We start from the raw sequence: 60,948 nt of genomic DNA, 5'->3' as shown, positions 1-60,948 counted from the left end.
AGCATTTTTGAAATACAAGTTTGAGGTGGGTTTTTGTAAGTGTTTTTTCTCCAATTTATGCTTTGGCCACATACCAGTATAAGATGAGTCAACAACATTATTTGGATATGAGTTAACAGTGACATGTTCACTGGACAGTTACTTTAATATTCTATGGATATTATACAAGTAGTAGTTATCAGAACTATTGAAGTATAGAGCTCAAAATTCGTAATTCTGTCTATACTGGCTACAAATCCATTTGTGCATTTCTTATTTTTTTTAACATTGTATCGTTTCAAGGGGACAACATAAGTTGCATCTACATTTTTATACAATGTTGCAATGATATATTTAGCAACATGGGCAGACTTCCATCTGTAATGATTTAGGCTACTTTACAAAGACATTAGGCGACATATCAGGCATGATACTTGTTAGAACAATACTTTCAGTAGGCTATAGTCTACTACTAAATTATGTGTTCTCAGCCTTTCGGGGGCAGGATTTACACAGCTCATGAATAATAAGCAGGTCACTGAATATTCATGAGCTATTTGGGCCTGGTAACCTACTCAAGCTTTGTAGGAGCGGCTATTTGCTTTCGACCACACCATTCCCTCCTTGGGTGGAGATTAAGCATTCTTTTAGCGAGTATTGTCAGTATATAGACCGGATATTACCTGACCGAACATTAAAAGCAAAGAGAGTTGCCGCAACTGGGTCACATTCCCTTTTATTTCTCGTTCGATAGTCTTAGATAGACCGGCAAATTATTAGCTATCTGACTATGGTAGATTATCACTCTTCTAATAATCAAGCATCGTCTGGAGGACCAGCGGTTTACATGGACCCAAGAGAACAAGAAAATGACTGGGACCGGGACCTGCTGCTGGACCCGGCCTGGGAGAAACAGCAAAGAAAGGTAAAATGGCAGGGAGAGGTCGGGGACTGAATTTGGGCCCTGGTTGCCTTGCCGCTGCATCTATAAAACAACGACATTTTATACCAACTCAATGTAACGAACTTTCCTGTGTCGATATGGTATATGTCAAACAAGAAATGTGCTATACAAATCTTTCCACATGCGTAATTTCGACCGCAACCGGTATTTTCGCAGTCGACTGAGGACAGCGGTGATTTTTTTATTGGAATGAAACATTGTAACTTAGCCCATCTAGTTCTGGCGCTTATGTTAGCCTGGTTTATTTTCCAGTCGATATTTCTGCCATTTTTCAAGATGGCTATAGGCATAATTTCGATGCGAGTCAAAAATAGTATAAGAAATGGTGTCCTAAAAGTGCTATCAGATGTTCTGGGTCGAAGCAGATAAAACACTGCTGAGTTCTCTTGTTTTTTGGAATCTACTTTCTGTCGCAGCAGCAGGCCACTTTTTACAGCTGAAAATATTTTAGAGGTTTTTAGACTTGTCTTAATCCTTTAATGTTCGCGCACTTGTAGCTATGATCAAGCCCTAGAACTGTGAAATATGGAATGAGGATAATTTGAAGCAACGTTGCTTAACAGTCTGGAATGATTGAGGGTGTGTATTGCTACACCTCGCTGTCAAAATGATTTGCATTCTTTTTAGTGGAGTGACATCACACCGAGCATTAGATTACAGCCCATCATTACTCAGCGTTTTGACTGTCAGCATTATTCATTCAACTAATTGATAGCTCAACCATGCGTTCAGCTTTACCCTCGATGTATGTCGTTCCTCTAAATATGTTTGCCTATAAAGGGAGGCCAAAGTTTCCTCACAGGAACAAGAATAATCAATGATTAACAAATATGACTCAGATGGCTTACAAACGCAGGCAATAGGGGCTTCTGTCCTGAAATCAACACCGGTGACTGAAAGATGTATAGATTTTTGTAACACATTTAACATGTGTATCCTTAAATGCATGGGATAAGAAACACTGGCTACTGAAATTCAACAGGGAGTTTGATTGGACTGGGCATTGGGGAGGCGTGACATTCATAGACAGGACATTTATTTCAGAAAAGTCGACAGGGAACAAAGGGCAAATTCCTGTGGCGTTTTTCACGCTGCTGTGCCAGTTATTGCATAAAGTTATTGAATGCCTCCCACCAATGATTCTGTACTTAATGTAGCCTATGTATTTAGGCCTACTGTATATATGTGGAAATCAGACTTCAAGTGGAGGCACTAAACAAGGGTATGGACTAAGTGCTAATGTCAAAAGAAAGTCAATTGTCAATTAATAGCCTACGTGTTTTTTTCCAACACCCAAGTTTCGTAATGCTCAGTCTAGTCCAGTTTAATACACTGGTTACAATTTAACAAACTTCAGAGAGCTCTATTTCAGCTTGAGAAACGTGTAATTAAGTCCAAACTAATGCCAAAAGTCAACCGCATGCCGAGACATGTTGTAATACACAACATTCTGTGAAAGGGCATTCTTTCTGTTTTATTGCAATACTTCAGGGGCAATGTTGGAATCAAATTTAATTTGTCACATGCGCCAAATACAAACTTACAGTGAAATGCTTACTTACAAGCCCTTAACCAACAATGCAGTTTTTTTTTTTACACACAAAAAAACACAACATAATACAAAATAAAAGTAACAAATAATTAAAGAGCAGTAGTAAAAATAACAATAGCGAGGCTATATACAGGGGGTACCGGTACCGAGTCAATGTGCGGGGGCACCGGTTAGTCGAGGTAATTGAGGTAATATGTACGTGTAGGTAGAGTTATTAAAGTGACTATGCATAGATAATAAACAGAGAGTAGTAGCAGTGTAAAAGCAATGCAAATAGTCTGGGTAGCCATTTGATTAGATGTTCAGGAGTCTTATGGCTTGGGGGTAGAAGCTGTTTAGAAGCCTCTTGGACCAAGACATGGCGTTCTGGTACCGCTTGCCGTGCGGTAGCAGAGAGAACAGTCTATGACTAGGGTAGCTGGAGTCTTTGACCATTTTTAGGGCCTTCCTCTGACACCGCCTGGTATAGAGGTCCAGGATGGCAGGAAGCTTGGCCCCGGTGATGTACCGGGCCGTACGCACTACCCTCTGTAGTGCCTTGCGGTTGGAGGCCGAGCAGTTGCCATACCATCTGTGTCCATGCAAATGTATTGGGATGTCAGTTAGCCTACCTACTTCAAAGCAAAGGGCATTCAGCCACCAAATATGTGGAAAATGGTAAAAACCACCCAAAACTCAACCACTGTCAGTCTGATGTGATGGCAACACTTTTTCGTACACTGTTTGGATATGGTCTCGTCTCACATTATTCAGTTTAACATATGTTTATGATCAGTGGGAATTTTTATTGCTCCTCATTTCCCTATACTCACTGCACTATCAAAGTACCTGCCTGTTTGCATGACTGTGATTGTTGTTGATAGTCTTTTACAACTTAGCCCCACCAAGAGAAATGCTCATTCTCTCCTAACCAGACTCACCCATGCCACAGTGCCCTGACTTGCATAGATTACCACACAGCTAAGGTGGGCAGTGTTCTAAGTTTCTTCCTTCCCCTCCCATTTCCCTAAGCTAGTCATTTAACTGGATGACTCAGTCAGTTCAGGGCTGGCTGGTTTGGTTTCTCACAAGTGGCCATGGCTGTTTTTAAGGAATTGGGGCACAAAGCACTGGATTACTGGGAGTGATATCCATGTTAAAACCGGTTGTTTCTCCTTTGTCGAGTGTGTGTTTATGTGACTGGGGCTGATGTAGGGATAAGCAGGAAAGACTCAATTGTGGGTGTGGATATTCCTATCTCCGCCCATAGAGAAACTACACCTGAGTTTCAATTGTTTTATCTGCATGAGGGCCTTCTAGCTGCCCACTTTTTTTGCTGTTGTAGACTCAGGCCACTGGGTGTTAAGTTTCAAGTGGTCCCTCCCTGATCTCACGTCAGTGTTCGACCTGTCATCAGCCTGGGAGCAATACTGCTGACCCTGATCTGAAATCAGCTGAATTTAAAACGACCAGGCGGTGAGAGGGACAGAGCAGAATGGAATGTAACCCCTCTCCCTCGCTCCCTTTTTCTCTCACTCCCTCTTTTCTCTCTCTCTCTCTCTCTCTCCCACAGCAAGAGCATGCAGGGGGAAACATTCCATTTGTGGCCCATTATAGCTAGTAGCGGGCGGGGGGGGGGGGGGGTCAGGGGGGCGGGGTGTCCTGTTTTTTTTGCCTGACTGAAAATGAGTTTTTGCAGGATTGCAGATGTGCTGGGAAAGTCCTCCAGGGCAGGCAGGCTAGCAGGGAAGTTGCGTGGCCACATATTGAGGGCTTGGCAAAGGGCGTCGTCCTACCATCTTTGGGTGCTCTCGTTTTGTGATCGGGGGGGGCTGTTTGTGTTTTTCTGTGTCAGCCACTCTTTCTGGCCTGTTTCTCGCTCCCCCTCCTGTTTGTTTGTGGGGATACATTTTAGGGGAGTGAGGAGAGGTCCACAATGCCTTCACATGGCCATAGATCGGGTCATTGAAATTGAGGTGCCACACAAGCTATAATAGTGTGGCTAATGTTAGTGACTTGTACATCTTGTATAGCCTACTTATCAGTAGTACTACTACACTGAGTTTCTGTTGGGAGATTGTCTTCTGAGCTGGTGCCAACATGCCACTGTGTTTGACTCTAGATATAAACCCCCAAATCTCATTTAGGATTGTTTAAAGCCAGGAGTCAAATCTGCAATGTGCAGCTCCCCTACTTGAGTCTATGTGGTTTCTGTCTGTACATGTGAGACAGTGTTTGTCTACATCAACTTGAAGTACTTATTTGTGTGTGTGTGTGTCTGTGCTTATTGGACCAGGCCCTGTGCTTTCGGGGGCTTGTAGGCAATTCAGAGAAAGGAATGTGTGTTTAGGTGTGGCGTCTGTGCAGAAGGGGAGGGGCTGCATTATTATGGGGGCAAAAAGGGGAGTGGCTTTAGGATAAACGTTTTTCCACGTAGCAGAGAAATTGCTGTGGGGTTTCGCCATGGGTTGGTGTTTAACACTGTTCCGTCTAAATAAACAAAGTTCCCTCTCCTGTTGCATGTTCTGGCAATTTAGCCAGTCAACGCTAGTAGATTGGTGTGTGCAAAATAAATGCATGAGCATTTTTTTTGTCCCTTCAGTCAGCAAAGATGTGATGTGTGTCTAGCATATGTCTATTCTGAAAATAGCCTCACCAAGACCTCAGCGCAGGTAGAATTTTTGGCAGTGGTGGACCATTCATTATTTAGTCTGTACCTGTGAGAGAGCCATGCTTAGTGATGCAGGGGAGCCAGACCACAGTGCTGCTCAGCAGGGCTTTTAGCAGGCCTAGAGCACAAGAGGCACTCTGCTGCTATTAAAAGCACCACTACTGCAATCCACTGTCTAATCATGGCGTTGTGTCTGAGAAATACAAGTAACAAATAATTAAAGAGCAGTAGTAAAAATAACAATAGCGAGGCTATATACAGGGGGTACCGGTACTGAGTCAATGTGCGAGGGCACCGGTTAGTGTAATGTAAATAGATACCAATATAGGCTTTTATTTGTATGTATTCTAATGCAGAAGTGGACTAAGTTAGCTTGCAGGCTATATAACCCATACATACTATGACAGGGGCAGGTAACCCTGTTCCTGGAGTGCCACAGGTACTGCAGGATTTTGTTCCAACTAGGCACCACACCTGACCAACTGAGCTAATTGATCAGTTCAATGATTGCCTAAATTCAACACACCTGGTCTTCCAGGTCAGTTAAATCAAAAACATGAAGTGTCTGCTGCACTCCAGGACCTGAGTTGCCTACCCCTGCACTATGAGATACTTTTCTTTAGAAGTTCAGGTTAAGCATCTTGCTTTAGTGAAAAATGGCAGTCCTAACCAATTTCAGATCTGAGTCACTACCACCAACAGTGGTTTTTAGTCACCAGTGCGTTTGTCTAGCTTGCTCAACCACAACACTCATTTTGTAGTCATAGTCAAGCACTTAAGTGAAGGACCTGAAATACCGTCCTCTAGTGTAGCCTGCCAGATTTGACTAGATATCATTTGTATCTCTGTCAATTGACCCATGTTACTGGTCTTGCCAAGTGCCACCACCACTGCAGTGGTAGATGTCCCCAATCTGCTGGAAGTTAACTCTGGCCTGAAACCTACACGACATCTGTCCCACAAATCCACTGGAACACCCCCAGGAAAGACTGTCTGGATAAAAGGCTGGTTCTGAGATTTCATATCATATCCAGTCAGTGTCAGGCCACAGGGAGACTACGTTGCTGGGAGCAGATGTGCAGAGCGACTACTTTGCACTTTACATCAAGATGTTGCTTCAGAGAAACATGCTGTGTGTTTGTATGACTCAACTGTTACAGCAGGCTGAAGGCTTTTATCTCTGCTATAGGAAAGGCTCCTCCACAGTGCAACCTAGACATTTCGGCTGGTAGAATGCCTACTACAACTATGCAGTCCACCTGAATTCTCAATGAACCAGAGACCAGCTCCTTTTAAAGGTGATATTTGACTGGGTCATCATCCCCTGGGGCATGCTATCAATGGACGGTTCAATCTAAAGCACATCAGTGATATACTCCAGGCAGTTACAGTCCAGTGCTATACCATTTGGTAAAGATCTGCCTTGGGCTTCGCCCTTTTAAAGTTGACTCGCAATAGAAAACGTTTCTACCATTGACTCCATCCTCCCACTGACTTGTCATTCAGTTTTAATGTATCTAGTGTTTGTTTAACTGCAGGACTTGGTGTCTGAGCTGCATCAAGCTCTGGTAGCAGGCAGGACCCTGACTTGATCCCACCCTTATCCCAGCTGGAGGAGAGGCAGCTGGATCAAGGGGCTTAAGAACATGGCTCTGGTGGAAGGGCTGGGCTAAGGAGGATCAGGAAGGCATGGCCAGAGACACACAGTATCGGTAAGCCGTTTGGTCAGTGGCTTTCCATAGCTGTGGAGAACACTGCTCAAGGGTAACCTTGAGCTGAAGGACACATTCCCAACGACCTACTTTACAGATCTGTTTGGGTAGAAGTGATGCGAGGGTTGGCTTATAAACTGCAGGTTTGATGGATTTAACCGTCGGTCAGCTGAGTTTGGGTCGAGACCGGGTGGTCTGGATGGATGTGGTTTGATCTGATGAATCTGCTGGTGGCTCTCCTAGCAGGTGTGTATTAACAAAACGGCCTTGAGTGAACAGGCTTGGCTGCCAATCAACGGTACACATAAACTCATACTGTTATCTCTGTATGGTAGATCCCCCCCCCGCCTTTTTAAGGACCTGTACTAGTTAGTTTAAATCAGGGGTCATTGCCAGACACAACTGCCTCACAATATCTTTTTATGGGGCTCCTTCTACACTGTAGCCATGATAAGGGAAGGTCATAGAGAGAAGCAGCTCTTTGAAGTGTTTTCTCTGAGGCCCTCTCTCATTTCTATTGTGACTTTTCTTGTTTTATTATTGAAGACCCTGGTAAGTGGGGCACAGTGTGAGAGAGGGTCTCGAAACTAAGCCTGTTGGAACTTGGGATGTTGTTAATCGCCCCCAGCCCTTGGAAAATAAACAAGTGCACAAACCCACCAACACACACACAGTCTCTGTCTGACTCTGAACCCCTGGTGGTTGCATGCAGGGCAAGTGCGATTTAAATATTTCCAGCGCGACCCAGCAGCCACTAGGCCAACCCAGAGTCTTGTCACCGCCCGTCAGTTTGAGGTTTCCCCCTGCACCCAGTCAGAGTGGGCACCGAGATAACCAACCACAGCAACACTTTCTCTGTCCTTGGCCATTGTTTGCATATGTCTGCAGCGCCACTGAAATACTTAAGTGTACAGGGCTCAGACAAAAGACTGTTTGTAAGAGGATTAGAGCGCTGCTCACGGGAATACACAGGCTTATTTTTAGGATTTAGGCTATATATTTTTCTTTTTTGGCCAGCAGCCGGTTGGATTCCGTCTTCATCACCAAGCCAGTGCAGTTTAACATTTCGGCCATGTGGTCGGGTCCTCGTGTGGGGGGCGCTCTTTCTAGTCAAGCATTTACAGAGGAGGACTAGCAGATCGTCTGGGAAGGAGAGAAATGCCTGGCTTTTTTTCAGAGTGTGTTGCAACACAAAGGCAGCTCTTCAGAGACTGTTGCTAGCTCACAGACAATCTTTTATAAAGACCAGAAACACACAGATACGCCAGACAGTTCATGCACTAGACTCATAAAAGTTGTCCTCTAACTTGAGAATGTTGAAACAACGCAAAACAAATGGTATTCATGCTACTTTGGGCACAGACATCACCAACTCTCTATTATGAAGTGCCAAGACTACTGGCTCATCTCGTGCCGTAGATGCCCCCATTCAAATTCACCCAGTCCCATGGGCTTGTTTGTCCTAGTTCAGCCCAGTATGTGACTCCACTACTAGAGTCCATCTCAAGGGAGTAGCAGGAAAGGGGAAGGAAGGCTGTGGTTTCAGTGGTTTGCTGTTGCTTCTTTATTAAACTCCAGTTGTAGAAGTAGCCCTCAGAATCAGATCACTCTGTGTCTTTCAGTTCCTCATGGTAGGAGTGATTTGGAGTCCTAAGCACAGCGTGAGGCAGAACCGATTGGGAGCTAATACAGAGCGATGATCATTGTTCACCGGAGGAGGAGGATTGCCCTTGAGGTGTGTCCCTCCCCTCTCTTAACCAGGCCTCTTAGTGGCTAACCTGCAGGATGAGAGATGAGGAAAGGACTTTGGGTGGTTTATCTCTGTCTGTAGTGTGACCTGCCTTTCCCTGTGTGTCACAGCTGACAGAGGGCCCTATCACAGCAGGCCCAGGCTGTGCATCATCGATATGTTTCCCCCCAGTGAATCCTTCCTCTTCTATACTCACTGGGGAATCACGCAACTGCCTGCGTCTCTCTTCTCCTTCCTCAAAGAGCCGTGCAGGCCAGGGAAATGCACCAGACAATCGCTCGGACAAATCGAATCAAAGCCCCCAAAGGCATTATTTAACGAGAGTGCTTTTAACAAAGAGCGCTCTGTACAGGGTCCCTCCACCGCATATGTGTACTGGAAAGCCTAACAACCTGCAGCAGCGTAGCCCCTGCCTGACAGATGTGTACTGGAAAGCCTAACAACCTGCAGCAGCGTAGCCCCAGCCAGACAGATGTGTACTGGAAAGCCTAACAACCTGCAGCAGCGTAGCCCCAGCCAGACAGATGTGTGAATCTCATGTGTGAATGAACGCCTCAGTGTGTCAGCGTTCACACCACCAGCGAGAAGCACGGTGAGAAGAACAGTATGTGTTGCGAGCCACACAGTACCACTCTTCTTTTTAATTGTTGTTGGTATGATCTTGTTCAGTCTCTGAGCTGTACACATCTAAGTCTTTGGCATTGCTCTACTACCATGCTCTTTAGGGACTAGGCCAGTGTAATTCATTTACAGGATGTAAGAATGTGAACATATCAGTATCCGACGCTTACAGCATTGGGGGGGGGGTTGTAATACCCCCCACCTGCATGTATGGTGGTACCCCCTTGGCTTAGCACCCCAGGCCTACTGACTCTGTGGGGGTCAAACTGAGACAGGCTCATTGTATCAAATACGGCTCGGTCTGCCCTCCACTTCTGCATGGCTGCAGAGGGGCTGAGCTCCAGGGCTCCCTCCCCTCCCTGCCCACTCTCACCACATCACACACATCACCCGTCACACCCCCTGACTGCAGAGGAGGGCTGTGTTGTCTGGTGATGTGTTCTCTCCTTCATCCCGCCCCCTCCTCGTCTTCTTCATTATGTTTGGGATCAGTGTTTCTGTTTTAGAAATGGCTGCTTGGATGTTTACGTGTTGGGTGAGAGTTATGTGAGTCTGCTCTCGACTGTGTAAGGGTCTGATTAGGCAATGGCCATTTGGACAATAGTAAAGCAAGAATTTTGGCATCCTGTGTGTGTGTAACTATGTTTGGAAATGCCTTTGCAATATGTGTTGAAGAGTGTCTTGGCATCCATTTTGAGAGTGTGAGCCTGCCGTGTGTGTGTGTGTGTGTGTGTGTGTGTGTGTGTCAGACACGTAGGGCTGTGAGTCATAAAGGGCCGGGTTAGCTGTGGACTGTCTGTCGGAGGTGGTTGCGGTGGTGGTGGGGGGTTCATTCTAAACCGGAAACGCAGAGGAACAAACAGCACGCTGCAGTGACCATCTCAGGTCTTTACTTCCTCCTCCTGCCCCCACCTAATGACCCACATGGCTGTATAACTCACCAGCCTCCACTGCAGGGTATCTCAGGCCACACACATGCACACATTTGACTTTGCTTTAAGAGACCTTTCCTGAGACTGGGAGCATGACTCCTCCTCCAGAGGCAGGAAGTTGGGTGCTGTTTGCACGCGGGGGGGGGGTGGTGTCGTTTTTCACATTCCTTCACTTTAGAACAAACAAACACATCCAGGACACAAATGTTGTGAAAGGATGTGGGATTGTCATTTTTAAGATGCAGGCAATTTTTGGAACAAACGTTTCCGTGTGAGAAAGATGTGTGTTCCCCCCCCCCCATGTGTTTAAAAAAATAATAATTGTGGTTTGTGTGTGCGCACGCGGGGGGGTGCACTTGGTAAGCTGTTACATCATCGCCACGGTGACAGGCAGTTAAATGCGTTGCCTTATAAGGCAACGAAGTGCGAGAGGCAGGCAACGACAGGAAGAGGCAGTTAATGTGACAATGCTGTCTACTGGGCCAGCCTGTCTTTTTCGTTTGGTCACATTTTCTCAGGCTCGTGCTCGCTCTCTTTCCCTCTCTCTCTCATCCACCTTGAATTTTGTTCCTGCCTTTCAAAGGCTTTCTACACATAGCCCTCACCTTCCCCTCTGTCACGTTCTGGTTTTCATCTTGATCTTAAAGCCTTTGCCTGACTTAATGTTAATGAGAAAGGTATTTATGATTGATTATTCCACTGCCATAAGGCTTTGGTCTTAACCTATTTTTGGTGATTTAACACGAGTATTCACAAGATGAAACATTAGTTGAGTAGCGTCATGACTATTTAAGCTATAGGCCTAGGCTATCTTTCATAAAATGGGCTGTGGAATCCATAGAGCATTCATGTTTCATAGATTCTGATCTTGCAGACCAGGCTGACTATCACTTAAAGAGATGACTCCAGGCTGCGCTATTGCAGAGGCTGTTTTAGACATCTCATCTGGCTCTGAGAACCTCCATGGAGGAGGATATGACAGATTTGGAGCAGATGAGGTGCAGACTACTGAGGCCGGAGCTACACCCTCCAGCCCCAGTGGGAATGTCTGGAATAAAGCAGAGATGTCACGCTCCCTTTCTCTCTCTCTCTCCCACCATCACTGTGAAATGAGTCCCAAGGATGATTACCTAAGCATGTTCAGCTGGGCGCAAATGCCAGCATTCCCACCGAACATTTCTTCTTGTTCTTACATTAAAGTGGTGTTGGAGACATGAAGTTAAGACTGTTGCCTGCCATTCACAAATTCCTTTGTCTAATGACGGTGGTCATTTCAGCTACACCCATTTGATTTGAGGAAATGACTATCCTCCCCCATATTCCTGTCTTTGAACAAATGGCTCATTGGTACTCCAGTCCAGTCTCAACGTTGAGATGTCTGGGACAAGGGCAGCAACAAGTTCACAGCAACCTGTTAAAAATGTGCTGTCGCTTGGCCACACACAGTGAGAAGTCAAGCAGACGGCTCACCCCCACAATCTTGGCTGCTTGGCCAGCTTTACTGATGGTGTGGGCTTCTGGTGTGGGCCAATGAGGTGGAGGTGGTTTTACCAACCAAGCACCCTGTTTGGTTACAGTGAGTCTGTGGATTAAGTTTGAAATACCTCACGCCTGGTTGAGTACAGTGAGAACTACCGGCTTGACCAACGTCCTACTAATAGTTTGAGTAAGAAGTCTACATGGGTTGATTCCCACGCATGTGGTTGCTGCTCAGATGACCACAGTTGCCTTGTTTCGGATGCTTGCGGTTGCTCTATTCGCTCCTCAGCTGTGCTTTACTGTCCTACACTTGTTGTTTCTCTTTGTGACGGCTTCCCCTTTCAATGGCCAGGCAGAGAAGGTCAGCAGCCACTGTTTTGGACTGCTTCTCGCTCTGGTAAGCCCCTACAGAGAAGGAGATGCTGTGGCTTAGTGCAGAGGCAATCAGGAAATAATATATTTACACTGTCTCTTTCATAACATTACTCAAATAGTGTTGTCTGTTCAAGGCATTTTTTTATTACCAGAAAACACAACTCAGTTCTCATAGATTCGATTAGCAAAAAATGCAATAGTAGTTTGAGTGATGGAAGAAACTATGGGTGGAACCACACCCTTAAGTTGTGACCCCCCCATCCTCCCATCCATTGTTTAGCCCACAGTAGGGTAAACCTGCAGAGCTGGATGTATTATGTGGAAAGGCTGTGTCATCATTATGGTGACCAGCCCCATTGATGCTGTTCTCGATCACCGCTTACTCATAGAGGCTGCAGGAAATTCAGACTGATCTAAGCCATATCAAAGCATCTGTTGGGTGACTTGCCTCACAGTACAAATCCTCCCTGTTTGGCAGCATTTGACAGATATTCCTCCAACCCAGCACAAACTGAGACATACATATCCCTAAAATGATGCAATTACTTCATCAAGGCCTATACAAAGGGTTAACAATGATATCTGCCAATCCCTCTCTGGGGCTGCCAGATTGTGACTAACTCACAGAGCCATGTAATGACATCAGCTTATTTTGTTATTGGCTGAACTGCTGCTTTGTTATTAAAGGTCAAAAAGTGGCGAAAGAGCTTCTGGAAAGCAAATAAATGTCTTTGAGGGTGGCTGAAGTCTGGAATATGTAACTCGCTCAAAGGTCTCGTAGTACAACAGCAAACTCTCTGAAGGTCATTTCAACCAATTTCTTTCCATGCCTTAATAGTCAAGTTCCATTTTGATCCTCTGATTTGTATTTCATTGTCATACATGCAGTTTTATGACTACTAACAGATACAGAATAGTACAAACGGATGAAGAATCCTTTCCATAAATCATGGATAATCAGAATGTGTGGGCCACAGACTATGGTCTGGATGTGCCCCATAGAGGTCTGTTAGCATGCCTCCATTGTGTGGGATTCAATGCTTGTGTTTCCAGGCGTTGGCCTCGAACTGGGACGTGACTGAAAGGGATCCTTATCTCATGTTTGACGCCCCACAATGCCATTTTAAGAATCTGGATAAGGCACAATCCTTAAGAGCTCGCCTCTTCATAGGGGTGGAGGGTTTGAGACGGAAGAAAACTCTTTTAATCAAATTGTCCATTTATTTCCATACCTCCTGTCATGCCCCCTACATTTAACATGTGAACCTTGCCACAGTATCTCTCTCTATCTGACCTGTGATTTATTTAGGCTATGTGTTTAATAGGTGTCCATGTCATAGTTGAGTCTGGAATGTGAGTTGGTAGCTTTAAGGAGGTTTAAATGGGAAAGGCCCAGTCCTCCCCAAAGCCAACTGCCAAAAGGATGAGGCCTGGAGCACTCTATTTAGTCTGCACACTCTAATCTCCTTTCCTGACGGGCTGGGTTCGTTTACATTTGGCATTTTCTCTGAAAGTGATCGGGGTCCTTGAGCGGCTGTGCGAGCATTTCCTTGGTAAACACGTCCGTAGTAGTGTAAAGGTTGCTATACCTCATGAAACCATGAACAAATATCACTATCCCCATCTTATCTTGAAGTGAACTCAGCTATTTACGACACATTTTAGACACACCTACGTAGAGTATCACGCTAAGGATGACTTAATTTCCTGTTGTTGAGTTTCCTGGTTTCTACATTGTTAGAGCTGTGTTGGTGTTACACCGATAGATTACTATCATTCCTAATGATTCATCTCAAGACAATCTCCTTCCTGGATGGATGTAGACTAAAAGATGGACATGCTTCCCGTTCTTAAGTTTTGTTTTTGCGTCTTTTGGTTTTGTAAACCAGCTTCAAACAGCTGAAAATACAATTTTTGGTTATGGAAAATATATTTCACAGCGGTTTAGATTTTACAATGACTGCTTGATTTGTCACATAAACTGAAATTACGTGAACTATTCGAATTTTAGCAACCAGGAAACGGCAGAGTGATTTCTGCATAGTGCATCTAAGTACCTTACTGTGATTGTTTCCAATTTAAAATAGGGAAATATAGCTAGGACTGTCTGGGAGTGGTCTGAGTGGGGAGGGGAAAACTGAAAACTAGCTGTTATTGGCAGAGAGGTTTGGAACTGGCTTTCTTATTGGTCTAACTAATTTACCGCCTGGTGATGTCACCGGGCAGGCCAAAACTCCATCCCACCAAAAACAGCTCTTACAGTTAAAGGGCATTATCATTTTCACAAATTCACACTATTATTCCAACCTCATAATGTGGAAATCTATATAAAACACAAGGATCACGTTTCTGACTGCACTGGGTCTTTTAACATTTGCTTGGGTCTTTTTTTTTTTGTAGGTTGGTTTCATCGATCTATCACTAACAGTGGTTAAAGTGTACTTTTTTTAAATATTTTATTTTTATTTTTTCCACCACAGTTCAGTCGTGAGAGGTTCCTGTCTGTTCTTGTCTCCTCTGACGGCTTGGCCCTCTCTTGCCTCACTGCTCTCTTTCTGTATTCTTGCCCAAAACACGCCATGACCCAAACCAGCCACACCTCCAGAAGTTTTCTCTCGATGACATTCCTGACATCTCTATCATGCTAATTGAGATGACAGTCATTCCTTTCGACGGCTCTCCTGGCTCTCCTCACCAACCCTCCCTCTCTCTCCCTTTCCCCTCTCACTTTCTCATCCCTTCCCTCCTTGCCCTCCCCTTCCCTGGTTGAAGGGGGTCTACTGGAGCGCAGATCAAAGGAGCGGTGAACATCTGGGAGATTCCCTTACAGGTCACTGCCACAGTCCCAGCCTCTCATTAAACACTCTTATCCTCTCACTGAGCAGGGAGGGAGGGAGGGGGGAGGCTAGGGCGGGCGGACATATTTCCTGTGTCCGCTGAGCTGCCTGTGGCCTTCACACTTTACCCTGCCATGCCCCGTGCTGCTGCTGAATGGATGGATGCTACTAGGCCTGTTCACCTCACTGTGACCGCTGCCTGGTGTCTCTTTACTGTCATCCTTTTAAGGTAGCTGAGAGATTCTCCTAGGACTGCCTGCTTGGCCTTACTAAATCCTAGGCCACTAACTACAATTACAGCATGTACGTCAAATGTGCGTGTGTGTCTCCGTGGTCAGATAAAGTTGTTTAATTTGGTCTGTGTATTGAACATAGTGCTGCAGGTGTTTACGACTCCACTATTGACACAACATATAGGCTAATTGGCAGTTGACATTAAGCAATAATGCGCTACTATTGACACACAACAGTCCACATTTGCACAACAGTGTGTCCTCACTGTCCTGAGTGTTGACATGCTGGTCTGTAGGCTGAATGTGGCCCTATCCTGCTGTACTGCTGTAGTTGTACCTCTCCTCCCAGCCTGGCTCATTCCTCGGGTCTTGGCTTGTAACAGCATCTGGCCCTAGTCAGGTCACTGAAAGGGTTAACAGCGCAGTAGAGCCCCCTTGCTCAGTGAAACCCAACCTGGCCTCTCACAAAGACAGGAAGCCACATAAATAAATCAACAAATAAACACTGCCTCCCTCTGCTGGAAGTTCCTAGTCCAAAAGTCCAAAATACACCCCCGGTATTTACTCTATCGGTTCTAGCCCCCTGTGGCAGGAGACTTCAAAAGAAAGGCCAGTAACAACAGACTGCAGCACGAACACTTCTAGGTCGCTACTTCTCTTTAGGCAGTGCTTCCTATAGTTGAGTCAACCTGACCTGAGGACAACTCTCAAAGTGTGCACTTGTTCACTTCCCTTCATGGATTTGAAAGAAAATGCCTGTTTATAAGAAATTGCGTGAAACTCCCACCAGCCCATGCCTCTCAATCCAACGCTTTTATGTTTATGGGGTGTAGTGAACTAGTGCACACCTCAGGAGGAAGGAGAGATTTATTGGGACACAATATGAGACTCTTCCCTGCTAGAGGTGTAGCCTACAGCCATCACATAACATGAGAGGTGTAGATCATGTGTGGGTCACTTTCATGTTGGAGGGCTTTGACACTCGTGTTACATTGTACCTTCATGCATCATATTCACACCTCAACCAAATCACATTCCCACTTTTCCTCTCCTCATCTCTGTTTTTCTGGGCGACCATAAGAGAGCCCACTAGAGATGTGTCAGGATAAATTAGAGTTTATCAGACTATGTTTATCAGCTTCTGTTTACAGCAGTTTGCCCTAATGGTCACTTCTACTGACAAACTGAAACAACACTTTCTCACTGGATAAGAATCTGTACTCGAATTAGTTCCTCTTTTAGTGATGGCTTGTCAGCACACGAAGATAGGGAGGTTGTGTGTGTGTGTGTGTGTGTGTGTGTTAATGATCACCTGTCCAGACCTGACGGGGTATTGAGACCTCTGCACCAGGGCACGCTCTTTAAAGGCTTCTGTAATAGATGGGCCGAGCCAGGGAGGGAGCCAGTCGCAGGGAACAGCCCAGGGCTTCTGTAATATAGGGGCCAGATCAGGGAGGGAGCCAGTCATAGGGAACAGCCCAGGGATCTACTACTCAACCATTTTAACTAATCTCTACCAGAAAGCCTGTGGGAAAATGGTTGAGGATAAGTGCTCACTACTTATGGTAGCTAGCTAGATTATGGCCATGCATAAATTTGGACTGGAGACCGGCATTATGTAGGTAGAATCATGGTCGGTAAAAGGCCTACAGCAATAAGAACATGCTGGCCGTCAAATCAAATTCCCTTAAGGTTGTTTTTTGTGTTGCTGTATTACATTTATGGAATTGATCAGTGAGTAAAAAAATGGAAGACCATGGTGGAGTGGTGCGTCACTGTCTGGTAGAGCTGACCTTGAGAGAGTGCTGATATTGTACAAACAGCTGTTTATGCATTCAGCTGGAGAGTGGCTGTCGCTCTCTGTCTCCATCTCTCACTTTTTCTCTGCCTCTCTCTCTTTCTGCCTCTCTCTTTGTTGCAGAGGCTGAACACTGGGGAAAACTAACCCTGGTAGCACTTTTGCATTTTATTGCAACCTCATCTCACCCCACTAACCCCCACCAGTGCTCTCTGGATGTGCTGATGTTCTGCATGGTTCTCTAGCTACACTACATGACCAAAAGTATGTGGACACCTGCTCGTCGAACATCTCATTCCAAAACCATGGGCATTAATATGGAGTTAGTCCCTCCCTTTGCTGCTATAACAGCCTCCACTCTTCAGGGAAGGCTTTCCACTAATGTTGGAACATTGCTGCGGGAACTTGCTTCCATTCAGCCACGAGAATTAGCGAGGTTGGGCGATTAGGCCTGTCATTGCAATTCATCCCAAAGGTGTTTGATGGGGTTGAGGTCAGGGCTCTGTGCAGGCCAGAAGTTCTTCCACAACGATCTCTACAAACCATTTCTGTATGGACCTCGCTTTGTGCACAGGGGCATTGTGATGCTGAAACAGGAAAGGGCCTTCCTCAAACTGTTGCCACAAAGTTGGGAGCACAGAATCGTCTAGAATGTCATTGTATGCTGTAGCGTTAAGATTTCCGTTCACTGGAAATAAGGGGCCTAGCCCGAACCATGAAACAGCCCCTGACCATTATTCCTCCTCCACCAAACTTTACAGTTGCACTATGCATTGGGGCAGATAGCGTTCTCCTGGCATCAGCCAAACCCAGATTCGTCTGTCGGACTGCCAGATGGTGAAGCGTGATTCATCACTCCAGAGAACGCGTTTCCACTGCTCCAGAGTCCAATGGTGGCGAGCTTTACACCACTCCAGCCGACGCTTGGCGTTGCGCATCGTGATCTCGGCCATGGAAACCCATTTCATGAAAACGCTATTAAGTCCTAGCAGTCAACTAGAGAAATAGTTTGGCGTGTGGTGCTGGTGGGCAGGCACAATGAGCTACCTGTTCCAAAGTTTTTGAACAGAGTGGCTATTATGCGACTACTGCGTGAGACAATGGGCACCTCACAGACCTCTAGTGCCTTGGCCAGCAGGCAGACCTAGCTAATTGAGCCGTAGCCTAAGAATAGGTGGCCTTGTGTCAGCCAAGGCGTTGATGACTGACTCCCAGACCTGCCTGCCTGCTACCTTCCACCCCCTCCCTGTACTCACTCAGAGGGGGACGACACACACCTCTGCTGTCGCCTCTGACGAAATCCTCACAGGAGTTCCATGATGATGATGATGATGATGATGATGATGATGATAACTTCACAACTTCATAATCAGTAGCATGGGAGCTTCCTCTCTGTTCACTGGTTTCCTTACCTCTGTGACAGTTGAGAACACACACACAGTATCATCCCCCGGCCTGGTCCATGTCCCTGACCGGGCCTGTCAGCCGTTGTCCATTAGGCCATATTAGTTTCTGTCATACACACACGGTCGGTGCGTAGCTGCTAGCAGACGGGCCACTGATTACCAGCTACGTTCCCAGAGCTAAGCTGGCCCTGCTGCATGTTGATGCCTGCCTTGTTTTCTGACTGGGAGACAGCGTGTTACTGACTGTGTGAGTGTCTGTGTGTGTGTAGTTACAGGACGAGCACAATGTGGTGAGGAAGTGCGCTCATTAGTGAGTGATTGGGAAGGCTGTCATTCATTACAGCAGTGGGGGGGGGGGGGAAGAGTCTTCACCACACCATGGCATCATGGGGAATGTGTGGCGGTTGTGCGATAACATTTTGTGTGAGCCTATCTCATTATTTCTAGGTGCAGCCAGCCAGCCACACCTTTACCTGTTTAGTGTGTCACAAAAGCAGATGTTTGATTAGGGAGCTGCGTGCGTTGTCAGGGAAGGTGTCTGTCAGAAGGAAGAAATGGGTGTGTAGGTCGGCTATGTAGGTTGTCTGTTCTTGCGACTCCCTTACATTCCTGCTCGGGGAGTGCTGGTCGTGGGTCGGTTGGCTGGCAGGCAGAGACCTGAGTTGTTTGTCCCCTTGTCTAAAACCTGGGCTATCCAGCTATCTACATGACCCTTAAGTTAACCCCTGTAAGGCTCAGCCCTGACCCAAAGACCAAAGGTGACCTTTGCTGTGGTCAAACTGAGCAGAACACAGCGGAACTCTGAGTTATTCTGATCCTCGTTAGTCAAACATGGACATACCAGCTGGTAGGAATACCATACCACCCCTCGAAGTAGCTTTGGAAAGAAACACATGGCTTTTATTTCCAGAGAACGAGACATTGAGACAATGTTTCCTCCTGGCTGTTGCCCTGTGTGTCTGTGTCCAGGTTAGTCCAGGTCATTGTTTGTAGACTGAGAGAGCAGAGATCCCTGTAATCCACTTGATCTGTGTTTTACTAAGATCTTTCCTGAGTGGCAATGATCCTGCTCTGTCCTTCAACAAGACAAGAATAGTGTTGTCTAGTTAGTACTGTACACCTCACACACTCTCAACCAACACATACCTGGCCATAGAAGGGCAAGCTATTTGCTCACTATGGAAGTTGATTTAACGTTTGAGCAACACTGAGGTGTAAAATGCCATTGTTAATGCTCACAGGTCTGCCATGCCCAATCCCTTCCTGACTTAAAGAGATACACACCTGTGTCCCTGTGTGACATCATGACTGTTAGGGATATGGCGCCAGAGCCTTAGCGCCTCCTCATAGGGTTAGTAGTAGCCTAGTAGTGTCACTGAACTCAGTTACCACAGCAAGGAAGTAGAATACAATAGATATTTTCAACTGGTGGTTATGTGTCATATAGGCTATTGGTGTCTAGCTAGAGTAATTAGACAGAGTAAACCAGGTCACATTCTATGTTCAAGTTAGTTTATGTTGTGTTGGTAATTATCAACTGTGTTGATTTTAGCCATTTTGTTTGCATGTTAATGGTACTGTGCTGTGCCACATCCCTGCTCTGTTACGGAGGCCGGTAGCTAGCTACACCGTGTGGGAGCATGGTTTGCAGGGGATGTTTGTTTGTGTGTCAGCCCTCCTCCCCTGTCCCTGTGAGTCCCGGTCTCGCTCAGGCAAGGGTGTGATGGGCTGGAAGGCAGGGAGGGGGCTGAAGGGACTCATTATATACATGCTGCTAAATGGGCCCTTTGTGTGGCAGCCCGGCGGAATGGGGAGAGAGGCAGGTCCAGGCCCCACACCCTGTCATAATGTTGTCATACTGCAACACATATCGTAACACCCTGCCGGGCCATGCCTATCCTAGGGGGAGGGAGGGGAGGCGGGGAGGGATGATCGACTGATTCAAACTTGGGGTTGGGAAACAAGGCTTTTGGGGAGAAGGAGGTGATAGGGGAGGTGGTGAACAGAAGTTAAAAGGGGGGGGCGAGTGGGGGAGGGCAAAGATGTGTGTTCAAACGGTAGCTCAGAGAGGTTGAATGGCGCCATGTTGGGTCTCGTTGACTCTGGACAAGAAGAGCAAGGGTTAGTGTCCTCTATCTCTACTGTTTGACCCACTCAGGAATTGGTGTGTTTTACTGTTGGTGTGTATTACAGAAGCTATGTTCCAGTCTACTACACACACGGAGCCAAGAACCACAAGTGCTGCTCTTATGATGCCATTTCTGACTGCTAAAGAATAGCCCAGTCAGAAAGGAACACCATTTAGCTCACATTTCAGATGCTTGCCTAGTTGCCTTCTCTGTGAGTTTGGGGAGAACATTTTTAACCCTCCACTAATGAATAGTGTGTGCCACAAGTTTTCAAAATAAGTAGATTCAAAACACGTGTTTTCCAATGACTGTTTCTCACTAGAAAGAAAGTGCCTCGTGACATAATGTAGCGGGGATAAAACACATCTTTTTTTATCTTGGGTGCTGGTGTAGTTTTTAATAATGTGTACATTTAGCCTGGTCCCAGATCTGTTTGCTCTCAAGTCAACTCCTTGTCATGAGTCCTTTTAAAGAATGTGTCACTGAACACAGAAACATATTTGTCATGACAGTTAGTTAGTTAACATGATGGGACAAACAGATAGGCCTATGTGACCAGGATAACGTATACTACAGTATATCAACCTTACAACTCACTATCCCCTGAAGTACTCCGGTAAATACTTACTGGAGTAGGAGTGCGGAAATGGGATCAGTTTTGCCTTTTTAAATCATAATGAATGCGACTATATGGACGGGGGACCTCATCCTACATCAGCACTTCTACTCAGAATTACGTCAACCAATCACGGTGCACTTCCTGCCACGTGTAGCCTACTGTCTGAGGAACTGCAGCCCCCCTGTTCCTGTTTCTGTTTGTTTGTTCCTGTGTCTATTTTTTTATTATTTTACTAGGTAAGTTGACTGAGAATACATTCTCATTTACAGCAGTGACCTGGGGAATAGATAGTGGAGAGGAGCAGGGATGAATGAGCCAATTTATTTTTAGACCAGAGGAAAGAGTGCCTCCTACTGGCCCTCCAACACCACTCTGTGAGGTCACACCACTCTGTGACCTCGCTTCCGCCCTCTCTGACCTCACTTCCTGTCTGTCTCTCCAGACGTTCACGGCCTGGTGCAACTCCCACCTGAGGAAAGCAGGCACGCAGATCGAAAACATCGAGGTGGACTTTAGGGATGGCCTCAAACTCATGCTCCTGCTGGAGGTCATCTCAGGTGAGCCAGCCCATTGACTTGATCATCATGACACATACAGAGAGCTACTACCACAGCTAAGCGCTAATCTACTTTACTGCACTCTACTGTAGCAGGTTGCAGAGCTGCAACTTACTGTGACGGTGAACTGATTGAATTGTGCACTAACCAGAGGCTGGGTCCCAAATGGCACCATATCCCCTATAAAATGCACTACCTTTGACCAGGGCTTTGGTCAAAAGTAGTGCACTATGTAGGGAATAGAGTACCATTTGGGTACACCCGAATGCGGTGCCAGAGAAGGACTCTTTTTAAAGTATTAGTGTCTCCTGTTCTTTTGATACCTTTGAACTAAGTAGTCTGGTCATAGGCCATGGTTTTGGCCCTGTAGAAGATGTTGTCTGTTTTGACTGGCCTTGTGTTGTGAAGGTTGATACTGTGACTTTAAAAGGAGCTGTGCCTGTCTTCTGCTGAGCCAGTGGAAAGAGCTGTTTTTGTCATGGGACTCTCTGGGCTCACTGCATTTTGTTTGCCTGTATGTTTCTCTGTGTGTGTATGTGTGTGTGTGTTCATCCACAGGGGAACGGTTACCTAAGCCCGAGAGAGGCAAGATGAGGGTCCACAAGATCAACAACGTCAACAAAGCGCTGGACTACATCGCCGGCAAGGGGGTCAAGCTGGTGTCCATCGGCGCAGAGGGTCAGTTTACCTACCACAAGCACTCTGCACCAACACACACACAGACAGAGAGCACTGACAAACAACTCCAAAGCTCACAGCATCCTGCCAAGTACATCTCCCACTTGGGAGCAAAGGCATTTGGCTGGAGAGGGAGGGAGGGCGCTCTGGAGGAGGGGGCAAGAGGCCCTTCACAAGGCCAGTAAATCAGGAGGAGAAACGACCTTGTAGTCCGACTCTGACGGTGACAATGACCTTCCTGCTCCAGCTGTCATGGCAAATGGCCCCGCCAGCCTCCACCCCTCATTCCTACTGCATGATACACACAGCCCAGTTGTCAAACAGATCTGGGACCAGGCTAATGCATAACTGAGTTGATATTTTATTGTATTTATGAGTGATTTTCTCTCTTAGAAATTGTGGATGGCAACGCCAAGATGACCCTGGGAATGATCTGGACAATCATCCTCCGCTTCGCCATCCAGGACATCTCTGTGGAAGGTCAGTCTCTCTCCTTTCATCGCTCTCTCGCTCTCTCGCTCTCTCTCTCTCTCTCTCTCTCTCTCTCTCTCTCTCTCTCTCTCTCTCTCTCTCTCTCTCTCTCTCTCTCTCAATAGGCAGCTACTAAGGTTGCTTTAGAAAACAAAACTTTCCTTTATGTTCTTCCTCTATTTCCAATGAGAAACTCATCTGAAAACGATATAACTGGTTAAATCACCCCTCATATTCAAAGGGATCCATTGCTGCTCTATGTTCTTATGCCAGTAACAGAGCAGGCATTTTCCCCTTCCACACACACACTCCTACTCAAAACACAGCTGTGCTGAGGGGATTCCACAGGGAAGTGAAGTGGAAGCAACTGGGTATCTCAGATGCAATGCCCCCGCACACACACACTAAAAACACTTCCCCTCCCCTGTTCTGTTCTGTTCTGCTGAGACCACAGGGGGTTGAGTGAGCCTAGCCAAGTGAATACAATTATGGCCTACATGCCTGCTCTGTTCTCACTGGCGCTTGACTAAGACACAATGGCAGGAGAGATCGTTAGCCCTAGCTTCCCCAGCTCCGCTGTACTGCACTCATCTGTGACCGGGAGAGACGTTAAACACGTTAGCTATCTATACTGTACTCTCAAACACAGTGAAACTAGGTCTAGGCTGCGTCTGACTCTGAAATGTCACCCTATTTCTATAGGGCTCTAGTCAAAAGTAGTGCACTATATAGGGAATAGGGTGCCATTTTGTACATACATAGATCCCTCAAATTCTAATTTGGACTTCGAAGCCAGTTCCACTGCCTTTTTTCATTGTTCCCCTCTAATCAGGTACTGATGTAGACCTGGGACACCAGGTGGGTGCAATTCATGATCAGGTAGAACAGAACCAGCAGTACTCTGTACTCTGGACCTCCAGGTTAGGACTTGAATATCCCTGCCATAGACTGTTATCTAACTCTCCTTCTCCCCTTTCCAGAGACCTCTGCCAAGGAGGGCCTGCTCCTGTGGTGCCAGAGGAAGACTGCGCCCTACAAAAACGTAAACGTGCAGAACTTCCACATCAGGTAGCCTACGTGTGTACACACACACACACACACACACACACACACACAGCCTCGACAGCAGCTAGACGTCATGCCTGACTACAGAACCTGAGACCGGAACAGGCTATAGTAATTCTCCACAGACATTCTTGTTTGACCTCTATAAAATTCCACAGTAGTGAAGCCTGTTCAAACATTGCATCACTCACACACTCCAGCAAACTCCACCAGCTCTTCTAGAAAGGCTACCCTCTGCTGGTGAAACGTAGGCTAGACGTTAGTAGTATGTGCATAACCTATGGATGTGCTGCATGGAACTGTCCCTTTCTTTTTTGGGGGTATTTTATTCAAGCTAAAAAAAGAAAAGAGAACTTTTTCTCCCAAATTTCGTCATATCCAATTACGATCTTGTCTCATCGCTGCAACTCCCCAACGGGCTCGGGAGAGGTGAAGGTCGAGACATGCGTTCTCCGAAACATGACCCGCCAAACCGCTCTCCTTAACACCCTCCAGCTTAACCCGGAAGCCAGCCGCACCAATGTGTCGGAGGAAACACCATTCAACTGACGATCGAAGTCAGCCTGCAGGCGCCCGGCCCGCAACAAGGAGTCGCTAGAGCGCGATGAGCCAAGTAAAGTCGCCCCACCCCCGGCCAAACACTCCCCTAACCCGAACAAAGCTGGGCCAATTGTTCTGCCGCCCTATGGGACTCCCAGTCATGGCCGGTTGTAACACAGCCTGGGATCGAACCCGGGTCTGTAGTGACGCCTCAAGCACTGCGTTGCCGTGCCTTAGACCGCTGTGCCACTCTTGAGGCCACAGAACTGTTTCTTTCTGACCTCTCTCTCTCTCTGATCTCTTGCTCTCTCTGATCTCTTGCTCTCTCTGATCTCTTGCTCTCTCTGATCTCTTGCTCTCATATTGACAGCTGGAAGGATGGCCTTGCCTTCAACGCTCTGATCCACAGACACAGGCCAGAGCTCATTGACTACGACAAGCTAAGGAAGGTGAGTGGATCAACACATACTCCGTCAGCACACACTCCCACATCTCGCTTTGAGTGCATGCCACGTCCGTCACTTGTTTTCTCACCCTCTGATTGGTTGCTCAGGATGACCCCTTGACCAACCTGAACAATGCCTTTGAGGTGGCTGAGAAGTACCTGGACATTCCCAAGATGATGGACGCAGAAGGTATGCATGGGGCACAGTTACTCCCGTGTGTGTGTGACTGTAGTGCGTTTCTGCATATTCATACTGTATTGTATTAATTCATCTGACTTCTCTTTCATCCCAACACTCCGTGACTCCAGTGTGCAGGTGGATGTGTTGTGACACCACGGCTGCTGTGGTCACCCTTACAAACAGACCCTTAGCCTCTGCCCCCCATGTCCCCTCAGCTCCCCTCCTTCCTCTCCTTCCCATCATCCCGCTCACCGTTGTTGCTGTTGGATTGTCCATCCCCTATTTCCCTTGTCTGTGTGTTCGCAATTCTATCCTCCAGTGTGTATACCTGTTGTGAAGTGTGTGTGTGTGTGTCTCCCTCTACGTGTATAACTATCCCTGTCTCTGTCCGCCTGTATGTGTGTAACTGTGGTTTCCCTACAGACATTGTGAACACTGCCCGTCCGGATGAGAAAGCCATAATGACCTATGTGTCCAGTTTCTACCATGCCTTCTCTGGAGCCCAGAAGGTACCCCTTCCCCATCCCACCTTACCCAACCCGCCCCCCTGCCCTGATACTAACCCTCCCTGGTCCTGTCCTGTCCTGTCCTCCACATCTACCCCCACCCTTTGCTCCTCTCCTCTCTAGCATGGCTTTATCCTGCAGCATTGATATCGGCCTCACCGGAAACTGGTTTGGGACACTCCTTCCTCACACACACGCTACACACACTAAGTCTTAAAGTCACTGAATCTTAATGTCTTGCTGGTAATAACAGGGCCCTATTGTTCCTGTGTAGTGGCCTGTCTGTGTATAGTGATTCAGTTGGAGTGGATCAGGCCTCAGGGGCCCTTGGTAGTTAAATGAATCATATAAAATCAGACAGTGATCCCAATCAGCCCTGGGTCAGTTTGTGTCTGAGCAGAGAGTAGGCTAGTCAGAGGGACTCTTGAGAACTCTTTATAGATGTTTTATGTGTTTGTGATTTCACCCTCCACCACAACCCCTCTAGCTCTCTGTCTGCTGTTTTCATCCTCTGTTGCCTTTTCTCTCTCCCCGCCCTCTTATTCCCCTCCTCTCTTCCTCCCCCTCCTCTCTTTCCCCTCCTCTCTTCCTCCCCCTCCTCTCTTCCTCCCCCTCCTCTCTTCCTCCCCCTCTCTTTCCTCTCCTCTTTTCCCTCCTCTCTTCCTCCCCCTCCTCTCTTTCCTCTCCTCGTTTCCCTTCTCTCTTCCTCCCCCTCCTCTCTTTCCTCTCCCTCTCTCCTTTTTCACTCTCCCCCTCTCCCTGTGGACTGAGAACAGGAAGCCTGCCGATGGGGATGTTTTTTTGACTGCGCTGTATTTTTTTTATTAATTTAAGAAGTTGTTTATGAGCTCCAGTCTCAGGAGAGGTGCGCGTGCAGAACTGTTGTTTGCCACAGTCCCACTGTTGCCTACACTACAGAACACCACAGTAAGCTGCCAGTGAGCCCATGCTGGGTTACATGCAGGCCTTTGGGCAATCATTGTTCATTTTGGAAGATGATCATTAATACAGAGAAGGAAAGGACATTGGATAGACTAGTGTACCCTTTCTCTTTTAGTTTTAGGACTAGGAGGATCTTTTCTGCTATTACCAGCTTGACAGTTGAAATATTATAATCCACATAGAGCTGATTTAAACATGGTGTGTGTGTGTGTCCCAACCTCCGCATCGTGGCCCCGGCAGACCCCTCCTGTCTCCCGAGGCGGACTCTCTCTCTCTGTCACACTTTCTCTCTCTTTTTCCTGGTTACCATGGTAACACCACAGCGACCCAACCCCTCCAGTGCATCATTGGAGGCCCCAGAGTAGGGGGCAGCAGCAATGGACTCCCCTCACTACCCCCCCCCCCCATCTCACCCCCCACCTCGCTGTGTGGCGGGACACTCTGGCTTTGGGTAACTTGGCTTCACCACTTCTCTCTCTCTCTCTACCTCCCTCCACTTACTGCCTGGCCATGGTTGTGTAGACATCGTGGGCACGCTGAGGCCTGACGAGAAGGCCATCATGACCTATGTCTCCTGCTTCTATCACGCCTTCTCTGGCGCCCAGAAGGTGAGCACCGCCACTATGTAACCTTTAACCCATGACCTCTGTGACACCAGCCAGGATCACTGGCAATGTCACACTGGCCAATGATGCTCACTGACGCTTTGGGCTCACAGTACACCTCTACGAAACAACAAACACACGCTCCTCCTTACTCTCCAACTGCCCTATTTCAACTCTGACCCCATAGACTGATCATTAGCAGTGTTTCCCATAGCTACAGTTAAGGCATTACTCTAACAAAGCAGTTATGAAATGTATAGTCTAAAGTGGGATGAAATAAGCTTCCACTGATTTGTGGGAAGCACTGTTAACGACGGTTCAAATGTCCAACTATTAACACTACAACTGTTTCAATGTGTATAATGTGTTTTTATATAGAGATTACTCCATAGTGTGTTATTGGAAGTTCCTAGGCCAAGGCATAATACAGTTTGTTACTGTTTCTTTATTTCAGTGGTTTAAGTTTAAGTCCATAAACACACCAGCTGATGTGGACAAAAGCGGTACAGAACCAGTGACTGAATACTCCCATTGTACAGGAGAAGCATGTAGCTTTTTGAGGCACAGAGTGTGAAGTTGGCACACAGAGTACATGGAACTAACCATTGTCAGCTGTAGCATGCTGCATTAGCCTATACCCTTACTACTGTACAGCCATCCAATGGATTTGTGTGTGCACGGTGTTTAAATAATCTGTGAGTGCAAGTCACGGCTTGTGTGTGGTTTTTGTGTGTTCACTCAGTTTACTGAGTTGTTCATAGCTAAAAACTAGAAATGACACTCCGTCTAGTTAGTTTAAAGTCTAACTCGAGTTGAGTAAGGCCAGCACATAGTACCTTCAGTTTGAGCTTGTACTGCAGTTGTGTTTGTCTTCGACTGGTAGAAAGCTGATCTGAATTGTACATTTGACCCCACTCTGGTAAAAGCCACACACATTTGTGCACATGCTCCTTGGAGTTGATGACCTAATCCATAACAAGCAACCTGTGTACACTGCTGACGATTCTCATCTGTGATAGGCTGAGACTGCAGCCAATAGGATCTGCAAGGTGCTGGCTGTCAACCAGGAGAATGAGCACCTGATGGAGGACTACGAGAAACTGGCCAGTGATGTGAGTAGTACCCCACAGTCTGTCTGTCTGTCGACATCCCTCCCTCCTCACCACACATCTACTGTCTGTCTGTGTCTGTCAGTGAGAAATGTTGCTCTGTCCCTCTGATGGGCTGTCCATGTTTCCTAGCTCCTCTAGTAACTTCCATAGGTTACAGTTCCTCTCATCACCTCCAAATAGGCCATTTCTCCACTAAACTTCCCTTTTACCTTTACAGTTCTACTCATATCTCCCATAAAAACATCTGCCCTCCTTTCTCTCACACTTCTCTGTTATTTATATCACTCCATCTCCCTCTCCTCCTCTGCCCTAGCTGTTGGAGTGGATCCGCCGGACCATCCCGTGGCTGGAGAACCGGGCTCCAGAGAAGACCATGGCCGAGATGCAGCAGAAGCTGGAGGACTTCCGGGACTACCGCCGTGTCCACAAGCCCCCCAAGGTGCAGGAGAAGTGTCAGCTGGAGATCAACTTCAACACCCTGCAGACCAAGCTGAGGCTGAGCAACAGGCCCGCCTTCATGCCCTCCGAGGGACGCATGGTGTCGGTGAGTGGGACTGGCGGACGGACGCATGGACACTCACTCACTCCCTCAGTATTAGAGACATTTAGAAGCAGAAACAGTGACTGTTTAGACATGTAGAGCAGTTGTACCAATGATACCATCCATATCTATTGGACAATTCACATGTTCATCCTAAAACTCTTCTGTATTATTTCAGTATCATTCTTCTTTAGATCATTATAATAGTAGTTCACTTTAGAGAGAGTAATGCTGTGATACAGTATATCTTTCTACTGTATGGTGGATCACAGTGTCCTCTCCTTGGCTGCAGGATATCAACGGGTCATGGCACAACCTGGAGGGGGCGGAGAAGGGCTACGAGGAGTGGATGCTCAACGAGATCCGTCGCTTGGAGAGACTCGACCACCTGGCCGAGAAGTTCCGTCAGAAAGCCACTATCCACGAGTCCTGGACCGATGGTATGGAGACTCTCACTAGTTACTGTACAGGCTGCACTGCTCCTTTTCCCTCACCCTCACTCTAGCTTAGGGTTGCAAAATTCCAGTGACTTTCCCAAAATTCCCAGGTTTTCCAGAAATCCTGGCTGGAGGATTCTGGATTTCCTGCTTGTTCTATCCTGTTTCTGGGAGTCTTCCTACTGGGATTTCTGGAAAACTTTAGAATTTGGGGAAAGTTACTGGAATTTTGCAACCGTACTCTACCTAGACACTTGTTGATGTCCTCTCTCCCTATAGATCTCAAAGAACTAGGTAGAGCTTTTACCATATTGATAATAAAGAATAAGGGTTTGAGTGAGTTGATTTGGATTTGGATATCTTGAGCCTAACTGTTTTAACCCTTTTCTCCCTCCCTAGGTAAGGAGGCCATGCTGACCCAGAAGGACTATGAGACAGCCAGCCTGTCGGAGGTCAAGGCCCTGCTGAGGAAACACGAGGCGTTTGAGTCTGACCTGGCCGCCCACCAGGACCGCGTGGAGCAGATCGCTGCCATCGCACAGGAACTCAAGTAAGAGAGCGGAGAAAAGGAGGGAGGGATGGGAGGAGTCTGGGGGAGGGATGGGAGGAGTCTGGGGAGGGATGGGAGGAGTCTGGGGGAGGGATGGGAGGAGTCTGTGGGGAGGGATGGGAGGAGTCTGGGGGAGGGATGGGAGGAGTCTGGGGAGGGATGGGAGGAGTCTGGGGAGGGATGGGAGGAGTCTGGGGAGGGATGGGAGGAGTCTAGGGAGGGATAGAGTAAATCAGATGGGGGGGTGAAAGAGGAGGGGAAGGGGACTGAGGGTGGATGGGAGAACGGGAAGTCAGGAGGAAGAGATGAATGGAGAAATAATCCAGAAGAATTCAAGGATGGAGATTGTGGTCAGGTTGAGTAGGACTCATGTGGAAAGATAATAATTACGTGTGTGTGTGTTCCCCGTGCCTCAGTGAGCTGGACTACTACGACTCCCCCAGTGTGAATGCCCGCTGTCAGAAGATCTGTGAGCAGTGGGACGCCCTGGGGACTCTCACCCAGAGCCGCAGGGAGTCTCTGGAGGTACGCCCACGCAGCCAGCCACCTTTCACACACTCCCATCTATTCATACATGGGTAGACACGCACCCAAACACACACACAGACTTTCTACCAGGGTTCCCTTACCCCACTTCTGTGTCTCATGTTGAATCCCTGTCACATAGATTCTAGTGTTCCCAGCAGGCACCTGACCCCAGTCTCTCCACCTCCCTCCCTCTCTCCCCCCACAGAGGACAGAGAAGCAGCTGGAGTCCATTGACGAGCTGTACCTGGAGTATGCCAAGAGGGCGGCACCCTTCAACAACTGGATGGAGGGGGCCATGGAGGACCTGCAGGACATGTTCATCGTTCACAACATCGAAGAGATCCAGGTAAAAGACGTGGGGACACCCATCACCAACCGTTTACTGCCTTACGTCTCCAGATAGTCTCCACTATCACAATGTATCATCATGACCTGTGCTGTTAACAGTAGGTTGTCAATAAAGTTGTCATTTAGTCTCATACTGGGTAACGAACGTTTAGAATGAATGGGAATGGCTGGAAATCTACAGGTACAGTAGCAATGCTACCGTACCTGTAGGCTTCCAGTCATTGCTTTAACGCTACTTAGCATTGGCTCGCGAAACTACTGGTAACTTCCTTCATACTACATGCATGGTATCCACGAGTTCATGTGACTGATATGGGTACGTACTGTAATACTATGCTGATCTTTCTTTTAATCTTTCCTTTCACTTTGTCCTTCACCTCATTTCCCATCTTTCTCCTTTGTTTCTTTCTCCCTCTCTCATTTTTTTCTCTCTCCTTTGTCCTCTCTCTTACAGGGCCTAATCACAGCCCATGAGCAGTTCAAGTCTACCCTCCCAGAGGCCAACAAGGAGCGGGAGGCCATCCAGGCCATTCAGGCGGAGGTGCAGAAGATTGCCCAGTACAATGGCATCAAGCTGAGCGGGGGCAACCCCTACACCACCATCACCCCCAAGAGTATCGACAACAAATGGGAAAAGGTATGTGTGTTTGTTTGTGTGTCTGTGTGTGTTTTCAATGTGTACCTGTGGCTGTATGTTCATATGCTTTGCAAAATATATATATATATATATCTGTATATGTGTGTGTGTATATGTGTGTGTGTATGTATGTATGTATGACATTTTAGTCATTTAGCAGACTCTCTTATCCAGATCGACTTAACAATTAGTGAGTGCATACATTTTTCCTACTGTCCCCCCGTGGGAAATGAATCCACAACCCTTGCAAGCGCCATGCTCTACCAACTGAGCTACCAGAGGGCTGTAGCCATGAATATATGAATAATTTGGATTCAATTAATCATATATATATTGTGTGTGGGGTAGTTAATAACCTACCTAAAACAGGCTCCTGAGTGAGCCTCAGCCTTGTGGCATTGCTGCTACTATGGGAATGTGTGTGCTGTGCTGACTGTGGCGCCCCCATGTGGTGTGTGTTTGTAGGTGGAACAGCTGGTGCCCCAGCGTGACCGGGCCCTGCAGGAGGAGCTGGCCAAGCAGCAGTCCAACGACCACCTGCGCCGCAAGTTTGCCACCCAGGCCAACATCGTTGGGCCCTGGATACAGACCAAAATGGAGGTACAGTAAAGGAACCGAGACGTACACTTACTGTGCCAACCCATACTACATAAGATTGATCCAGCCCTCTTAGTGTCATTATTGGCTCTGTGCCTCCTGGGTCGTGTTCATTATGACATTCAACAGAAGATGTTTTAAAATGTTTTGTAACAGAAAACTAAATTGAGCATTAAGGTTGACCCTTCCTGTTTCAGCCTGTTTTCTTCCGTTTGGTGCCTAGTGAATACACGCTGGCCCTGGCCTTTTGGTGATCTGATCCTTGAATATATGTGTGTATGTAGGAGATTGGGCGGATATCCATTGAGATGAACGGCACTCTGGAGGACCAGCTGGTGAACCTGAGAGAGTATGAGCAGAGCATCATAGAGTACAAGCCCAACATCGACCAGCTGGAGGGAGACCATCAGCTCATCCAGGAGGCCCTCATCTTCGACAACAAATACACCACCTATAGCATGGAGGTAGCTACACAAAACACTGACTTTTCACTGCACCCCAAATGGGCCCCTATTCCCTTTATAGTGTACACTATGTAGGGCAGTGGAGGCTGCTGAGGGGAGGACGGCTCCTAATAATGGCTGGAATGGAGTCAATGGAATGGTTTCAACCACATGGAAACCACGTGTTTGATACCATTCCATTGACTCCATTCCAGCCATTATTATGAGCCGTCCTCCCCTCAGCAGCCTCCACTGATGTAGGGGGTCATTTGGGACGCCGCCCTGCTCTCGACTTTCTGTTGGTTCTCTTTCTCTTGTTGTTTTTCTATGTGGAATAGGTCACTATTTTTCCCCATTATTTTCTCTGATTTTCATCATCTGTTCTATTAAAATTTTTTATTTTACCTGTTTATTTTACCAGGCGGGTCAGTTGAGAACAAATTGTTATTTACAATGACAGCCTGGAGGTTTTTGCTGTCCTCCATCTTTTAGATCAATGTTTGTCCGTTCGTCTCTGTTCTACATATCATGTTACACTGGTTACTATCTCTCCTCCTTACTCAATACTGTTTCTTCTGCATGTGGTTAACCTTCAACATATTTTCTCTTTCTCCCACACCCTATCCCTCCATCCCTCCATCTCAGCACCTGCGGGTGGGCTGGGAGCAGCTCCTCACCACTATCGCCCGCACCATCAACGAGATCGAGAACCAGATCCTGACCCGCGACGCCAAGGGCATCAGCCAGGAGCAGCTGCATGAGTACCGCACTTCCTTCAACCACTTTGACAAGGTCAGGGGTCAACAGCAGGGGTCAACATGGGGGATCAGGCGAGAGGGAACAGGAGGGCATCTTTTTGTATAAAATAACATTGAAAGAATGTCTGCGAGAATGCTGTTATTGCCACCAGCTTTTGAGTGTCTTACTCTAGAAGATGGGTTTACTTTTAACTCCTGTATGTGCATATTCTTAAGTCTTAAGCATAGTACTTAAGTCCCCCTCTTATTTCAGAAGGGAAACTCAGGTGGGAGTAAGAAATGGACTAGACTTGTGAGGACAAACCTATTCCTTGTTGTTTGTTGACAGTCACAGGTGGAACTAATAGTGTTTCACCATGGGCTGGGGCTGTGTAGAGTGGAGCTGAGTGCAATGAGAGGGGGGGATGTGTAACCCCTGAGTTCACCTCACCCATCCCACAGCGCCATACCTCAACACCATACCTCATCACTTCACCTCACTGTCTTTATGCATGCTGTGTTTGGCTCAATATCAAGACAGACGCTGCATCCTCAATGGCACCCTATTCCCTATATAGTGCACTGCTTTTGACCAGGGCCCTTATGGCTCTGGTCAAAAGTAGTGCACAATATAGGGCAGAGATATTCAACTATTATCCTATGAGGTCCAGAGCCTGCTGGTTTTCTGTTCTACCTGATAATGAATTGCACCCACCTGGTGTCCCAGGTCTAGATAAGTCCCTGGTTAGTGGTGAACAGTGGAAAAAAAAGCAGTGGAACTGGCTTCGAGATCCAGAGTTGAATTTGAGGGATCTAGGGAATAGGGTGCCATTTGGGACAAAGCTATCCTGTCACTAGCACTATGGTGATCTTTGAGGACCTGTTGTCATTTCCATAAAGATATATAGGGGTCACCGTTAAACAGTGCTTGAGTATCGCATATGTGTTCCTAAGCGCTTACAGACAAGCGCTTTGGAGACACTGGCCCGTCATGGTCACTGGTGTGCCTGTCAGTGTGTCTAGTATCACAGATTTGTTTTCCCCATAAGCTGTTGTCATTGTTTAACATCTAACATCCGTTTGTCTATCTGTCTGCTAAATGACTAAAATGTAAATGTAAATGTCTGTCCGTCATCACCGTCGTCTTGCATGCCATGGTCCCATCACCTGACCACGCTCACCTGACCTCACAGGACCACAGCGGGGCCCTGATGGCTGAGGAGTTCAAGGCGTGCCTGATCAGCCTGGGCTACGATGTGGAGAATAACAAAACGGTAAGGAGCGCAGACAAGTCGGGGGGCGGAGGAGAGAGGGGCTGCTGCTGTTACCCGTCTAACCTGCTGGGGCCGCGCTCTGCCTGGCTTTTTGCTTGCCTGTGCTGTCATTCACTCTCATTTCACTCACCCACTCACTCACTGGCCTCCACTCCAGCCACAGCCTCGGCTCCAACACTGCAGTTTTTTTAACCTTGATTTGACTCATCTCTTTTTAACGTTGTTTCTGCTTTTTCCATTTTTTTCACTCCCCTCTCATTACTCACCTCTCCGCACCTTCCCCTCCTTTGTTCCTCCTCTTTCCATGCTTCTATCTGCTCATGTCTTCCTCCTCTCGTACTTTTCTGTCCCCCTCGAATCCACGCTCCCTCTATTGCTCTCCTTTTCCTTCCATATCTGTTCCTCTCAATCTCTCGGTCCCTGGGAACAGAAACGCACAGGGCAGATGGACATAGACAATTACCGCGCTCTGCTCGTTGCCACTGGAAACAGCCTGGTACTGCCTGCTGCTTCTCTCTGCTTTTTCTGCTCTCGTCTCAATCTTTCTTTTTCTCCCTCTGTCTTGAGTTTAGAATAAGACCCTTACTGTTGTAGCTACTGTAACATGGTAAGCATAATGTGTAGTAACTGTCTCTTGTAACACAATCCCTCTTAACAACCCTGCCCCTAAGCAGATATTAATACAATCTTTATCGTTGAGGCATGTTGTCAAATTCAAGTTAAATGTTTAATTAGTGGTAATATTGCTCAGAGGTTGGTCATTGGTCAGTGATACCCTCGATTTCCTATTGTTGTTTCTGGGTTAACCTGTGTTTTCCTGTGGTGGTGGTTTCCAGGGTGATGCCGAGTTTGCCCGCATCATGGGCATAGTGGACCCCAACAACAGCGGAGCGGTCACCTTCCAGGCCTTCATAGACTTCATGTCCAGGGAGACCACGGACACAGACACAGCCGACCAGGTCATCGCCTCCTTCAAGATCCTGGCTGCAGACAAGGTGAGGGGGTTTGTGGGGGTGGAATGGTGTTGGGCTCGTGTGGTGAGTGTGTGTGTCTGTGTAAGAGAGAGAGAATGTGTGTTGCAGCTACTTGAGACGGCTGAAGTAGACAAACTATTATTACTCAACTATCACTCTGTTATTCAACGTCCCTCCCTCCCATCTCTTTCCCTCACTCTCTGTCAGAACTTCATCATGGCTGAGGAGCTGAGGCGGGAGCTGCCTCCAGACCAGGCGGAGTACTGCATCGCCCGCATGGCGCCCTACTCAGGCCCCGATGCGAAGCCCGGAGCCCTCGACTACATGTCCTTCTCCACTGCCCTCTACGGGGAGAGTGACCTCTAGGAGCACACCACAGAGGGGAGGGAGGGAGACGGGATGAGGTTTGGGGTAGAAGGGGGGTACATAGAGGCTTGCCAGGCCCAATGCAGAGTAGACACTCTCCACCCCTCTAGGTATAGCCTGCAGTCACTGGGAGCAGTAGGAGGAGAGAAGAGGGGAGTGAGTCTGATTGGTTCTGTAGAAGAGGGTGGGGCTGCAGGTGGAGAGTCCTGGGAAGTGATTGTTGGACAGCTCTACTGCTCCCTCTAGGTTCTGGTCCCGCAGTGCCCCTGAGTACAGGTTTTCATCTCAAACTGGTTGGCTGTCCCAAGCGGTTATTGAGCGCAACTTACTTGGTTCACAGATCAACTACAATCAAATGCACATCATGTTATGGGGTGAAAACCAGCAACCACGGGTGCACTTCTGGGTCAGAACAGGATGGGAACACTGCTCTGTAGTGCAAGTCCCATCTTCACCCTCTGCCTTGGGGATGGATTGGGGGGCACAAGATATTCAGATGATTCTTATACTATTTTTTCGTTTTGTTTATTTTATCTTGATGGGGGGGTGGAGAGTTTGCGCGTATTAGAACACAGAGATATATGAAGGGGGGGCAGGGGGTTGAACAGAGAATAATGACATTTACCGCATTTTGCTGGATAAGTGGAACTTGGATTGCTAACCTCAACTCTTTCCTTTCCCCATTTGTTTGTTTCTTTTCTCCAGCAAATGTGAGTAAGTGGGTTCAGTGCTGTACATACTTATTTTTCCAGTACGCAACACAGTCAGAATACTCATCGCAGGCTTGTAGGGCAAAACAAGAGTGGCATTTTTAAAAGCAAAAACAACAAATAGCGAAGGGGGAAAAAAACAGCAGTTTCACACATTGAGTACGGTAGATAGGTTTGAGTTACTGTGAGTCTCCATTTGGATAAAGTTTTTTTTGTTTTTTTTGTTTCAACTGTCAAATATGGAATCCTGTTGTATTGAAGATATGGTGACAATTTAGTTGAAGGAAGTATATGTGAGGCCTTTATAGCTTCTATGTAAACATCACATGACACTTGACATAAACATGTTGGCATTTAATAAACTTTGCTTTCATGATATATCACTTTTATCTTGGAGGCATATAAGGTGCTCTTGTTCACCCAATCTATTCCTTTATTATAGTTTCAACTGAAGAACATATTAAAGAATATCCCCTAGAAGCACAGCATATCAGGTCATGTAAAGCTTACATGGACAAAGTGAAGGCCCAACATTATCCTCGGCTTAATTGTTTCTATAGCAACACTGCTTTAGAGTTCCCTGATGAAGTTGGAAACGATGGGAGTACTAAAAATGTGCCTGATAATGGCTACAGCCCTGTCTCTCGCTCCCTCTCATCTCTCCATCTCCTTGTCTGTCTTCCCTCTGCAGCGGAAAGGAGGGCAAAGGGAGTGGGCCAGAGTCTTAATAAACATTCCATTATGTCTTAAATAAAAGGAAATTACTGACTACCAATCTATGCAATCATCTATATCCAATATCACAGAGTTCAGAGAGAAATGGCGGGAATTTATTTGAAGAAATTAATTGACAAAATTAAGTGCAAGACATTTGTTTTATTTCTTTAATATTTGTAAAGGGGAGGGGTCGAGGAGCATAGGGGGAAGTGAGCCAGAGGATGAAAAATAAGACTTGGGCCAAAAGCTTGTACTTTTACCTACAAGGTTGGAAAGCATTGAACTTTGGAATTGTGATTTCTTCTTTTTTGTACTCTTTAATATCAAACCTTATCTGCTGTACTGGAAACTGCAAAACAGCCTTCTGTCTAAAAGTGAATTTCACAAGCACACATAAAGTTTCCTTATAAAATACTACTACTTTGTTGTCTTTCTTTCCTCTTCTCTAGGCCTAGGTCTAAATATATATACATAGCCTATGCATCCTCTGTAATACATGTTATTGTTGGTAATATTTGACTCTGGACAGTAAACAATCATTTTTTATTCACTTTCTGTGATTGTCACCTGAATTTAAACCAAAATCCAATCACCAATGGTGCATTTAAAATATAAAAACTAAACAAGTGCAAAACTATATATTACATCTGTGCTCTGGCTGAGTGAAGTAGACTATAATAGACAGAAAGGAGTGGTTGCCATCTCAAGCAGTGCTGAAACCCTTTTTTATTCAGATTGGCTACATCCATGAATTAAGGGAATATACCGGTTACCTTGAGTCATAGAGCTCTGAGTGATCTAAAGTCAGTTTAGTTGTATCTCCTAAATGGTTATGGTCAGTACTAGATTATGACAAGCTGATCCAAGATCAGTGTGTAGGGGCCACACCTCCAAGCCATGGAGTGGAATCTGAGAAAGTCTATATAGCCAATGTTCCCTAAAGAGGAGGCCGTGTATGGAGTAGACAAACACTGGCCAACTAGCCCAGACCAAAGGTCAGAATTTGCCTCAAGGTAAATATTTAAGCTGTTATTTTTTTCTTCTACCCAAGGGAAAACGGGTGTGTGCCTTTTAAAGTATTCACAACCCTTGACTTTTGTCACTGACCTACTCACAATACCCCATAATGACGAAGTGGGATTATGTTTTTAGAAATGTTTGCAAATTAATTAAAAATAAAAAGCTGAAATGTCTTGAGTCAATAAGTATTCAACCACTTTTTTATGGCAAGCCTAAATAAGTTCAGGAGTAAACATTTGCTTAACAAGCCACGTAAAAATTGCATGGACTCACTCTGTGCAATAATAGTTTTTAACATGATTTTTGAATGATTACCTCATCTCTGTACCCCACGCATACAATTATCTGTAAGGTCCCTCAGTTGAGCAGTGCATTTCATACACAGATTCAAGCGCAAAGACCAGGGAGGTTTTCCAATGCCTCGCAAAGAAGGACACCTATTGGTAGATGGGTAAAAAAAAAAAGCATGGTGAAGGTATTAATTACACTTTGGATGATATATCAATACACCCCGTCACTAGGAAAGATACAGGCGTCTTTCCTAACTCAGTTGCTGGAGAGGAAGGAAACCGCTCAGGGATTTCACCTGAGTTTAATGGCTGTGATAGGAGAACTGAGGATAGATCAACAACATTGTAGTTACTCTGCAATGCTAACCTAAATTACAGAGTGAAAAGAAGGAAGCCTGTACAGAATACAAATATTCCAAACATGCATCCTGTTTGCAATAAGGCACTAAAGTAAAACTGCAAAAAATATGGCAAAGAAATTTAACTTTATGTCCTGAATACAACGTGTTACGTTTGGGGCACATCCAACACAACATGTCACTGCGTACCACTCTTCATATTTTCAAGCATGGTGGTGGATGCATCATGTTATGGGTATGCTTGTCATGGGCAAGGACTAGGGAGTTTTTAGGATAAAAAGAAACTGAATAGAGCTAAGCACAGGCAAAATCATACAGGAAAACGTCACACTTTGAGACAAATTCACCTTTCAGCAGGACAATAACCTAAAACACAAGGCCAAATATACACTGGAGTTGCTTACCAAGACTATGTTGAATGTTCCTTAGTGGCCTAGTTATAGTTTTGACTTAAATCAGCTTGAAAATCTATGGCAAGACTTGAAAATGACTGTCTAGCAATGATCAACAACCAACTTGACAGAGCTTGAATAATAAAAAAAAAAAAATGTGCAAATATTTTACAATCCAGGTGTGCAAAGCTCTTAGAGACTTGTCCAGAAAGACTCATAGCTGTAATTGCTGCCAAAGTTGATTCTAACATGTATTGACTCAAGGGTGTGAATACTTGTGTAAATTAGATATTTCTGTATTTCATTTTAAATAAATTTGCAAAAATGTCTAAAAACAGGTTTTCACTTTGTCATTATCGGGTATCGTGTGTAGATGGGTGAGGAAAAAATATATTTAATCAATTTTGAATTCAGGCTGTAACACAACAAAATGTGGAATAAGTCAAGGGGTATGAATACTTTCTGAAGGCTTGTGAAAGTATTTACCCCCCTTGGCATTTTTCCTATTTTGTTGTCTTACAACCTGGAATTAAAATGGATTTTTTGTAGAGTCAATACTTTGTAGAGCTACCTTTTTTATTAATTTTTTTATTTCACCTTTATTTAACCAGGTAAGCCAGTTGAGAACAGGTTCTCATTTACAACTGCGACCTGGCCAAGATAAAGCAAAGTAGTGCAATAAAAACAACACAGAGTTACATATGGGGTAAAAAAAACATAAAGTCAGAAATACAACAGAAAATATATATACAGTGTGTGCAAATGTAGCAAGTTATGGAGGTAAGGCAATAAATAGGCTATAGTGCAGAATAATTACAATAGTATTAACACTGGAATGCTAGATGTGCAAGAGATTATGTGCAAATAGAGATACTGGGGTGCAAAAGAGCAAAATAGATAACAATATAGGGATGAGGTAGTTGGGTGGGCTAATTTCAGATGGGCTGTGTACAGGTGCAGTGATCGGTAAGGTGCTCTGACAACTGATGCTTAAAGTTATTGAGGGAGATAAGAGTCTCCAGCTTCAGAGATTTTTGCAATTCGTTCCAGTCATTGGCAGCAGAGAACTGGAAGGAATGGCGGCCAAAGGAGGTGTTGGCTTTGGGAATGACCAGAGAGATATACCTGCTGGAGCGCAGACTACGGGTGGGTGCTGCTATGGTGACCAATGAGCTAAGATAAGGCGGGGATTTGCCTAGCAGTGATTTATAGATGGCCTGGAGCCAGTGGGTTTGACGATCGAACATGTAGTGAGGACCAGCCAACAAGAGCGTACAGGTCACAGTGGTGGGTAGTGTATGGGGCTTTGGAGACAAACGGATGGCACTGTGATAGACTACATCCAATTTGCTGAGTAGAGTGTTGGAGGCTATTTTGTAAATGACATCGCCGAAGTCAAGGATCGGTAGGATAGTCAGTTTTACGAGGGCATGTTTGGCAGCATGAGTGAAGGAGGCTTTGTTGCGAAATAGGAAGCCGATTCTAGATTTAACTTTGGATTGGAGATTCTTTATGTGAGTCTGGAAGTTGAGTTTACAGTCTAACCAGACACCTAGATATTTGTAGTTGTCCACATACTCTAGGTCAGACCCGTCGAGAGTGGTGATTCTAGTCGGGTGGGCGGGTGTTAGCAGCGTTCGATTGAAAAGCATGCATTTAGTTTTACTAGTGTTTAAGAGCAGTTGAAGGCTACTGAAGGATTGTTGTATGGCATTGAAGCTCGTTTGGAGGTTTGTTAACACAGTGTCCAATGAAGGGCCAGATGTATACAAAATGGTGTCGTCTGCGTAGAGGTGGATCTGAGAGTCACCAGCAGCAATTACACCTGCAAGTCTCTTGGGGTACAGTGGGGAAAAAAAGTATTTAGTCAGCCACCAATTGTGCAAGTTCTCCCACTTAAAAAGATGAGAGAGGCCTGTAATTTTCATCATTGGTACACGTCAAATATGACAGACAAAATGATAATTTGTTTTCCAGAAAATCACATTGTAGGATTTTTAATGAATTTATTTGCAAATTATGGTGGAAAATAAGTATTTGGTCAATAACAAAAGTTTCTCAATACTTTCTTATATACCCTATGTTGGCAATGACACAGGTCAAACGTTTTCTGTAAGTCTTCACAAGGTTTTCACACACTGTTGCTGGTATTTTGGCCCATTCCTCCATGCAGATCTCCTCTAGAGCAGTGATGTTTTGGGGCTGTTGCTAGGCAACACGGACTTTCAACTCCCTCCAAAGATTTTCTATGGGGTTGAGATCTGGAGACTGGCTAGGCCACTCCAGGACCTTGAAATGCTTCTTACGAAGCCACTCCTTCGTTGCCCGGGCGGTGTGTTTGGGATCATTGTCATGCTGAAAGATCCAACCACGTTTAATCTTCAATGCCCTTGCTGATGGAAGGAGGTTTTCACTCAAAATCTCACGATACATGGCCCCATTCATTCTTTCCTTTACACGGATCAGTCATCCTGGTCCCTTTGCAGAAAAACAGCCCCAAAGCATGATGTTTCCACCCCCATGCTTCACAGTAGGTATGGTGTTCTTTGGATGCAACTCAGCATTCTTTGTCCTCCAAACACGATGCAGTTGAGTTTTTACCAAAAAGTTATATTTTGGTTTCATCTGACCATATGACATTCTCCCAATCCTCTTCTGGATCATCCAAATGCACTCTAGCAAACTTCAGACGGGCCTGGACATGTACTGGCTTAAGCAGGGATTTGAGTCCCTGGCGGCGTAGTGTGTTACTGATGGTAGGCTTTGTTACTTTGGGCCCAGCTCTCTGCAGGTCATTCACTAGGTCCCCCCGTGTGGTTCTGGGATTTTTGCTCACCGTTCTTGTGATCATTTTGACCCCACGGGGTGAGATCTTGCGTGGAGCCCCAGATCGAGGGAGATTATCAGTGGTCTTGTATGTCTTCCATTTCCTAATAATTGCTCCCACAGTTGATTTCTTCAAACCAAGCTGCTTACCTATTGCAGATTCAGTCTTCCCAGTCTGGTGCAGGTCTACAATTTTGTTTCTGGTGTCCTTTGACAGCTCTTTGGTCTTGGCCATAGTGGAGTTTGGAGTGTGACTGTTTGAGGTTGTGGACAGGTGTCTTTTATACTGATAACAAGTTCAAACAGGTGCCATTAATACAGGTAACGAGTGGAGGACAGAGGAGCCTCTTAAAGAAGAAGTTACAGGTCTGTGAGAGCCAGAAATCGTGACCAAATACTTATTTTCCACCATAATTTGCAAATAAATTCATAAAAAATCCTACAATGTGATTTTCTGGAAAAAAATTCTCAATTTGTCTGTCATAGTTGATGTGTACCTATGAGGAAAATTACAGGCCTCTCTCATCTTTTTAAGTGGGAGAACTTGCACAATTGGTGGCTGACTAAATACTTTTTTTCCCCACTGTACAGTACACACAATCTATACACACTTCCGCATTGATTTATATATGCCAATGGAAGTAGTAGAGGTCATTGCTGGACATCCCCCTTCAGATCCCACCCAGTCCAAGTGCCTGCGTAGTCAGGCCCTGGAGTCCAGTGTCCGGAGCCACACCGTCCCAGAATGCAGTGCGGACGGAAGCTTCCTGCAGGTACTGTCTGTCTTTCAAAATACAGAAAATCATAGCAAATCAAATTTTATTTGTCACATGCGCCGAATACAACAGGTGTAAACTTTACCGTGAAATGCTTGCTTACAAGCCCTTCCCAATGATGCAGAGTTAAAAATAATAATACAAAGAAAAATAGTAACACAAGAGGAATAAAATACACAAGAATGGAGCCATATACAGGGAGTACCAGTACCAGATCAATGTGCAAGGGTACGAGGTCTTTGAGGTAGATACAGTATGTACATGAAGGTAGGATAAAGTGACTAGGCATCAGGATAGATAATAATACGAGTAAAATAAAGGACAGAGTAGCAGCAGTATATGATGAGTGTACAAAACAGTGTGTCATGCTCTTTCCATGACAGACTGACCAGGTGAATCCAGGTGAAAGCTATGATCCCTTATTGATCTCACTTGTTAAATCCACTTCAATCAGTGTAGATGAAGGGGAGGAGAGGTTAAAGAAGGATTTCTAAGCCTTGAGACAATTGAGACATGGATTATGTACAGTATGTGTGCCATTCAGAGGGTGAATGGGCAACACAAAATATTTAAGTGCCTTTGAACGGGGTATGGTGGTAGGTTCCAGGCGCACCGGTTTATGTCAAGAACTGCAATGCTGCTGGGTTTTTCATGCTCAACAGTTTCCCGTATGTATCAAGAATGGTCGACCACCCAAAGGACATCCAGCCAACTTGATACAACTGTGGGAAGCATTGGAGTCAACATGGGTCAGCATCCCTGTGGAACGCTTTCGACACCTTGTAGAGTCCATGCCCCAACGAATTGAGGCTGTTCTGAGGGCAATGATCTATTATCTAATTATATACAATTATATTGTAAATTGGTGTACAATTCAGTCTATGACTGCGAGAAACCAATAAAACCTTCTACTACTACTTTAATAAAATGTTTTAGTGTAGATACAGTATGTACTGTAGATGGGGAGATAGAGGAAAGGGAACAGAGAGTTGCGAGTGGCAGAACGGGGGATTGAACCACTGCCTCCAGGGGCATAAGTGGTCTGGGGGCGGCAGCACTACAAATAGACCATCCCCCTGCACCGTACTAAAGTCTTGATACTGCAATGCTATGGTTTTATTGATGACCTTCTTCAGTATCCTGGTTGCATAGCATTATTTAATGGACATTTCCATCCATTGTCACTGTATTTTCTCTTAGCTTCGTATACTTCTCTGGCTAACAATGCCACTGACACCCCAGTGAGCAGAATTGGTTGAAAGACTTCTGTTCAAGGTCTTCTAAAACAAAAATACGTATTTTCAATGTATTTTCCACGTCTTGTGCTCATAGGGTATAGTGTAGCCTCTACTGCATCTCCTCCTGTCAATGGTGGATGATAACACAGATTATATCAAATGGCAAAAGGGAGCAAACCATTGGGTAAATGCATTGTGATGTATGATCATAGTGACTAAATGGTTGAAGAGGAGTCTATGAGTTATGGTTGCAGACGTAGATCATTCCCATGGCTGTTGTTGCCCCCTTCAGCAACCAGCCTGACAGGAGCTACAGAGACCGATCTCTACCAGGTCAGATCATCATACTGTACTGCACTATACCTGGATAGCTCAACAATGACCTTTCTTGTTTTTACTAGCCTGGTCCCAGATCAGTTTGTTCTTTCTGCCAGACATTGGCAGACATTACAAACTATTCTAGGACCAGGCTAACACTAAGACAGTTCATTTGATTGGTACTTTCTATACTGAGTACCGTGGGTACTGTGTCAATGAGCTGTGGTGAACGCAATGTGGAGTCTTGTCTAGTTTACATCATAGCGGGTATGCGTTCCTCATTCTGTCAAGACTCACAACTTAAACTGACCCCCTTGCCTTGCCTTAACACCCTCTCTCTGCTCCCAGGGTGCCCTGGGGCCCGGAAGAAAGAGTTCCTGCGGAGTCTGGTGAGAGCCCTGCAGCTGGAGGCTGAACAGTCTGGAATACTAATCCCTCACAGGTCAGTCTGCATACCACTCTATTTGCACTGAACAAAAATATAAACGCAACATGTAAAGTGTTGGTACCATGTTTCATGAGCTGAAATAAAAGATCCCAGAAATTGTCCACATGCACAAAAAGCTTATTTCTCCCAAATATTGTGCACAAATTTGTTTACATCCCTGTTAGTGAGCATTTCTCTTTTGCCAAGATAATCGATCCACCTGACAGGTGTGGCATATCAAGAAGCTGATTAAACAGCATGATCATTACACAGGTGCACCTTATGCTGTGGACAATTAAAGGCCACTCTAAAATTTGCAGTTTTGTCTGACAACACAATGCCACATATGTCTCAAGTTTTGAGGGAGCGTACAATTGACATGCTGACTGCAGGAATGTCCACCAGAGCTGTTGCCAGATAATTTAATGTTCATTTCTCTACCATAAGCCGCCTCCAACTTCATTTGAGAGAATTTGGCAGTATGTCCAACCAGCCTCACAACCGCAGACCACGTGTTACCTTGCCAGCCCAGGACCTCCACATCCGGCTTCTTCACCTGCGGGATCGTCTGAGACCAGCCACCTGGACAGCTGATGAAACTGAGGAGTATTTCTGTCTGTAATAAAGCCCTTTTGTGGGGAATAACTAATTAATTCATAGGCCCACCCCTGGCTGCGCCCCTGCCCAGTCATGTGAAATCCATAGATTACAGACTAATGAATTTATTTAAATTGACTGATTTTCTTATATGAACTGTAACTCAGTAAAATCTTTGAAATTGTTGCATGTTGCGTTTACATTTTTGTTCAGTATAATTAAACCCACTGGACTTACTGTTAAACCCACTGGACCCCCTACCATCTGTTTATATCTTGACCCCATCCCTCTATTTCTCGCTACGTCAGTCTGCATACCACTCTATTAAACCCTGTGGGCCTACTCATCCCATCTCTCCATCTCTCCAGTTCATCCCCCTCTTTCTCACTCTTTCATCTCTCCTCCCTCTCGTGGCCACTTAAATGCTCCGTACCTCTTTTTCCTTTCTCTCTCTCTCCATCTGTCCGTTTTTCCTTCACTCAACCTCTTCTATTTTACATATCCGTCCATCTGTAATTCCCTGTTTCTCTCACCCTGCTCTCTCCAAAACCCTCCTCTATTCCCTGACAGATATTAGTAGTATAGTGTATTTCTGAATACATTACCAATTTACCAGGCCACTGATTGGCTGTTGTGCCATAATGGATCTGATAGTACTCCAGCATGTGATTAAATATTTCAAACTTATCTTTAGATATACAGTGTATTTGTTCTCTCGAATACATCTTTTTCATACCGATAGCCTTCCTGTTTATAAATAACTTGTTTGCTATTTTCGTCTCGACACAGAAATTGGAATATGGTTATACAGTATGTTCAATATGCCTGTCTGGAACAGTCTGGAACAGTCTGGAATACTCATCCTTTACAGGTCAAGCAGCATTGCCTCAGCTAAGGTTCAGGAATGGAGTGCTTGTGTGAAATTCATTATTTTATACTGACTGCAGGAATCTCATAAATATAGATTCACTGACTAGTCAGACTCTGTGGTTCTGTAAAAAACACATTGGAACATCATCTTCAGTATGTCAGCATGAGGCCCTTTAAGAAGTCACTCTCAGATTGGTGTCTGCTAGATGCTCTCTGCATGTGGCTCATCACTTATTTGATTTCAATTCAAGACTATACAAGCCAATACATGACAATTGTGTGCAGAAGAGAGATGCTACTGGTCTGAAATGTGTCATTTCTTTACCAGGGTTTCGGATGCCCCCCTGTCAGGCACCATGTCCCCTCCCCCATCCACCTCGGTCCTCTCCCTGGGAGTTGAGGAGTGGGACATGTCAGGCCCGGGTGGGGTGGATGGGGGGCTGCGGTGGCACTTCAGTCAGCTGGATACGGATGACAGTGGAGTGCTGAGCAAACGTGAGGCCCGGCCCCTCCGACTTTACCTGCGCAAGAGGTTAAAGCCGCGTCGCTGTGCTAAGAAGTTTGCCCAGTACTGCGACCGTGTCTGAGCTCAGTGCCTGTCTGAGGTTGTGAGGTGGGTTTGGGCTTTGAGAAAAAAAATCTGAAGAGGTGAATATGGGTTCAAATGTGGCTTTTTTATATGTTTAGTTTGTTACCACTTTGAGGTGACAGGCTTTGAGTTGTGAGATTAGTCCTTCTGTATATGTTATGTAAGACCTACTGTATTCCAACCCACTGGTTCTCTCTCCCTAGGCCTGTCCACATTGTATATGTGCTCTACTGTATCTTAGCATGAAGATGTGTTAAGACTAGCCACATTAAATTACATGGAGGGTGAGGAAGAACATGATCACTCTTAAGGGTTCCACACATACACAGTGTCATGCCATTTAGCCATATGGGTAAAGGATGTTAAGACCGTGACAAGAAGTGGTTTGAGCAGTAACAGAAGCTGTGTGTTCTCACCCTAGTGTAAAAACCTGTCAGCAACGTCCCTCAGGGGCCCAGACCACAGGAGGTTGGTGGCACTTTAATTGGGGACGACAGGCTGGTGGTAATGGCTGGAGTGGAATGGTATCAAATACAACAAACACATGGTTTCAATGTGTTTGATGCCATTTCATTTGCTCAGTTCCAGCCATTATTGTGAGCCGTCCTCCCCTCAGCAGCCCCCACTGGCCCAGACCCTCTCCATACCAGCTCCAGATTGGTCTCTGTGTTTGGGTTTCTCTCTCCCGCTCTCTCCTTCTCTCCATTCCATATACGAGAGGGTGAGCGAGAGGGAGAATCAGACAGAGGAGAGAAAGAGGGTCTTTTACCTCCTCAAGGTTGTGAGCTCACCAGGGATGGCTGTTTTTGGCTCGGTGTCAGATAAATTAAAAGGCTGCTGTGTGTTTATGTACATTTCGAGCCAAAATGGCCACCCTGTCAGTTATCAATCCCACCACGCCCTTAACCTCCAATGATTCACTCTAGCTGAGGTGTAGTGACAGCTAGGGGAGAAGGTGAGAGGTGTTGTAATGAGGCTCTACCTAACACACTTATCCGTCCCCCAGACACTCCTGGTGACAGTAATAGGAATAATGAGGAAGGCCTCCAAAGATTCAGAACGACTCGCCTGAAACAGAACTAAAGCCCACAAGACATTGGTTAGAGGTGCTGTTGATTTAAACAAGACAATCATTCATTCATTCAATCTCTCTTTCTCCCCTTACCTCTCCTTTCCTATCCTGTCCTGTTTTACCTACAGAATCTGTCAGTAGAATCGAGGAGAGAAGGCAGAGGAGAGCATAGAGAAACAGAAGATCCAAGCCTGAAGTCCTGGGCCTGTATTTATCAAGCGTCTTAGAGTAGGAGTGGTGATCTAGGATCAGGTCCATGTAATCTGATTCGTTATGATCTAAAAAGCAAAACTGATTCTAGAACAGCACTCCTACTCTGAAATGCTTGGTAGACCTAAATTCTGCTCCACTCCTGTCCAATTGTCATTGGAAGATCCAGTTGTACAGCATTTTGTAAAGCACAAACATCAGGCCTCAATTGGAGCGCCGTTGCAGAATATACAGCACACAGAATAGAGAATATAGTCTCTGCTTTATTTGAATGTGTCCTATGTATTTTGTGTTATTTTGTCGGCTATGATCATTTCCTCATATTCATGTTTATCAGTAAAGGTCTTCTGCTGTAAAACCACAATGTAACTTGTGTATTTGTCATTTTAATCCGTAAACCCGCGCTCAAATTTGTTGACCATAAATAAAATGGATTTTAAAAATACAATACTGTATTTATTATACCGTGTACAGATCCCTATATGGATTAACCCACCTGGGGAGCAAGTGGCATAGTAAAGTCATTTTACTCTCCAGGTAGGGTTGTCATCTGTTTATGTTTATGATGAATGCAACAAGAATTTCCAATATCTTTTGAAGGAATCACTGACAAATGGAGATGTACGGCGCTCAAGCCTACAATGTGACTGATGGAGGACTGGACATACTGTAAAAGACATTTGCGAGAGTAAAGCAGCGATTTTGAAGAGAGCAATTAGCTAATGCTGGGGTAGCATCTCCTGGGAAGGATGAGATGTGTTACATCATATGATGGCTCATTGCAGTGATACTGCAGTGGGGAAAGTATTGGGCCTTTACAATAAGATGTGGCAGGAAGGGATCTGCCTGGAAGTTGGAAGCAGGCTGTAGTGGTACAGACTCTACTAGTCCTTCAAGCAATAGGCCGATAGCATTGACGCCTCATGTATGTAAACTTATGGAAAGGATGATAACGGAAAGACTGACTTACTTCCTGGAGAGTAGAGAACTAATGTCACCAGATCAACGTGGGTTCAGGAAAGGGAGGGGAACAATGGATCCTGTTCAATGCCTTGAGTCAGTCATACGGAAAGCAATGGCAAATAAGTAGGTGGTGGTAGCCATTTTGTTTGATGTAGAGAAGGCCTATGATGTGGAAGGAAGGCCTACTTATCAAGCTGGGTATTACGGTGGTTGGAGGAAGGGTTTTTAACTGGATAAAGGATTTTCTTTTTGGCCGATCAATACAAGTGAGAATGGGGAGCTCTATGTCAGAAAAGTATGAGGTAGATAATGGTACCCCCCAGGGAAGTGTCATTAGTCTTTTGTTGTTCTCCATTATGATTGACAATGTATTCTCCCTGGTGAGACCTGATATTGGGAGGTCATTGTTTGCGGATGACGAGGCACTGTGGAAGAGAGGGAGAAATATTCCCCTTACAGCCTGGAGAGTTCAAGAAGCAATAAGTGAAGTTGAGCAGTGATCCCTCACGTGGAGCTTCAAGTTTTCAGTTGAGAAAACACAGACTGTGTTTTTTTCTGGAAGGAAGGTTCTGGAGGAAATATACTTGAAGTTGTATGGAAGGAATCTGGAGAGGGTGGGAGTGTTAAGGTTCCTGGGGGTCTGGCTTGACACTCAAATGACATGGGCAGAGCATATTAACAGAGTAGTTGTCAAAGGAAAGAAAATATTGAATGTTGCCTGTCAGGAATGGAGTAAGGGGCAGATAGAATGGCGTTGAAAATGCTATATATAGCGCTGTTAAAGTCATATCTGGATTATGGAAGTGTAGCATATGGATCAGCAGCTCCGCCATCTTTAAAAAAGCTAGATATAATCCAGGCCCAAGCCCTAAGAATATGTTGTGGAGCACTCAGGACCTCCCCGGTGGCGGTGATGCAGGTAGAGTTGGGAGAGATGCTGTTAAAGTTAAGAAGACAACAGCTAACCATGACACATTGGGTACATCTACAAGGACATAAGGTTACACATGGACAGGTGCAGCTTTTAGTGTTCCTGAGTTTAAGGTGGCAGTGACAAAAATAGCTTTTATCTGTTTATACAATGGAGTTGATGGCCATACTATTGGCTGCAGAGTGGGTGGAAGGGGGTGAGGCCATACAGGGTAGTCATCTGCTCTGACTCCTGTGTAGCACTGATGAGCTTAAATTCATTTGTGTCTCGGAGCAGACAGGATGTATTGTATGAGGTTTTGCAGTGCTTGTATAGGGTGAAACAGATTTGGGTATTTGTGATGTTCCTCTGGATACCAGCTCATGTGGGAGTAGAGGGGAATGAGGAGGTGGATGCTATCTCCAAGCAGGCTCTTAAACATCCTAATGTTGAGATGGAATTGTCCATCAGTAAAGCAGAAGCCAAGGGGTTGATAAGACCTGTGGTTAAAAACAAATGGCAAGAGTTGTGGGAAAGGGAAGACACCTGTATAAGATTCAGGAAAAGGTGGGGCCAGGGAGGTCCACAGGCCGAGAGAAGGGAGGAAAGTGTAATTACAAGGCTGAGACTGGGACACACAAGGATCAATAGTACATTTAAATTGCTCCACTGTCCCTGTCCCTTTACTGGACTCCTCGAACTAGTAGTGGTCCTCTGATCACAAACACTTGTGACTGCTCGCTTGACAACGTACAAACCAGTTGTGCCAACGAAAAGGATCTGATTCGATGGTGCCACTGGCCACCCGTCATTCAGGGCAGGTGGGGCAGAGCCTGTTTTGAGCCCCCCCTGTTTAGCTCAACATTTTGGAGGGCATTAATACGTGTCACATATCAGTTTGCAAACAATAATAAATAAATAAAAATCATTGAGTTAAGAAAGCCACATACAAACATGGTCTCTTTTTTGCTTTCTTGAGTAAGGCAGCTCCAAAATGCAGGTGTTTCAGCCTAGCTCGGTGCTTTCTGTGGTGGTGGGGCAGCCAGCGGAACATACAGAGCATAGGGGTTGGTAATGTTCTCTAGTTGTGCCGTGACTGGCACAGTTTTCTGTCACTCATGGGGACACTACGTCACCGCAAAATCTACGGGGAGAGCAAAAAAATTCAAGCCCCTTGGGTGCTGCCATAGAGTTACATTAGAAGTGCCCATCCAAGAAGGCTCAAGGTCATTGGCCATAGATAAAATTAGTCAAATCACATTATATCTAGAGTAGCTTTGATTGGACTGATCACGTCAACATCATACTTTCAAAATCTTAGCTAGCAAGCTAGCAGTCATCATCATGAATCAAGTCGACAATCTACTGGCAAATCCTTTTCAATCCTTGTCATATGAAGAGAAATGATGGATAAAACATATCGGTGGTCATCGGCCATTGGACATAAACATTACACAACAAGTTGGAAATAGCAAATTTAACAATTAGTGGTTTGGAAGGAATCAGTGGCTAACTGCAAGCATTGCAAAGCAATCACTAGCCTGCTGTTCAGTGGAGTGGATGTGTGGTCCAAATCTGGGTTTACGGGTCTCTTTTCCAAGCTTAAAAGGATAAACATTCAACATTTGCCATTGTCAATCCAGCATGACTTCTGCTGCGTTCAAAACAACTGGAAACTCGGAACTGGGAAATCTCAGACTTCAGTGAGTTCAAGAAAACTGGGAACTCTGAAGAAACTTGCTCCGACTGGGAAAATACGTTTTGAACGGTCATCCAACTCGGAATTCCTAGTCGGGAACTTGGGCCTCTTTCTGGAGCTCCGACCTGAAGATCACTAATGTCATGATTCAACCTTGTTTGTTTCATAGTTCCCAGTTGTGTGGAAAGCACCATAAATCCAGAGAATGCCAGTCTTTGATGACAAAGTTTGATTACATAATTTGCCCACGAAGGACCACCTTCCTGTTCAAGTGAGCACAGCACAACAAGGTGTCCAAAATTGTCCTGTATGCTGCTGCATAAATGATGTAATATGCCAAGGAGATATGTATACTGTAGCTAAGAAAGTAATACTAAGTGTATGTTGTGTAGTAAGCTAGCCCATGTGCCTCACCCTAATAATTAGTTCCCTTTTCCCCTCATAATTTAGCCTACTGTTCTGACTTGGTGGTGGACATATAGCCTGTTTTAGAGAAATGTCATCATCGAATATTGTAAGAGCTTTCATTGTCTGCGTATATGCCCCCTTTATTTATCCTACGGTTCTGACTTGGTGTACAGGGAGAATACTGTAAGAACGGCCCATGTTCTGAATTCTGTCTGTTCATTTCAAAAGTGCTGAACAAATAGTTACATTGACTATGTCCGTTCTAGCTCACTCATTAATGTCTTAATCGAAATTACTGATTGCCTCTTATCCGCTTGTCTTCCCCTTATGCCATAGTTTGTACACCTTAATTGTCAGTAGAAACCACATTTGTTTAAGCAAGTCAGGCATATCAGCTATGTTTTTTTAAAAGGCAGTAAATGAGGCTGAATGAACTGTTTCACTGCCAGACAAGGCTCCGCTGATAGCTATGTGTAGCGGTGGTAAGGTGTTGGGACTGCTGTTGGGACTCTGCTGTTGGGACAGCTTTATGTAGGCCCTAACATTTTGTGGGCACCGTTTGTAACCGTCATAGTCCAATTAATGTATTGTTTAGTGTTGTGTTGTGTAGTGGCTTTGCTGGCATGCATCTCATTTTTGTTGCTGTTGAGTTTGCCCCACCAAGATTGACATACTAAAATCGCCACTGCACTGGCGACATTTCAAGTTTATGTAATGGTCTGACCCATTACATAAACATATCTGCAACATAATGTTGTGCACGCCTATGTCGGTGCTATTGCCATGTTCAAGAATAGCAAAGAATTACTAACTATTACCAAATGATCTTACTATTGTCTGGCTATGCATGGTTTTGTGTGTTAAATGTTGGGATATTGTTGTGTTTAAAACGACTCTTGTTGTGTGGACAAATGTCTGCGAGAACCCCAATATTTCAGATAATCTCTAAAGTTTGACCAGGAGAGGGGGCTATTTTGCCAGATATGCTCCCAGCCCAGAAGCAGAATAGCACCTCAGTGCATGCATACATAAAACAAAATGAGTGGTTGCATTGTGTGTGTTTGTTTGCGTGCTTGTGTGAATGGTTGGATGGATATGCAAGGTTATCCATATGCTACATTTGAATATGTGATATGATATTGTGGTTGATCTCTCCACTGAGGTCCTGTATCAAAGGGCCAAGACTGTGACAAATGGCTGGAGCGTGAGCATGAGGTCATACAGGGTGATAAATATCCCAGCAATCTCCAAATTGGTTATATATCTCACTTCCCATTCCCACTACCCCAACCCCTTGAGAAACTCAGACATTTGCATGCTATGATGAATCTATAATTCATGCAATCCATAGCTCCTTTTGCAACACCATTTGCTTTGGATATTGACATTTTGTTTTTCCCATTCTGCTGTTACTGTTCACTGCCATCTCACTGACTTAATGAGATGGAAACAGAGGAGATTCTATTAGATTCCACTGTGGGGTTGAATTGTCTGGACCATTGAACTTTACATACGGCACCCCATAGATTTGGCTATTTCAGTCACAGAGTTGGATTTGGTTCATTCTCCAGGGCCTGTCTAGGTAACCTTATCCATTATTATCTAAAAGGCGAAACTGACCTAGATCAGCACTCCTACTCTGAGAAGCTTCATGAATTCGGGCCCAGAGCTCTTTTCTGAATGAGGAGGATTTATGTGTTTGTGTACAGATATGATATCTTAATTTGAACAGTTTCTAACACAAGGAAAATAATCCTTCAGCAACAGGAAATGTGAATTATTATGTGGATTCTAATTAATGGACATTTTTGTAGGGGCTGATTCCTTTTTTGTTATGATAAATCAAGTCTGATATTTTAAAGTGGAAATTACAGACTTTAGAAGCCTTTTCAAACCTTGAAAACATTAGAATTTGCATTTCGTGCTACCCAGGGAAATTTTCTGAGACAACAGAGTGATCAAATTAAGAGTGCACACCTGTAATTGAATTCATTTACTTTCCAACTAATCACATGCTAATTGGGAATGGAGTCTCTGGTTAAAGTTGAGTGTGCTTGAGCTGCCTTCAGCATCTCTCTCTGGTGTCTTGCCAATTGCCATGTGTCATACTGCATGACTTTATGACATCTAAATATTATTCTATTTTTCTTCATTTTTCTCAGATGCTCTGTTGGCAAACAAGTTGTTTTGACAGGAGACAAGCGCACAAGTCAGTGTGACAGCAGATATAAGGCTCTTATATTGCTATTTTTCCTCTCTCCTCACTTTTCTCTGTTGTTGAGTAACTCTAGTCTCCTTCTCTCCTCTTCATCATCTCTTCTCTTTTTTTCTCTCACTCCTTCTGGACAGCTGCCACACCGTGACACTCCTCAGGGCATGAGCAGTTTAGTGCTAATATAGCTTTAACAGCATATTCATTCTAATTTCATACGCACAAAAGGCACCACAGGGCATTGCCATCCATTCCCTTCCCTTCCTCTCTCTCCTCTTCTCCCTATTCCAGAATCCTCTCTCTCTGTTTCTCTCTCACCCAGTGTTGCATCCTTCCCCTCCTGCATTCTCTCCATCCATTGTGAAGGTTTCCTGTAGTTTAAACTGAGATCTTAGGGCTTTATTTATACTGTGCCTCAGTTCAAAGCAAGGTGTCTTCTTAATGATTTCCAATAGGCTCACCCCACCCACCCACGCAGCGACCGTTCAGCTCAGACTTGATCACAGATGGGTCGTGTTCAGTCCTCGTACCCCCAAGGGCATTGATTTAACTCTAATTTGTTTTTCTTTGTGGAGAGCAGAAATGGCCTCCCAGCGGTCGGTGCAGATTTAATTTAGATTAATGTGACCTACAGGGATCGGCTGGCCCAAACCGAGGCTTCCTGTCCTGTCTGCCTGCCTGGTACCTATATTATGGGTACCAGACATTGGCAGATGCATTATTTAAAAAGCTGTCCTCTGTTGCATTTTGGAAGAGGCGACAAGCATTGCAGGCAGTCTGGTGTTTGAGCTCTTGGACTTCCTGGTCCCAGGTATGAAAGATGAAGCAATTCCACCACCACAGTCCCCACTGGCCACAAACTGGTTGAATCAACATTGTTTCAACATAATTTGTCAACGTATTGTGACGTGGAATCTACATGGAAAATACGTTGGATTTGCAAAAAGTCATCAACGTAAACTGTTGTTTGATGATGACATTTCAACCACATGATTATCAATAAATCAATCAAATGTATTTATAAAGCCCTTTTTACACCAGCAGATGTCACAAAGTGCTATATAGAAACCCAGCCTAAAACCCCAAACAGCAAGCAATGCAGATGTAGAAGCATCATTGTAACCCTTTTTTTTTTTTTTACAAACCTTGTATAAAATATGTTGAATTTGTACCTTTGAAACAACATCAGAGCTGGGCAGCACCTCCTACTGGAAAGCTCATCTATCTACAGCTACCCCGTTGGTCTCCCATCCAGGGTTTTAACCCAGCCCTGTTTATTTTATTTTATTTATTTTTATTTAACCGTTATTTAACTTGAGCACTTTCCGAATAGCACTCCAATGCTTCCCCAGTTGTGTCAAGGTGGCTGGATGTCCTTTGGGTGGTGGACCATTCTTGATACAAACGGGAAACTGTTGAGCGTGAAAAACCCAGCACAGTTGCAGTTCTTGACACACTCAAACCGGTGCGCCTGGCATCTACTACCATACCCCGTTCAAAGGCACTTATGTTTTGTACACATTTGAAGGAGATTTATCTTCTGCTTGGATAGTTCCATCTGTGCCACTGACTTAGTCTGGCTTTAATTACAGTTTGTTTCCATGTCAACCAAAAATACAAATTAATGAATAGGACTAAATCAAATAAAACTTTAAATGCACTTTAAATACAGTTTGATTTGATTTAGTCATATTCTTTAATTTAGATTTTTGGTTGAGATGGAGAAGTAAATCCAACATACACTGCTCAAAAAAATAAAGGGAACACTTAAACAACACAAGGTAACTCCAAGTCAATCACACTTCTGTGAAATCAAACTGTCCACTTAGGAAGCAACACTGATTGACAATACATTTCACATGCTGTTGTGCAAATGGTATAGACAACAGGTGGAAATTATAGGCAATTAGCAAGACACCCCCAATAAAGGACTGGTTTTGCAGGTGGTGACCACAGACCACTTCTCAGTTCCTATGCTTCCTGGCTGATGTTTTGGTCACTTTTGAATGCTGGCGGTGCATTCACTCTAGTGGTAGCATGAGACGGAGTCTACAACCCACACAAGTGGCTCAGGTAGTGCAGCTCATCCAGGATGGCACATCAATGCGAGCTGTGGCAAGAAGGTTTGCTGTGTCTGTCAGCGTAGTGTCCAGAGCATGGAGGCGCTACCAGGAGACAGGCCAGTACATCAGGAGACGTGGAGCAGGCCGTAGGAGGGCAACAACCCAGCAGTAGGACTGCTACCTCCGCCTTTGTGCAAGGAGGAGCAGGAGGAGCACTGCCAGAGCCCTGCAAAATGACCTCCAGCAGGCCACAAATGAGCATGTGTCTGCTCAAACGGTCAGAAACAGACTCCATGAGGGTGGTATGAGGGCCCGACGTCCACAGGTGGGGGTTGTGCTTACAGTCCAACACCGTGCAGGACGTTTGGCATTTGCCAGAGAACATCAAGATTGGCAAATTCGCCACTGGCGCCCTGTGCTCTTCACAGATGAAAGCAGGTTCACACTGAGCACATGTGACAGACGTGACAGAGTCTGGAGACGCCGTGGAGAACGTTCTGCTGCCTGCAACATCCTCCAGCATGACCGGTTTGGCGGTGGGTCAGTCATGGTGTGGGGTGGCATTTCTTTGGGGGGCCGCACAGCCCTCCATGTGCTCGCCAGAGGTAGCCTGACTGCCATTAGGTACTGAGATGAGATCCTCAGACCCCTTGTGAGACCATATGCTGGTGCGGTTGGCCCTGGGTTCCTCCTAATGCAAGACAATGCTAGACCTCATGTGGCTGGAGTGTGTCAGCAGTTCCTGCAAGAGGAAGGCATTGATGCTATGGACTGGCCCGCCCGTTCCCCAGACCAGAATCCAATTGTGCACATCTGGGACATCATGTCTCGCTCCATCCACCAACGCCACGTTGCACCACAGACTGTCCAGGAGTTGGCGGATGCTTTATTCCAGGTCTGGGAGGAGATCCCTCAGGACACCATCCGCCACCTCATCAGGAGCATGCCCAGGCGTTGTAGGGAGGTCATACAGGCACGTGGAGGCCACACACACTACTGAGCCTCATTTTGACTTGTTTTAAGGACATTACATCAAAGTTGGATCAGCCTGTAGTGTGGTTTTCCACTTAAATTTTGAGGGTGACTCCAAATCCAGACCTCCATGGGTTGATAAATTTGATTTCCATTTATCATTTTTGTGTGATTTTGTTGTCAGCACATTCAACTATGTAAAGAAAAAAGTATTTAATAAGATTATTTCATTCATTCAGATCTAGGATGTGTTATTGTAGTGTTTTTGAGCAGTGTATAAATTACTAATTTGAAGACAAACTGGATATAAAGCCAAACTAAGTCAGTGGCACAAAATATACATCTCTTTCAAATGTTGATATTTGGTTGCGTTGACAACCAAACACAATTCAATATCACTTTTGCAATACAGTAAAAAGTCTATTAACTTGTCGACAAGTTAACAAATGATATGTTGGATTCACGTCTCCATCTAAACTAAAAAAACACGGTGATAACACATTAAGTTGTTGTATAAATACTATCTGAAATGGTATTCCCATTTGAACTTGGTTATGCTTTTAGATGGTTGAAAGCATAGTGATAACACATTGGGAATTCAACAAACTTCTGGTTGTCTTTTTGAGTGGGTGAATAAAGGTTGAAATCTCATTGATCAACGTCTCCACCAAATATTACCCACATTTCCACGTTGAAATGACATGGTGCGCCCAGTGGGTCTGTGCTGTGGATAGTGATAAGTAATTACAAAATGAGCTACTGTATTTTTTATGTATTTTTCCTACCTATTACCTACCTCAGTATCAAAACATAACACCTGCTCTACTTCTCTACTTTGACTAAGTACAGATGTAGGATCTTAATTTGATCACTTTTCTGTTGCTGAGAATTTTCGAGCACAGCAGGAAATGCACATTTGTAGTGTATTCAACGTTTAAAAAGGCTTCTAAATTTTGTAATTACCACTTTAAAATGTCCGACTTCATTTGCCCTGAACAGAAATGTATCAACCCCTACAAAAAAATTCCATTAATTATAATCCACATAATAATTCACATTTCCTGTTGCTGCAGGATTATTTTCCTGCTGTAGCAAACTGGCTCAAATTAAGATCCTACATCTGTACATCTCTGTGGAAGACTCAGCACTGGCAGCATTGGCATTGGCAGCCAGCATTGTCCTGCCCTGAACTGCTTCCATCTCCATTATTTCTCCATCCGACTGGTCCCTGTCTGAGAGTGGATGGATTTCTGGCACAGTACCGTCTTGGTTGAGTTACGCTGCAGAATTGTTGATTACATTAGCTGTTCTGGTTCCACAGGAATAGCTTACACACACACACACACACACACACACACACACAGTATTGTATAACTAACCCTGTGGGGACACACAATTCAGTCCCATTCAAAATCCTATTTTTCCTAACCCCTAAACCTAAACCTGACCCTTACCATAAACCTAACATTAACCCTAACCTTAACCCCAAAACCTAACCCTAACCCTAGCTCCTAACCCTAAACTAACCCTAGCTCCTAACCCTAAACCTAATTCTAACCCTAACACTAATTCTAACCTTAACCACAAGTATAGTTAAACAAGTCCACACACACAAACACACACACACATACCCCCGGTGATGCTGACAGCGCTCTGCTGAGCCAAATTTATAATCATCTGTCTAATAATCTGTCTGCAGCCCAGAGAGAGGAAATGACAAGTCTGTAGCTTTCTATTTTTATGTCTGTCACTCTCTCTCACTCCCCCCCTCCATATGGGGTGATTGAGAGATAGCAGGAAAAAGGAAGAGATGAGGCTGTGATGTTTGATTCAGGGAATTAAATGTCACTCATGGCCTTCCCTGTCTGTCTCCAACCATGCAAATCGTTACCGTAGCAATTGCTCAGTGAGTGAAAGACCAGGAAGTGGTCAGTGGTGTAAAGTACTTAAGTAAAAATACTTTAAAGTACTACTTAAGTAGTTTTCTTGGGTATCTGTACTTTACTCTACTATTTATATTTTTGAAAACTTTTACTTCACTATTTTCCTAAAGCAAATAATGTACTTTTTACTCCATACATTTTCCCTGACACCTAAAAATACTTTTGGTTGCTTAGCAAGACAGGAAAATGGTCCAATTCACACACTTTTCCACGTTGGTCATCCCTACTGCCTCTGATCTGGCTGAGTCACTAAACACAAATGCTTCATTTGTCAATTTTGTCTGAGTGTTGGAGTGTGTCTCTGACTATCTGTAAATAAAATAAACAAAACAAGAAAATTGTGCCATCTGGTTTGCTTAATATAAGGAATTTTAAATGATTTATGCTTTAATTTTTGATACTTAAGTATATTTTATCAAATACATGTACTTATGATACTTAAGTATATTTAAAACCAAAAAAACCCAGTGTAGATAATTTAATGACTAACAAATGTTATTTATAGATAACTCAGCTCACTTCTCATCTCGGCATAATCACAGGATCATACAGAATCATCGACATGCTTGAAGGCATGTAGGAGAAATACACAGCTCTGTCTTCACAACTCACTGGTACATATAGCAGTAGTAGTCAGTGGAAATATGTCTTGTTATTGATGATATATTACAAAATACATCCAATATGCCTCACACTGGGATGATAAAGCTAAAGGTAGCTGTGTGTATGCATGGTGCAGAAGATGAGTGACATCCTATTTGGAGATAGCTATCAGACAGACGACCGGAGGCAAAGGTCAATTACTGTCCTGTGTTGCCAGCCTCTGTCCTGACCTGTTGGAGAGCCACTCTGAAAGACTGGGGGAGGATGCCACTGTGTCCTAGGTGAGGGACAGTTATCAAAAACCAAACACTTGAGACGCTGTAGTAGAGGCACTCTTTCTCTCTCTCCTTTTTCTCCTTGCACATCCCAGTCTGTCTTTCTGTTTCTCTCTCTTTTTCTCTGGTCTCGCCAGCACTCTCTTCACTCTGTCATTCATACATCTTTATCTTTGTGCTTTCTTGGTCCTGAAAGTGTCCTGAGTGAAGAGGCACTCGTCTCTGATTCTATTTATTCTTACCTATTTGAAGTGGAGTAGAATTCTACGAATATCATTGGGAACCAAACCCCACTGTGAAGCCTATTATTGAGTACCATCCACTGAAATTGTGCTTGAACATAAGCAGGAACAACGGAATTAGTGGACAGTAAAAAAAAGGTAAAGGACCCTGTTCAAGATTTTGAAAACATACATATCTTTCCTTTTTGAGGCTATCACAGACACTGACATGGTTCCATCAATATGATGGAAACCTTAGCTTTCTTCCCATCAAATAATGTCAGCTCAGTGATTACCTGTACATCTTTTAGACAACATGAAATACGACTGTTATTAACAAAGAAAGTAGGTTAGCTTATTCATCATTTCTCGAGTGCATGACACGTGGTCGTAACCCTGTGCCATGCGCGCTCCTGAACATAACTCCCCCTCTTCCCCGAACGCGCACTTCCAATGTGATTGTGAGAGAGACTGACTGAGCGTGTGTAGCCTACTGTTTGTGAGTGTATGTCAGAGTGCGAACCGAACCGCGGCTAGACAGCAAAATTAACTGGAGCAGTTTTTCATGTTAACAGCAATATGTGCATTACGACCACACCTGCTTTGAGCGACGCAAAAAACTAGGATATAAGGTAAGAATGTGTTTATAAAAGTGTTCAGTTTTGAATGTTGAGGACTTATATATTGATTTACAATCA

The 60,948-nt window shown here is 45.1% G+C and overlaps 1 protein-coding gene across 6 annotated transcripts; it reads left to right on the top strand.

The window, feature by feature from the left end:
* Nucleotides 1-546: 546 nt before the first annotated feature.
* On the top strand, nucleotides 547-37,414 carry LOC121567522 (alpha-actinin-4). 6 transcript variants are annotated; one of them, XM_041877638.2, is made up of 22 exons: nucleotides 547-904; nucleotides 21,479-21,593; nucleotides 22,152-22,271; nucleotides 22,665-22,751; nucleotides 23,723-23,810; nucleotides 24,718-24,796; nucleotides 24,901-24,982; nucleotides 25,397-25,482; nucleotides 28,046-28,138; nucleotides 28,452-28,682; nucleotides 28,972-29,119; nucleotides 29,516-29,666; nucleotides 30,083-30,191; nucleotides 30,400-30,540; nucleotides 30,997-31,179; nucleotides 31,645-31,779; nucleotides 32,061-32,240; nucleotides 32,865-33,011; nucleotides 34,150-34,230; nucleotides 34,661-34,726; nucleotides 35,067-35,225; nucleotides 35,412-37,414. In XM_041877638.2, the coding sequence occupies exons 1-22, from the start codon at nucleotides 770-772 to the stop codon at nucleotides 35,568-35,570; spliced, it is 2,775 nt and encodes a 924-aa protein (XP_041733572.1). In that variant the 5' UTR covers nucleotides 547-769; the 3' UTR covers nucleotides 35,571-37,414. The 6 variants fall into 6 exon arrangements, with proteins under 6 accessions (XP_041733572.1, XP_041733569.1, XP_041733567.1 ...); XM_041877635.2 differs by lacking the exons at nucleotides 25,397-25,482; nucleotides 34,150-34,230 and adding an exon at nucleotides 26,944-27,029; XM_041877633.2 differs by lacking the exons at nucleotides 25,397-25,482; nucleotides 34,661-34,726 and adding an exon at nucleotides 26,944-27,029.
* The last annotated feature ends 23,534 nt before the right edge of the window (nucleotides 37,415-60,948 follow it).

Source organism: Coregonus clupeaformis, chromosome 6 (genome assembly GCF_020615455.1).
Source record: "Coregonus clupeaformis isolate EN_2021a chromosome 6, ASM2061545v1, whole genome shotgun sequence".
Taxonomy (NCBI): domain Eukaryota; kingdom Metazoa; phylum Chordata; class Actinopteri; order Salmoniformes; family Salmonidae; genus Coregonus; species Coregonus clupeaformis.
Note: the sequence above shows the minus strand (reverse complement) of the source record. Positions and strands in the feature narration are given on the sequence as shown.

What these genes read in the sequence shown, in the direction of transcription:
- LOC121567522 (XM_041877638.2), top strand. Translation starts at nt 770, where the DNA reads ATGGTAGATTATCACTCTTCTAATAATCAAGCATCGTCTGGAGGACCA. An exon ending in CCAGGACATCTCTGTGGAAG is followed by an intron (nt 22,752 to 23,722) that starts GTCAGTCTCTCT and finishes TCCCCTTTCCAG; the next exon opens with AGACCTCTGCCAAGGAGGGC. An exon ending in ACACCACCTATAGCATGGAG is followed by an intron (nt 32,241 to 32,864) that starts GTAGCTACACAA and finishes CCTCCATCTCAG; the next exon opens with CACCTGCGGGTGGGCTGGGA.